At 53.5% G+C, this 60948-nt stretch overlaps 3 protein-coding genes across 3 annotated transcripts; 2 read left to right on the plus strand and 1 right to left on the minus strand.

Moving 5' to 3' along the window:
• Positions 1 to 28940: 28940 nt before the first annotated feature.
• COX6B1 (cytochrome c oxidase subunit 6B1) lies at positions 28941 to 33712 on the minus strand. The gene is made up of 4 exons (XM_034072333.1): positions 33578 to 33712; positions 30875 to 30983; positions 29907 to 30007; positions 28941 to 29120 (listed from the first exon to the last, which is right to left on the minus strand). Exons 1-4 carry the CDS (start codon positions 33671 to 33673, stop codon positions 29067 to 29069), a joined length of 360 nt encoding a protein of 119 aa, XP_033928224.1. The 5' UTR covers positions 33674 to 33712; the 3' UTR covers positions 28941 to 29066.
• Positions 33713 to 34219: 507 nt separating this feature from the next.
• LOC115947059 (rRNA 2'-O-methyltransferase fibrillarin) lies at positions 34220 to 47715 on the plus strand. Its single transcript, XM_034072265.1, has 9 exons — positions 34220 to 34228; positions 35298 to 35364; positions 36622 to 36786; positions 38103 to 38197; positions 38847 to 39017; positions 43646 to 43778; positions 43855 to 43967; positions 46296 to 46441; positions 47481 to 47715. The coding sequence occupies exons 1-9, from the start codon at positions 34220 to 34222 to the stop codon at positions 47500 to 47502; spliced, it is 921 nt and encodes a 306-aa protein (XP_033928156.1). The 3' UTR covers positions 47503 to 47715.
• Positions 47716 to 50855: 3140 nt separating this feature from the next.
• On the plus strand, positions 50856 to 59099 carry LOC117437730 (kallikrein-8-like). The gene is made up of 6 exons (XM_034072331.1): positions 50856 to 50958; positions 52657 to 52715; positions 56114 to 56261; positions 56464 to 56717; positions 57806 to 57942; positions 58757 to 59099. Exons 2-6 carry the CDS (start codon positions 52673 to 52675, stop codon positions 58907 to 58909), a joined length of 735 nt encoding a protein of 244 aa, XP_033928222.1. The 5' UTR covers positions 50856 to 50958; positions 52657 to 52672; the 3' UTR covers positions 58910 to 59099.
• The last annotated feature ends 1849 nt before the right edge of the window (positions 59100 to 60948 follow it).

Below are 60948 nucleotides of genomic sequence, written 5' to 3' on the forward strand. Positions count from 1 at the left end.
CCCTAATGGAGTACTGGAATCTTCCACTTCCCACAGCGATCCCATAGGATTGGGGTGACTTGAGAGCATCCTGATGGGAACGTGATGGGGAATCCAACAGGAACTCATTAGGATGCATTCCAAAGGCATTGGAATGATCCCAAAGGAACTGGAGTGAATCCCATTGTCATTACATCAAACCCCAATTAAATCAAATCCCAATTAAATCAAATCCCAAAGGAATTGGAGATGATCCCAAAGCAATTAAATCCCAGCCCAATTAAGCCATATCCCAAAGGAATTGGATCGAATCCCAAAGGAATTGGATCTAATCCCAATGTAAATAGGGTGAAACCCGAAGGAATTGGGTCGGATCCCAAAGGAATTCGACCCCCCAGAGAAGGGGACAGGAAAACCCCAAAGGCCTTTCCAATGATCCCAATGGGATATTAAATCCCAGTGGGATTTGAACCCTCCCCAATAGCAGTTAATAGAAATATGGGAGCAATTAATAGGGATATTAAAGGAATTAATAGAGATATCAAACAGTTAATAGATGTATGGGTGCTATAGGGTGTCTATGGGTGCTATAGGGTGTCTATGGGTGCTATGGGTGTCTATGGGTGCTATAGGGTGTCTATGGCTGCTATAGGGTGTCTATGGGTGCTATGAGTGCTATAGGGTGCTATAGGGTGTCTGTGGGTGCTATGGGTGTCTGTGGGTGCTATGGGTGCTATAGGGTGTCTATGGGTGCTATGGGTGTCTGTGGGTGCTATAGGGTGTCTGTGGGTGCTATAGGGTGTCTATGGGTATTATGGGTGTCTGTGGGTGCTATGGGTGTCTATGGGTGCTATAGGGTGCTATGGGTGCTATAGGGTGTCTATGGGTGCTATGGGTGCTATAGGGTGTCTATGGGTGCTATGGGTGTCTATGGGTGCTATGGGTGCTATAGGGTGTCTATGGGTGTCTATGGGTGTTATGGGTGTCAATGGGTGCTATGGGTGTCTATGGGTGCTATAGGGTGTCTATGGGTGCTATGGGTGTCTGTGGGTGCTATAGGGTGTCTATGGGTATTATGGGTGTCTGTGGGTGCTATGGGTGTCTATGGGTGCTATGGGTGTCTATGGGTGCTATGGGTGCTATGGGTGCTATAGGGTGTCTATGGGTGCTATGGGTGTCTATGGGTGCTATAGGGTGTCTATGGGTGCTATAGGGTGTCTGTGGGTGTCTATGGGTGCTATGGGTGTCTGTGGGTGCTATAGGGTGTCTATGGGTGCTATGGGTGTCTATGGGTGCTATGGGTGTCTATGGGTGCTATAGGGTGTCTATGGGTGCTATGGGTGTCTATGGGTGCTATGGGTGTCTATGGGTGCTATAGGGTGTCTGTGGGTGTCTATGGGTGCTATGGGTGTCTGTGGGTGCTATAGGGTGTCTATGGGTGCTATGGGTGTCTATGGGTGCTATGGGTGTCTATGGGTGCTATAGGGTGTCTATGGGTGTTATGGGTGTCTATGGGTGCTATAGGGTGTCTATGGGTGCTATGGGTGTCTATGGGTGCTATGGGTGCTATAGGGTGTCTATGGGTGTTATGGGTGTCTATGGGTGCTATAGGGTGTCTATGGGTGCTATAGGGTGTCTGTGGGTGCTATGGGTGTCAATGGGTGCTGCTCTCTGGGCCATGGTGCCCTGGAGCCGCCCATTCATTTACTCAGCAATTAACGGAGACAGGGAAGGGGGGGGGGGGGAGCACTTTGGGGGGGGTGGGGGGGGGGGAGGGTCCCTAAAACATCCGGGTCACTTTGGGGGTCCCTATGGGTCCATTTGAGACCCTTTTGTGGGGCAATGGGGGGGGTCCCATTGTCGACAATGGGGGGGTCCCTTTGAGACCCTTTTGGGGGGCAATGGGGGGGTCCCATTGTCGACAATGGGGGGTCCATTTGGGTCCCTTTGGGGGCAATGGGGGGTCCCTTTGGGTCCCTTTTGAGGGGCAATGGGGGGTCCCTTTGAGTCCCTTTTGGGGGCAATGGGGGGTCCCTTTGGATCCCTTTTGGGGGGCAATGGGGGGGTCCCATTGTCGACAATGGGTGTCCATTTGGGTCCCTTTATGGGGCAATGGGGGTCCCTTTTTGGAGGTAATGTGGGGTCCTTTTGGGGGGGGTCCCTTTAGGTCCTTTTTGGTGCCTCTTGGGGGCAATGGGGGGTCCCTTTATGTCCCATTGGGGGGGTCCCTTAAGGTCCCATTGGGGGGTCCCTTTATGTCCCATTGGGGGGTCCCTTTATATCCCATTGGGGGGGTCCCTTTATGTCTCATTGTGGGGTCCCTTTATATCCCATTGGGGGGTCCCTTTATGTCCCATTGGGGGGGTCCCTTTATGTCCCATTGGGGGGATCCCTTAAGGTCCCATTGTGGCGTCCCATTATGTCCCATTGGGGGGGGGGGGTCCCTTTATGTCCCATTGGGGGGTCCCTTTATGTCCCATTGTGGGGGTCCCTTTATGTCCCATTGGGGGGGTCCCTTAAGGTCCTATTGGGGGTTCCCTTAATGTCCCATTGGGGGGGGTCCCTTAAGGTCCCATTAGGGGGGTCCCTTTATGTCCCATTGGGGGGGTCCCTTAAGGTCCCATTGGGGGGGTCCCTTAAGGTCCCATTGGGGGGGGTCCCTTTATGTCCCATTGGGGGGTCCCTTAAGTTCCCATTGGGGGGGTCCCTTAATGTCCCATTGGGGGGGGGGAGTCCCTTTATGTCCCATTGGGGGGATCCCTTAAGCTCCCTATGGGGATGTCTATGGGTGAGTCTATGCCAGGGGGGTCCTTGGGTACATTTGAGGTGTCCCCCCCCCCATTGCTTGGTCCCTATGTGCTCTATGGGGCCCAACCCCTCCCCCCCCCCCCCCGGAATTCCATTGTTCTGGAAAACAAAAGGCTCCGGCTCAATTATCCCGAGCAGAGGAGCGGAGGGACCTGAGGGATGGGAATGGGAATGGGAATGGGGGTGGGAATGGGAATGGGAATGGGGGTGGGAATGGGGGTGGGAATGGGAATGGGGATGGGAATGGGAATGGGAATGGGGGTGGGAATGGGAATGGGAATGGGAATGGGGATGGGAATGGGAATGGGGGTGGGAATGGGGATGGGAGTGGGAATGGGAATGGGGGTGGGAATGGGAATGGGATGGGGATGGGATGGGGATGGGGGTGGGAATGGGGGTGGGAATGGGAATGGGGATGGGAATGGGAATGGGAATGGGGGTGGGAATGGGAATGGGAATGGGAATGGGGATGGGAATGGGAATGGGGGTGGGAATGGGGATGGGAGTGGGAATGGGAATGGGGGTGGGAATGGGAATGGGATGGGGATGGGATGGGGATGGGGGTGGGAATGGGAATGGGAATGGGGGTGGGGGTGGGAATGGGATGGGGATGGGGGTGGGAATGGGAATGGGAATGGGGGTGGGGGTGGGAATGGGATGGGGATGGGGGTGGGAATGGGGGTGGGAATGGGGGTGGGGGTGGGAATGGGATGGGGATGGGGGTGGGAATGGGGGTGGGAATGGGGGTGGGGGTGGGAATGGGATGGGGATGGGGGTGGGAATGGGAATGGGAATGGGGGTGGGAATGGGAATGGGGGTGGGGGTGGGGGTGGGAATGGGATGGGGATGGGGGTGGGAATGGGGGTGGGAATGGGAATGGGAATGGGGGTGGGGGTGGGAATGGGATGGGGATGGGATGGGGATGGGAATGGGATGGGGATGGGATGGGGATGGGGGTGGGAATGGGGGTGGGAATGGGGGTGGGAATGGGAATGGGGAAGGATGGGGGCATGGAGAGAGGGATGGGGGGGGATAATAATGGGGGGTGATGGATGGAGATGAGGGTGGGTGAAGATGATGAAGGTGGATGGAGAGAGATAAGGATGGATGGTGATGGATGGATGGGTGAATGAAGATGAAGATGAAGATGAAGATGGAGATGGATGGAGATAAGGCTGATGGAGATAAGGATAGATAGTGGATGGATGGATGGATGGAGATAAGGATGATGGAGATAAGGATGATGGAGATAAGGATGGATGGAGATAAGGATGGATGGATGCATGGCAAATGGAGATAAGGATGGACCACAGATGGATGAAGATAAGGATGGATGGAGATAAGGACAGACAGATGGATGGATGGGGAATGGAGATAAGGATGGACCATGAATGGATGAAGATAAGAATTGATGGAGATAAGGATTGATGGGGATAAGGATAGATGGATGGATGGATAGATGATGGATGGATGGAGAATAAGGATGACGGACACAAGAATGGAGATAAGGATGGATGGATGGTGAATGGAGATAAGGATGGACCATGGATGTATGAAGATAAGGATGGATAGAGATAAGGATTGATGGAGATAAGGATGGACGGATGCATGGGGAATAGAGATAAGGATGGAACGCAGATGGATGAAGATTAGGATTGATGGAGATAAGGATTGATGGATGGATAGTGAATGGAGATAAGGATGGACCATGAATGGATGAAGATAAGGATGGATGGAGATAAGGATTGATTGATGGATGGATGGATGGATGGATGGACAGATGAATAATAAAGATGATGGACATAAGGATGGATGGATGGATGATGGATGGATGACGAATGGAGATAAGGATGGACCACAGATGGATGGAGATAAGGATTGATGGAGATAAGGATAGATGGATGGATGGATGCATGGATAGATGAATAACAAAGATGATGGAGATAAGGATGGCTGGAGATAAGGATGGATGGATGGATGGATGGATGGATGGATGGATGATGGAATGGAGATAAGGATGGACCACGGATGGATGAAGATAAGGATGGATGGAGATAAGGATGGATGATGGATGGATGGATGGGAAATGGAGATAAGGATGGACCACAGGTGGATGAAGATAAGGATGGATGGAGATAAGGATGGATGGAGGTAAGGATGGATGGATGGATGAATAATAAAGATGATGGAGATAAGGATGGATGGATACTAATGGAGATAAGGATGGACCATGGATGGATGAAGATAAGGATAGATGGAGATAAGGATAGAGGGTTGGATGGATAGATGAATAATAAAGATGATGGACATAAGGATGGATGACTAATAGAGATAAGGATGGATGGAGATAAGGATGTATGATGGATGATGATGATGATGATGGATGATGATGGTGTAGGACCAAGACACCCTCCCCCCTCCGCCCTCCTGGCGCCAGCCTGGCCCCAGTGGCTCCAGCCCCAGATCTTATCTCTACCTGGGGGGCAGGCTCCACCCTCAGCCCAGTGACCAATGGGGTGGCACTGGGGGGGCAGAGGCAGCGTCTGATTGGTTGATGCCACCCCATTGGGGCCCTATAAATACATGGAGCTCCTGCAAGGACCCACAGCTCCATGGGCCTGGAGAGGTGAGTTCTGGATCTATGGGGTGTCTATGGGGTGTCTATGGGGTGTCTATGGGGTGTCTATGGGGTGTCTATGGGGTGTCTATGGGGTCTATGGGAGTCTATGGGGGTCTATGGGTGTCTATGGGGTCAATGGGTGTCCATGGGGGTCTATGGGGCAAGGTGGGTCCTGGGCACCTAGAGCTCACTTTCATACTGGGGATGTCTATGGGGGTCTATGGGGTGTCTATGGGATGTCCATGGGGTGTCTATGGGAGTCTATGGGGTGTCTATGGGGGTCTATGGGGTGTCTATGTGGTCAATGGGTGTCCATGGGGGTCTATGGGGCAAAGTGGGTCCTGGGCACCTAGAGCTCATTTTCATCATGGGGATGTCTATGAGGTCTATGGGGTGTCTATGGGGTGCTATGGGTGTCTATGGGGTGTCTATGGGGTGTCTATGGGGTCAATGGGTGTCCATGGAGGTCTATGGGGCAGGGTGGGTCCTGGGCACCTAGAGCTCTTTTTCATCATGGGGATGTCTATGGGGTCTATGAGGTCCATGGGGGTCTATGGGGTGTCTATGGGGTCGATGGGTGTCCATGGAGGTCTATGGGTTGTCTATGGGGTCAATGGGGGTCTATGGGGCAAAGTGGGTCCTGGGCACCTAGAGCTCACTTTCATACAGGGGATGTCTATGGGGGTCTATGGGGTGTCTATGGGGTCAATGGGGGTCTATGGGGGTCTATGGGGCAAGGTGGGTCCTGGGCACCTAGAGCTCATTTTCATACTGGGGATGTCTATGGGGGTCTATGAGGTCCATGGGGGTCTGTGGGGTGTCTATGGGTGTCTATGGGGTGCCTATGGGGTCAATGGGTGTCCATGGGGGTCTATGGGGCAAGGTGGGTCCTGGGCACCTAGAGTTCATTTTCATACTGGGGATGTCTATGGGGGTCTATGAGGTCCATGGGGGTCTATGGGGTGTCTATGGGGTGTCCAGGGGGGTTCTATGGGGTCCATGGGTCCTGGGCCCCTGGGTCCCATTGCCATACTGGAGGTCTATGGGCTATCTGTGGGGTGTCCATTAGGGTCTATGGAGAGTCTATGGGGACTCTAAGGGGTCTATGGGACCTATGTGGTCTATGGAGCAGGATGGGTCCCATTTCCATCCTGGGGTGTCTATGGGAGGTCCATTGGTGTCTATGGGGTTCTATGGGGTCTCACCATGCTCTCTCCAACCTATGGGGCAGATGGGGCCCCCTTGGACCCTCCTCCTCTGGGCTTGGCTCCTGCTCCATTGTGGTGAGTCCCATTTGGCCAAAATCCCTCTTTTTCTCCCCAGATTCCCTCCATCCACCCCCAAATTTGTCCTTTTCCACCCCAAATCTGCCTTTTCTGCCCCAAACCTACCTTTTGTGTCCCAAATTTGGCCTTTTCCATCCCAATTTTGTTTTTTCCCACCCCAAAATCGGTCCTTTTCCACCCCAAATCTGTCCTTTTCCACCCCAAATCTGTCCTTTCCCACTCCAAATTTGCCTTTTCCACCCCAAATAGATCCTTTTCCATCCCAAATTGGTTCTTTTCCACCCCAAATTGGTTCTTTTCCACCCCAAATTGATCCTTTTCCACCTGGAATTGGTAATTTTCCACTCCAAATCTGCCTTTTCTGCCCCAAATCTACCTTTTCTGTCCCAAATTTGGCCTTTTCTGTCCCAAATTTGCCCTTTTCTGCCCCAAATTTGCCCTTTTCCACCCCAAATCTCCCTTTCCCCCTTCCCCTTTTCTTCCTCCATGCCCCATATTGCTCCTTCCCACCCCAAATCCCCTTTGGAACGAGCAACCCCAATGGCTCATCCCCTATAGAAGCCTTTGGACAATCCCCATCCCATCCATCCTCCCATAGGCATGGACATAAGGTTGGGAAGAGCTTTATGGGATGGAATGAGATCAAACCCCATTGGGAACTGGGCACTGGAAGGAACTGGTGTCCCATAAAGGGTTGAGCTGTTCCTTATGGAGCTCATTGGTGTCATTCCTTATGGAGCTCATTGGTGTCATTCCTTATGGAGCTCATTGGTGTCATTCCTTATGGAGTCATTGGTGTCATTCCTTATGGAGCTCATTGGTGTCATTCCTTATGGAGCTCATTGGTATCATTCCTTATGGAGTCATTGGTGTCATTCCTTATGGAGTCATTGGTGTCATTCCTTATGGAGCTCATTGGTGTCATTCCTTATGGAGCTCATTGGTGTCATTCCTTATGGAGTCAATGGTGTCATTCCTTATGGAGCTCAATGGTGTCATTCCTTATGGAGTCATTGGTGTCATTCCTTATGGAGCTCAATGGTGTCATTCCTTATGGAGCTCATTGGTGTTATTCCTTATGGAGCTCATTGGTGTCATTCCTTATGGAGCTCATTGGTGTCATTCCAGGGGCAGATCCCGATCCCGATCCATCCATCCCAAGCGGATCCAAGCTCTGCCTTGGGGTGAGATGTGGACCTGGGAGAAGATGCAAAGTGATGGAGAATGGACCCAAATGTGTCCCAATGGCCTCATGTAAGGACATCCAATGTGGGACAGGAACCCAATGCAAGATGGTCAATGGGTGGCCCAAGTGTCTTCCACTTCCATCATGTAAGGACATCCAATGTGGGACAGGAACCCAATGCAAGATGGTCAATGGGTCTCCAAAGTGTGTCCCACTTCCATCATGTAAGGACATCCAATGTGGGGCAGGAACCCAATGCAAGATGGTCAATGGGTGGCCCAAGTGTGTCCCATTGCCCTCATGCCAGAACACTCGTTGTGGGGCAGGAACTCAATGCAAGATGGTTGAAGGGTCTCCAAAGTGTGTCCCATTGCCCTCATGTAAGGACATCCAGTGTGGAGAAGGGACCCAATGCAAGATGGTCAATGGTTGGCCCAAGTGCATCCCACTTCCATCATGTAAGGACATCCAATGTGGAGCTGGAACCCAATGCAAGATGGTTGAAGGGTCTCCAAAGTGTGTCCCATTGCCCTCATGTAAGGACATCCAGTGTGGAGCAGGAACCCAATGCAAGATGGTCAATGGGTGGCCCAAGTGTGTTCCATTGTCCTCATGCCTCAACTTCCATTGTGGAGAAGGAACTCAATGCAAGATGGTCAATGGGTCTCCAAAGTGTGTCCCGTTGCCTTCATGTAAAGACATCCATTGCAAGACAGGAACACAATGTAAGATGGTCAACGGGTGGCCCAAGTGCATCCCACTTCCATCATGCAAGGACATCCATTGTGGAGAAGGGACTCAATGCAAGATGGTTGAAGGATCTCCAAAGTGTGTCCCATTGCCTTCATGCCTCAACTTCCATTGCAAGACAGGAACCCAATGCAAGATGGTCAATGGGTGGCCAAAGTGTCTTCCAGTCCCATCATGCCAGAACACTCGATGTGGGGCAGGAACCCAATGCAAGATGGTTGAAGGGTCTCCAAAGTGCATCCCATTGCCCTCATGTAATGACATCCAATGTGGGGCAGGAACCCAATGCAAGATGGTCAACGGGTGGCCCAAGTGTGTCCCATTGCCCTCATGCCACAACTTCCAGTGCAAGGGAAGGTCCCAGTGCCACATGGTAGCCGGTAGACCCAAGTGCTTGCCCACCCCTTCGTGTCGCCTGTTGCGGTGTGAGCAGGGCACGAGGTGTAAGATGCTTGGGGGTTGGCCCAAGTGTGTCCACATCGCTCCATCCTGCCACCTGATTCGCTGCGCCAAGGGCACCCAATGCAAGATGGTCAATGGGTGGCCCAAGTGTGTCCCACTTCCATCATGTAAGGACATCCAATGTGGAGCTGGAACCCAATGCAAGATGGTCAATGGATCTCCAATGTGTGTCCCATTGCCCTCATGCCTCAACTTCCAGTGTGGAGAAGGGACCCAATGCAAGATGGTCAATGGGTGGCCAAAGTGTCTTCCAGTCCCATCATGCCAGAACACCCAATGTGGGGCAGGAACCCAATGCAAGATGGTTGAAGGGTCTCCAAAGTGCGTCCCATTGCCTTCATGTAAGGACATCCAATGTGGGGCAGGAACCCAATGCAAGATGGTCAATGGTTGGCCCAAGTGTGTCCGGAAGCAGCTCTTCCCAAGGGATGCTCCATTCATTCCCAGTATCCGGATGTCACCTTCGTGTCTCCATCATCCTTGTCCACATGGGACCATGTGTAAGGTGATTGATGGTTGGTCCCAATGCGTCCAATCCAAGACCTCCTGGAGGAGACCTTGTGGGGACATCCAATGTCCACAAGGGACCATGTGCCAGATGACCAATGGGTGGCCTTGGTGTAGCCCCATGGACATCTCCCACCAATCCGTGCCCCATAAGCCACCATCGTGCCAAGAGGTCCATTGCCAGAAGGGGACCATGTGTAAGATGCTGGATGGGTGGCCCAAGTGTGTGGGTCCATTGCCTTCGTGCCGGGATATCCGATGTCCAAAGGGCACCATGTGCCAAATGGTTGGGTCTTGGCCCAAGTGTGTCCATCACCCCCCATCCTGCAGCAGGTTCTGGTGTCCCAAAGGCACCTCCTGCTCTATGGACCATGGTTGGCCTCGATGTGTGCAGATAGGTCTGGTCCATCAGCAGGAACCGAATCCAGGTTGGTATGGGACAAGGAAGTCTTCCAATGTACAACCCATGGGAAAGGAAGAGCCAAAGGGGAGGACAACGTGTGATGAGGTGAGATGTCCACATGGAACCACCTGCAATGTGGTCAATGGGTGGCCTCAATGTCTCCAATCCAAGACCTCCATAAGGAGACCTTCATGCAGTGACCTCCAGTGTCCACAAGGCACCACCTGTAAGATGCTGGATGATCAACCTCAATGTGTCCATCACCAACCTTCATGCAGTGATGTCCATTGCCAGAAGGGAACCTCCTGCCAGATGGTCAATGGTTGGCCAAGATGCATCCAAACCAAGACCTCCGTAAAGAGACCTTCATGCAGTGACCTCCAATGTCCCCATGGAACCACCTGCAACATGGTCAATGGCCAACCCCAGTGTGTCCAGACCAAGATAACCCCAAGGCCACTTTCCTGCCATGACCTCCAATGTCCACAAAGGACCACGTGTAAGATGCTGGAGGGTCAACCCCAATGTGTCCATCAGCAACCAACCTGCAGTGATGTCCATTGCCAGAAGGGAACCATGTGCCAGATGGTTGATGGTTGGCCAAGGTGCATCCAATCCAAGACACCCCCAAGGCCACCTTCTTGCCATGACCTCCAATGTCCACAAAGGACCACATGTAAGATGCTGGATGGTCAACCCCAATGTGTCCATCAGCAACCAACCTGCAGTGATGTCCATTGTCAGAAGGGAACCACCTGCACCATGGTCAATGGGTGGCCAAGATGCATCCAAACCAAGACAGCTCCAAGGGCACCTTCATGCAGTGACCTCCAATGTCCTAAGGGAACAACGTGTAACATGGTCAATGGCCAACCCCAATGTGTGCAATCCAAGATGTCCATAAGGAGACCTTCATGCAGTGAAATCCATTGCCAGAAGGGAACCACCTGCATCATGGTCAATGGATGGCCAAGATGCATCAAAACCAAGACCTCCATAAGGAGACCTTCATGCAGTGACCTCCAATGTCCCCATGGAAGCACCTGCACCATGGTCAATGGGTGGCCTCAATGTGTCCATCACCAACCTTCATGCAGTGATGTCCAATGTGGGAAAGAAACCTCCTGCCATATGGTCAATGGTTGGCCAAGATGCATCCAAACCAAGACAGCTCCAAGGGCACCTTCTTGCCATGACCTCCAATGTCCCACAGGGACCAACTGCACCATGGTCAATGGCCAACCCCAATGTGTCCAACTCAAGACCCCCATAAGGAGACCTTCATGCAGTGACCTCCAGTGTCCCAAAGGAACCACGTGCACCATGGACAATGGATGGCCCCAATGTGTCCAATCCAAGACACCCCCAAGGCCACCTTCTTGCCATGGCCTCCAATGTCCACAAGGCACCACCTGTAAGATGCTGGATGGTCAACCTCAATGTGTCCATCAGCCACCAACCTGCAGTGATGTCCAGTGCCAGAAGGGAACCACCTGTACCATGGTCAATGGGTGGCCAAGATGCATCCTCACCAAGACACCCCCAAGGCCACCTTCTTGCCATGACCTCCATTGCCCACAAGGGACCACATGTAAGATGCTGGATGGTCAACCTCAATGTGTCCATCAGCAACCAACCTGCAGTGATGTCCATTGCCAGAAGGGAACCATGTGCCAGATGGTTGATGGTTGGCCAAGATGCATCCAAGCCAAGACCTCCATAAAGAGACCTTCATGCAGTGACCTCCAATGTCCCCAAAGGACCACATGTAAGATGCTGGATGGTCAACCTCAATGTGTCCATCACCAACCTTCATGCAGTGATGTCCAGTGCCAGAAGGGAACCACCTGCACCATGGTCAATGGGTGGCCAAGGTGCACACAAACCAAGACCTCCATAATGAGACCTTCATGCATTGATCTCCAGTGTCCCCATGGAACCACCTGCACCATGGTCAATGGCCAACCCCAATGTGTCCAGACCAAGATACCCCCAAGACCACCTTCTTGCTATGACCTCCAGTGTCCCCAAAGGACCACATGTAAGATGCTGGATGGTCAACCTCAATGTGTCCATCAGGAACCTTCATGCAGTGATGTCCATTGCCAGAAGGGAACCACCTGCACCATGGTCAATGGCAAAGCCCAATGTGTCCAATCCAAGACAGCTCCAAGGCCACTTTCTTGCCATGACCTCCATTGCCCACAAGGGACCACGTGTAAGATGCTGGATGGTCAACCTCAATGTGTCCATCAGGAACCAACCTGCAGTGATGTCCATTGCCAGAAGGGAACCATGTGCCAGATGGTTGATGGTTGGCCAAGATGCATCCAAACCAAGACCTCCATAAGGAGACCTTCATGCAGTGACCTCCAATGTCCACAAGGGACCACATGTAAGATGCTGGATGGTCAACCCCAATGTGTCCATCACCAACCTTCATGCAGTGACATCCAATGTCCTAAGGGAACAACATGTAACATGGTCAATGGCCAACCCCAATGTGTCCAACTCAAGACCTCCATAAGGAGACCTTCATGCAGTGACCTCCAATGCCCCCATGGAACCACCTGCACCATGGTCAATGGCCAAACCCAGTGTATCCAGACCAAGATACCCCCAAGGCCACTTTCCTGCAATGACCTCCAATGTCCCCAAAGGACCATGTGTAAGATGCTGGATGGTCAACCTCAATGTGTCCATCACCAACCAACCTGCAGTGACATCCATTGTCAGAAGGGAACCATGTGCCAGATGGTTGATGGTTGGCCAAGATGCATCCAAACCAAGACACCCCAAAGGAGACCTTCATGCAGTGACCTCCAGTGTCCCAAAAGGACCACCTGCAACATGGTCAATGGTCAACCCCAGTGTGTCCAGACCAAGATACCCCCAAGGACACCTTCTTGCCATGACCTCCAGTGTCCCCAAAGGACCACGTGTAAGATGCTGGATGGTCAACCTCAATGTGTCCATCAGGAACCTTCATGCAGTGATGTCCAGTGCCAGAAGGGAACCACCTGCACCATGGTCAATGGGTGGCCAAGATGCATCCAAACCAAGACAGCTCCAAGGGCACCTTCATGCAGTGACCTCCGGTGTCCCCATGGAACCACCTGCACCATGGTCAATGGGTGGCCTCAATGTGTCCATCAACAACCAGCCTGCAGTGATGTCCATTGCCAGAAGGGAACCATGTGCCATATGGTTGATGGTTGGCCCAGATGCATCCAAGCCAAGACCTCCATAAAGAGACCTTCATGCAGTGACCTCCAATGTCCCAAAGGTACCACCTGCAACATGGTCAATGGGTGGCCAAGATGCATCCAAGCCAAGACACCCCCAAGGGCACCTTCATGCAGTGACCTCCAATGTCCACAAAGGACCACATGTAAGATGCTGGATGGTCAACCTCAATGTGTCCATCACCAACCTTCATGCAGTGATGTCCATTGTGGGAAAGGAACCTCCTGCCAGATGGTTGATGGTTGGCCAAGATGCATCCAAACCAAGACCTCCATAAGGAGACCTTCATGCACTGACCTCCAGTGTCCTAAGGGAACAACGTGTACCATGATCAATGGCCAACCTCAATGTGTCCAAGCCAAGATCTCCATAAAGAGACCTTCATGCAGTGACATCCATTGCCAGAAGGGAACCACCTGCACCATGGTCAATGGCAAAGCCCAATGTGTCCAATCCAAGACAGCTCCAAGGCCACTTTCTTGCCATGACCTCCATTGCCCACAAGGGACCATGTGTAAGATGCTGGATGGCCAACCTCAATGTGTCCATCAGGAACCAACCTGCAGTGATGTCCATTGCCAGAAGGGAACCATGTGCCAGATGGTTGATGGTTGGCCAAGATGCATCCAAGCCAAGACCGCCATAAGGAGACCTTCATGCACTGACCTCCAATGTCCACAAGGGACCACATGTAAGATGCTGGATGGTCAACCCCAATGTGTCCATCACCAACCTTCATGCAGTGACATCCAATGTCCTAAGGGAACAACATGTAACATGGTCAATGCCCAACCCCAATGTGTCCAACTCAAGACCTCCATTAGGAGACCTTCATGCAGTGACCTCCAATGCCCCCATGGAACCACCTGCAGCATGGTCAATGGCCAACCCCAGTGTGTCCAGACCAAGATACCCCCAAGGCCACCTTCTTGTAGTGACCTCCAATGCCCCCATGGAACCACCTGCAACATGGTCAATGGCCAACCCCAGTGTGTCCAGACCAAGATACCCCCAAGGCCACCTTCTTGTAGTGACCTCCAATGTCCACAAGGGACCATGTGTAAGATGCTGGATGGTCAACCTCAATGTGTCCATCACCAACCTTCATGCAGTGACATCCATTGTCAGAAGGGGACTATGTGCCAGATAGTTGATGGTTGGCCTCAATGTGTCCCTACCAAGACCTCCATAAGGAGACCTTCATGCAGTGACCTCCAATGTCCGTATGGAACCACCTGCAATATGGTCAAAGGCCAACCCCAATGTGTCCAGAGCAAGATACCTCCAAGTCCACCTTCTTGCCATGACCTCCAATGTCCCCATGGAACCACCTGCACTATGGTCAATGGCCATCCCCAGTGTGTCCAGACTAAGATACCCCCAAGGCCACCCTCTTGCCATGACCTCCAGTGTCCCCAAAGGACCACGTGTAAGATGCTGGATGATCAACCTCAATGTGTGCATCAGGAACCAACCTGCAGTGATGTCCATTGCCAGAAGGGAACCATGTGCCAGATGGTTGATGGGTGGCCTCAGTGTGTCCCTACCAAGACCTCCATAAGGAGACCTTCATGCAGTGACATCCAATGTCCTAAGGGAACAACGTGTAACATGGTCAATGGCCAACCTCAATGTGTCCATCACCAACCTTCATGCAGTGATGCCCAGTGTGGGAAAGGAACCTCCTGCCAGATGGTCAATGGTTGGCCAAGATGCATCCAAGCCAAGACCTCTATAAGGAGACCTTCATGCAGTGACCTCCAATGTCCCCATGGAACCACCTGCAATATGGTCAATGGCCAACCCCAATGTGTCCAGACCAAGATACCCCCAAGGGCACCTTCTTGCCATGACCTCCAATGTCCACAATGGACCACATGTAAGATGCTTGATGGTCAACCTCAATGTGTCCATCACCAACCAACCTGCAGTGATGTCCAGTGCCAGAAGGGAACCACCTGTACCATGGTCAATGGGTGGCCAAGATGCATCCAAGCCAAGACCTCCATAAGGAGACCTTCATGCAGTGACCTCCAATGTCCCCATGGTACCACCTGTACCATGGTCAATGGGTGGCCAAGGTGCATCCAAGCCAAGACACCCCAAAGGGCACCTTCATGCAGTGATGTGCATTGTCCCCACGGAACCACCTGCACCATGGTCAATGGTCAACCCCAATGTGTCCAGACCAAGACAGCTCTAAGGGCACGTTCTTGCCATGACCTCCAATGTCCACAAGGCACCACCTGTAAGATGCTGGATGGTCAACCTCAATGTGTCCATCACCAACCAACCTGCAGTGATGTCCATTGCCAGAAGGGAACCACCTGCACCATGGTCAATGGGTGGCCAAGATGCATCCTCACCAAGACACCCCAAAGGGCACCTTCATGCAGTGACCTCCGGTGTCCCCATGGAACCACCTGCACCATGGTCAATGGGTGGCCTCAATGTGTCCATCAGGAACCAACCTGCAGTGATGTCCATTGCCAGAAGGGAACCATGTGCCAGATGGTCAATGGTTGGCCAAGATGCATCCAAACCAAGACCTCCATAAGGAGACCTTCATGTAGTGACCACCAATGTCCTAAGGGAACCACCTGCAACATGGTCAATGGCCAACCCCAGTGTGTCCACACCAAGGTAGCACCAAAACCACCTTCCTGCCATGACCTCCAATGTCCCCAAAGGACCACGTGTAAGATGCTGGATGGTCAACCTCAATGTGTCCATCAGGAACCAACCTGCAGTGATGTCCATTGCCAGAAGGGAACCATGTGCCAGATGGTCAATGGTTGGCCAAGATGCATCCAATCCAAGATCTCCATAAGGAGACCTTCATGCATTGACCTCCAGTGTCCTAAGGGAACCACCTGCACCATGGTCAATGGGTGGCCTCAATGTGTCCATCACCAACCTACATGCCAGGACATCCATTGCCAGAAGGGAACCATGTGCCAGATGGTCAATGGTTGGCCAAGATGCATCCAAACCAAGACCTCCATAATGAGACCTTCATGCAGTGACCTCCAATGTCCTAAGGGAACAATGTGTAACATGGTCAATGGGCAACCCCAATGTGTCCAACTCAAGATCTCCATAAGAGGACCTTCATGCAGCGACCTCGAATGTTCACATGGAACCACCTGTAACATGGTCAATGGCCAACCCCAGTGTCTCCAATTCAAGACGTCCATAATGAGACCTTCATGTAGTGACATCCAATGTCCTAAGGGAAGAACGTGTAACATGGTCAATGGGTGGCCAAGATGCATCCAATCCAAGATCTCCATAAGGAGACCTTCATGTAGTGACCTCCAATGTCCTAAGGGAACCACCTGCACCATGGTCAATGGTCAACCCCAATGTGTCCATCACCAACCTTCATGCCAGGACATCCATTGCCAGAAGGGAACCATGTGCCAGATGGTTGATGGTTGGCCAAGATGCATCCAAACCAAGACCTCCATAATGAGACCTTCATGCAGTGACCTCCAATGTCCAATGGGCACCACCTGTAAGATGACCAATGATTGGCCTCAATGCGTCCACCACCAACCTTCATGTAGGAACACCCAATGTCCCTCTGGTGCCACCTGCACCATGGTCAATGGATGGCCCCGTTGCCTCCCCATCCATCCCCTCCTCAGCCCCCCATCCTGGGGCCACCCCAAAGCCCCCCCCTCCTTGCCCCATAGCTCCTCCTCACCCCCCATGTCCTGCATTGGCATCCATTGCGTCTCCATCCCCTTATCCTGCCCCCATATCCCATGTCCTCCTCCCACCACCTGCATGGTGCTCCATGGCCACCCCACATGCGTGTCCCATCCCTCCTGCCACCACCTCCAGTGCCCCATAGGCATGGCCTGTAAGGTCCTCAATGGTTGGCCCCGTTGCGTGCGGGTCCCATCCTGCCACGACCTCCATTGTCCTATTGGGACCACTTGTAGGGTGGTGGGATCCTGGCCCCAATGCATCCGGATGAGCAGGAGCATCCCTATGGGCTCCTGCTCCAGCACCTCCTGCCCACCAGGGACCTCCTGTGAACTGGTGCAGGATAGGCCCACATGCATCCCACTCCACACCACCTGCTCCCAGTTACGGTGCCCACCGGGATCCCAGTGCCAGGCAATGGGAACGCGGCACCAATGTGTGCCAATGGAGCCGTCGTGCCACGGTGTCCGGTGCCCATATGGGAGCACATGTAGGGTGATGGGGGGCACCCCAAAGTGCCTCCATGTGCCACAACCACCCCTTGTGTGCCATGTCTTGGGCCGGTGGCGGTACCGGGACTTCAATGGGAGGCTCCATGGGTTGAGGCCGGGATGTAGGAAGGTTCTGGTGAGGTCCTGCGGCACCAATGGGGCCTCCATGGAGGTCAGCGCCATGGGGCAGGTGGGGACAGGACCTGGAGCCACCTTCAGCCATGTCAGCATCCGTGGGGATGGAGTCGAGGTGGTGATGGTGCGGGGAGAGGAGAGCGTGGCCAGGGTGAGGACACATGGTGGGGGTGAGGACACATGGTGGGGGTGATGGTGATGGTGATGATGGTGATGATGGATGATGGGGATGATGGTGGTGATGGTGCGGGGAGAGGAGAGCATGGCCAGGGTGAGGACACATGGTGGGGGTGAGGCTGGGGGGGGTGGTGATGGTGATGGTGATGATGGTGGTGGTGATGGATGATGGGGATGATGGTGGTGATGGTGCGGGGAGAGGAGAGCATGGCCAGGGTGAGGACACATGGTGGGGGGTGAGGACACATGGTGGGGGGGTGATGGATGATGATGGGGATGATGGTGGTGATGGTGGTGGTGATGGATGATGGTGATGATGGTGGTGATGGATGATGGTGGTGATGGTGATGATGATGGTGGTGATGGTGGTGGTGATGGTGGTGATGGTGATGATGATGGTGGTGATGGATGATGGTGATGGTGGTGATGGATGATGGGGATGATGGTGGTGATGGTGCGGGGAGAGGAGAGCGTGGCCAGGGTGAGGACACATGGTGGGGGTGAGGCTGGGGGTGATGGATGATGGGGATGGTGATGGTGGTGATGGATGATGGGGATGGTGGTGATGGATGATGGGGATGATGGTGGTGATGGATGATGGTGGTGATGGATGATGGTGATGATGGTGGTGATGATGGTGATGATGGATGATGGGGATGATGGTGGTGATGGTGGTGATGGATGATGGTGGTGATGGATGATGGGGATGGTGATGGTGGTGATGGATGATGGTGATGATGATGGTGGTGATGGTGGTGATGGTGGTGATGGTGATGATGATGGTGGTGATGGATGATGGTGATGGTGATGGTGGTGATGATGGTGGTGATGGATGATGGGGATGGATGATGGGGATGATGGTGGTGATGATGGTGATGGTGATGATGATGGTGGTGATGGTGGTGATGGATGATGGTGATGATGATGGTGGTGATGGTGGTGATGGTGATGATGATGGTGGTGATGGATGATGGGGATGATGGTGGTGATGGTGCGGGGAGAGGAGAGTGTGGCCAGGGTGAGGACACATGGTGGGGGTGATGGTGATGGATGATGGTGATGGTGATGATGGATGATGATGGTGGTGATGGATGATGGGGATGATAAAGGTGATGATGGATGATGATGGTGATGATAATGATGATTACACTGATGGATAATGATGATGATGGAATGTGATGATGATGATGATGACAATGATGGATGATGATGACGATGATGATGATGAGAATGATGGATAATAATGGTGATGATGATAGATGATGATTATGATGATGGATAATGATGGATGATGACAATGATGGATGATGATGACGATGATGATGATGACGATGATCATGATGGATGATGTTGATAACTATGATGATGATGACAATGACAATGATGATGACGATGATGATGATGGATTATGATGATGATAACCATGATGATGACGACGATAATGGTGATGGTGACGATAATGATGATGACGACAATGATGATGACAGTGATGATGACAATGATGATGAAGATGATGATAATGATGGATGATGATGATAGATGATGATTATGATGATAGATGATGATGGTGATGATGATGGATGATGATGGTGATGATGATAATGATGACAATGATGATGACAATGACAATGATGATGCTGACGATGATGATGGCTGATGATGGATGATGATAGATGACGATGATGATGGATGATGGATGATGATGATGACAATGATGATGATGGATGATGATGACAATGACAATGATGATGCTGATAATGATGATGATGACAATGCTGATGCTGACGTTCCCTTCTCCACCCCCCCTCTCCTCCCCAGGTCTCCGGACACCCGTCCCCCCTCCCCCTGTCCCTGGCCGGGGGCCGGGTGCGCGTGGAGCGCCGGGGGGGCCAGCGCAGGGTGACCATGGCCATTGGGGTGCGCGTGGCCATGGGGGGGGATGGAGCCGTCACCATCACTGCCCCTATGGGGCTGAGGGGGCAGCTCTGTGGGGTCTGCGGACGGGACAAGGACATGGAGGAGGAGGGGATGTGTGGTGAGTGGGGGGGGGGGTGGGGGTGGGGGATGGGGATGGGGATGATGATGGATGGGGGATGATGATGAGAGTTGATGATGAATGATGATGATGGATGATGATGATGGATGATGATGGATGATGATGATGGATGATGATGAGGATGATGATGATAATGATGATAATGATAAGGATAATGGATGATGATGATGGATAATGATGATGGATAATGAATGGTGGATGATGATAGATGACAATGATGATGGATGATGATGCATAATGATGATAGATGACAATAATGATGATGGATAATGATGATAGATGATGATGATGGATGACAATGATGATAGATGACGATGATGGATGATGATGCTAGATGACAATGATGATGGATGACGATGATGATGGATGATGATGATAGATGACAATGATGATGATGACAATGATGATGATTATGATGATGATGGATGATGATGGATGGTGGATGATGATGATGGATGATGATGGTGGATAGTGGATGATGATCGATGATGGACGATGATGATGGATAATGATGATAGATGATGATAGATGACAATGATGATGATGGATCATGATGAAAGGTGACAACGATGATGATGGAAGATGATGATGGATGACGATGATGGTGGATAATGATGATAGATGACAATGATGATGATGGATGATGGATGATGATAGATGATGATGATGATGATGATGACAATGATGATGGCTGATGATGATAATGATGATGATGATGGATGACGATGATGATGATGGATAATGATGATGGATAATGATGATAGATGACAATGATGATGACGGATGATGGATGATGATAGATGATGCTGATGGATGACGATGATGATGATGGATGATGATGATGGATGATGATAGATGATGATGATGACAATGATGATGGCTGATGATGATGATGATGCTGATGGATGACGATGATGATGATGGCTAATGATGATGATGGATAATGATGATAGATGACAATGATGATGATGGCTGATGATGATAATGATGATGCTGCTGATGGATGACGACCACCACCACTAACCCCTTCTCCTCTCCCCCCAGCCCCCCCCTGCACCCCCACATCCCCCCATAACCCTTGTCCCCCCCCCCCCCCTCCCACCCCCCCCCAGCCCCACAACCTCCACGTGCTCCGTACTGGGCATGGGTCATCTCCGCACCTTCGACCGCCTCCATCACCAGTTCCCCATCTCCTGCCCCCATCTCCTCACTGGGATCTGCAATGGGGCCGGATCCTTCCGGGTCCTCATCCGGGGCGGCCCCAATGGCCTCCATGGGGTGGACGTCCTGCTGGGACCCACACGTGTGGGGCTGGAGCCTGACGTGGTCACGGTGAGTGGATGCAGTGGGGAGGAGGGGGAGGGGGGATTGAGGGACCCCATTCCATCCCATTCCCCATCATACCCACCCCATTCCATCCCATTCCCCATCATACCCACCCCATTCCATCCCATTCCCCATCATACCCACCCCATTCCATCCCATTCCCATCCCATTTACTTCCATTCTCCCCAATAACACCCATTTCTCCCCATTCCCTCCCCATTCCCACCCCATTCCCACCCCATTCCCACCCCATTCCCTCCCCATTCCCTCCCCATTCCCACCCCATTCCCACCCCATTCCCTCCCCATTCCCTCCCCATTCCCACCCCATTCCCACCCCATTCCCTCCCCATTCCCTCCCCATTCCCACCCCATTCCCACCCCATTCCCTCCCCATTCCCCCCCATTCCCATCCCATTCCCTCCCCATTCCCACCCCATTCCCACCCCATTCCCTCCCCATTCCCACCCCATTCCCACCCCATTCCCTCCCCATTCCCTCCCCATTCCCACCCCATTCCCACCCCATTCCCTCCCCATTCCCCCCCATTCCCATCCCATTCCCTCCCCATTCCCACCCCATTCCCACCCCATTCCCACCCCATTCCCTCCCCATTCCCACCCCATTCCCACCCCATTTCTCCCCATTCCCACCCCATTTCCTTCCATTCCCTACAATAACCCCCATCTCTCCTCATTCCCACCCCATTCCCACCCCATTCCCACCCCATTTCCTTCCATTGCCCCCAATAAACCCCATTCCCAACCCATTCCCACCCATCTCCCCATTCCCACCCCATTCCCACCCCATTCCCTTCCATTGCCCCCATTAACTCCCATTTCTCCCCATTTTCCCCCATTCCCACCCCATTCCCTTCCATTTCCCCCATTAACCCCCATTAACTCCCATCTCCCCCCATTCCCACCCTATATCCCCCCATTCCCACCCCATTCCCTTCCATTGCCCCATTAACCCCCATTTCTCCCCATTCCCTCCCCATTCCCTCCCCATTCCCACCCCATTCCCATCCCATTTCCTTCCATCCTCACCCCATTCCCATCCAATTCCCACCCCATTCCCACCCCATTCCCTCCCCATTCCCACCCCATTCCCACCCCATTCCCTCCCCATTTCTCCCCATTCCCACCCCATTTCCTTCCATTGCCCCAAATAACCCCCATTTCCCACCCCATTCCCTTCCATTGCCCCCATTAACTCCCATTTCTCCCCATTCCCACCCCATTTCCTTCCATTCCCTACAATAACCCCCATCTCCCCTCATTCCCACCCCATTCCCACCCCATTTCCTTCCATTGCCCCCAATAAACCCCATTCCCAACCCATTCCCACCCATCTCCCCATTCCCACCCCATTCCCTTCCATTGCCCCCATTAACTCCCATTTCTCCCCATTTTCCCCCATTCCCACCCCATTCCCTTCCATTCCCCCCATTAACCCCCATTAACTCCCATCTCCCCCCATTCCCACCCTATATCCCCCCATTCCCACCCCATATCCCCCCATTCCCCCCATTAACTCCCATCTCATCTCCCCCATTGCAGCTCAACGGCTCCCCCCTCCGCCTGCCCCACACCTCCCCCCCATTGGGGCTCACCCTAGAGCGCCGGGGCTGGGAGGTCACCATGGCCACCCCCTATGGGCTAGCATTGGCCTTCGATGGCCACCATGGCTGGGTCAGCATCACTGCCCCTGCCTCACTTGGGGGGCAGCTCTGCGGCCTCTGTGGGGACATGGACGGGGACCCCAAGGATGATGTGGGGCAGGAGGGACAGTGGATGGTGGGGAGAGAGCATCGGGAATGTCGGGATCCAATGGGATGCAAGAGGAAGGATGAGGAATGTCGGGATCCAATGGGATGCAAGAAGGATGAGCATCAGGAATGTCGGGATCCAATGGGATGCAAGAGGAAGGAATGTCGGGATCCAATGGGATGCAAGAGGAAGGATGAGGAATGTCGGGATCCAATGGGATGCAAGAAGGATGAGGATGAGGATGACAAGTGCCGGATGCTGCTGAGGAAGGAAGGACCATTCGGGCCCTGCCATGACCTCGTCCATCCCAGTTCCTATTACTGGGACTGTGTATGGGACCAGTGCTATCCCAATGGGATGTGCCGGGTCCTGGCTGCCTATGCTGCTGCCTGCAGGAGAGCCGGGATCATGGCCATGGAATGGAGAGGGGAGGAGCTGTGCCGTGAGTGGGGGGAAAGGGGGGGTGGGACCCATAGAGCAGCCATAGGACCCATAGAGCATCCATGGGACCCATAGAGTATCTATAGGAGCCATAGAGTATCCATAGGAGCCATAGGGCATCCATAGAACCAAGGTGGGAGGGGAAGGGATAACAGAGACCCATAGAGCATCTATAGGACCCATAGAGTATCCATAGGAGCCATAGAGCACCCGTAGGACCCATAGAGCACCCATAGGACCAAGGTGTGATGGGGAGGGAGAAGGTGGACCCATAGAGCACCCATAGGACCCACAGGACCCATAGAGCACCCATAGGACCCACAGGACCCATAGAGCACCCATAGGCCCATAGAGCACCCACAGGACCCATAGAGCACTCATAGGACCCATAGAGTATCCATAGGACCCATAGAGTATCCATAGGACCCATAGAGTATCCATGGGACCCATAGAGCATCCATAGGACCCATAGAGCATCCATAGGACCCATAGAGCACCCATAGGACTAAGGTGGGATGGGAAGGGATAACAGGGACCCATAGAGCATCCATAGAAGCCATAGAGTATCCATGGGACCCATAGAGCATCCATAGGAGCCATAGAGTATCCATGGGACCCATAGAGCATCCATAGGAGCCATAGAGTATCTATGGGAGCCATAGAGCATCCATAGGAGCCATAGAGTATCTATGGGAGCCATAGAGCATCCATGGGACCCATAGAGCATCCATAGGACTAAGGTGGGATGGGGAGGGATAACAGGGACCAATAGAGCATCCATAGGACCCCTAGAGCATCTGTAGGACCCATAGAGCACCCATAGGACCAAGGTGGGATGGGGAGGGAGAAGATGGACCCATAGGACCCATAGAGCACCCACAGGACCCATAGGGCACCCACAGGACCCATAGAGCACCCATAGGCCCATAGAGCACCCACAGGACCCATAGAGCACCCATAGGCCCATAGAGCATCCATGGGACACATAGAGCATCCATAGAACCAAGGTGGGAGGGGGAGGGAGAAGGTGGACCCATAGAGCATCCATAGGACCCATAGAGCATCCATGGGACCCATACAGTATCCATGGGACCCATAGAGCATCCATAGGACCCATAGAGCATCCATAGAAATAAGGTGGGATGGGAAGGGATAACAGGGACCAATAGAACATCCATAGGACCCATAGAGCATCCATAGGAGCCATAGAGCTTCCATAGGACCAAGGTGGGCTGGGAAGGGATAACAGGGACCAATAGAGTATCCATAGGACCCATAGGATCAAGATGGGGTTGAGAGAGAGAAGGTGGACCCATAGAGCATCCATAGGAGCCATAGAGCATCCATGGGACCCATACAGCACCCATAGGACTAAGGTGGGATGAGGAGGGAGAAGGTGGACCCATAGAGCATCCATAGGCCCATAGAGCACCCATAGGACCCATAGAGCACCCATAGGACTAAGGTGGAATGGGGTTGGGAAGGGACAATGTGGACCCATAGAGCACCAATAGCACCAAGGTGGGATGGGGAGGGAGAAGGTGGACCCATAGAGCATCCACGGGACCCATAGAGCATCCATAGGACCCATAGAACCCATAGAGTACCCATAGACCCATAGAGCACCCATAGGACCCATAGAACCCATAGAGCACCCATAGACCCATAGAGCACCCATAGAACCCATAGAGCACCCATAGGACCCATAGATCACCCACCATCATCCCCAACCCTCTCTCTCCTCTCCCCCCAGCACCCAACTGCCCCATAGGCACCCACTACACCCCCTGCCTCCCCGGCTGCGCCCCCCCCCCGGCCCCCGGCACCCCCCCATTGTGCCCTATGGGGCCGGGCACCGGTGGCACCTGCCGCGCTGTGGGGCAGAGCCATTGGGTGACCTTCTATGGGGCAGCCGTGGCCATAGGGGGGAACTGCTCCCATATGGTGCTGCTGAGGAGCTGTCGGCTATGGGGCGGCCGTGGGGCCTTCGAGGTCGGGGTCATGGAGCCAATGGGAGGAGGAGGAGGAGGAGGAAGGAGTGTGGTGGTGACCGTGGAGGAGAGGAGATGGGTGATGAGGGATGGGGGGGTACAGGTGAGGATGGGAATGGGGTGGGAATGGGAATGGGAATGGGATGGGAATGGGATGGGATGGGGATGGGATGGGGATGAATGGGGATGGGATGGGATGGGATGGGGATGGGATGGGGATAGGATGGGGATGGGATGGGGATGGGATGGGAATGGGATGGGGATAGGATGGGGATGGGATGGGGATGGGATGGGGATGGGATGGGGATAGGATGGGGATGGGATGGGGATGGGATGGGAATGGGATGGGGATGGGGATGGGATGGGGATGGGATGGGGATGGGATGGGGATGGGATGGGGATGGGATGGGGATGGGATGGGGATGGGATGGGGATGGGATGGGATGGGATGGGATGGGATGGGATGGGATGGGATGGGATGGGGTGGGAATGGGATGGGGATGGGATGGGGATGGGAATGGGATGGGGATGGGATGGGGATGGGATGGGATGGGATGGGGATGGGGATGTGATGGGAATGGGAATGGGGTGGGAATGGGATGGGGATGGGATGGGGATGGGGATGGGATGGGGATGGGGATGGGATGGGATGGGATGGGATGGGATGGGATGGGGATGGGGATGGGGATGGGGATGGGGATGGGGATGGGATGGGGATGGGATGGGATGGGGATGGGATGGGGATGGGGATGGGATGGGAATGGGATGGGGATGGGGATGGGATGGGAATGGATGGAGATGGGTGGAGATGGATAGGGACGGATGGGGATGGGGTTGGGATGGATGGGGGTGAATGAAGATGGATGGGGATGGGGATGAAGGACAAGGATCCATCCATGACCCCATTCCCCATTCCCAGCTGGACGGATCCCCCATCCCCATCCCCTCCTGCCTGGACGACGGCTCCGTCTGCGTCTCCCTGTCCCCCAGCACCGGATCCCTGGTGCTCAGCACCTCATCCGGCCTCACCGTCACCTCCGGCCCCCTGGTGTCCATCACCGTGGCCTCGAGGCTGCAGAACCTCACCTGCGGCCTCTGCGCTGCCTCCAACCCCATTGAGGCCAATGGGGCCGGATGCAACCCCAAACCCTGCCCCGGCCCCACGTGCCCTATATGCCACCAGCCCCATAAGAGAGCCTCGATCCATAGGGAGCTGTGTGGTATCCTATGGGATAAGCGAGGTCCATTCCGGAGGTGTCATTCCCATGTGGATGTCGGGATCTTCTTCCATGTGTGTCTATGGGAGCTGTGTGAGGCTCCGGGACACAGGAGGGTGCTGGAGATGGTGCTGAGCGCCTATGAGGATGCTTGTACCCAGGCTGGGGTGATGGTGGAGCCGTGGAGCGTGCCGGATGTGTGCCGTGAGTTGGGAATGGGGAGGGAGGGGGGTTGATGGGGATTCCCCATTGGGTGTCCATCTATGGGATCCATGTGTCTGTATGGGATGTCCATGTGTCCATATGTGATGTCCATGTGTCCATCTATGACATCCATATGTCCATCTATGACATCCTTATGTGTCCATCTAGGACATCCTTATGTGTCCATCTAGGACATCCTTATGTGTCCATCTATGACATCCTTATGTGTCCATCTATGACATCCTTATGTGTCCATCTATAACATCCTTATATGTCCATATGTGATGTCCATGTGTCCATCTATGACATCCTTATGTGTCCATCTATGACATCCTTATGTGTCCATCTATGACATCCTTATGTGTCCATATGGGACATCCTTATGTGTCCATCTATGACATCCTTATGTGTCCATATGTGACATCCTTATGTGTCCATCTGTGACATCCTTATGTGTCCATCTGTGACATCCTTATGTGTCCATCTGTGACATCCTTATGTGTCCATCTATGACATCCCTGTGTCCATGTAAGACATCCATGTGTCCATCTATGACATCCTTCTGTGTCCATCTGTGACATCCTTATGTGTCCATATGTGACATCCTTATGTGTCCATCTATGACATCCTTATGTGTCCATCTGTGACATCCTTATGTGTCCATCTATGACATCCTTCTGTGTCCATCTGTGACATCCTTATGTGTCCATATGTGACATCCTTATGTGTCCATCTATGACATCCTTATGTGTCCATCTGTGACATCCTTATGTGTCCATATGTGATGTCCATGTGTCCATCTATGACATCCTTATGTGTCCATCTGTGACATCCTTATGTGTCCATCTATGACATCCCTGTGTCCATGTAAGACATCCATGTGTCCATCTAGGACATCCATGATGTCCTCCTTGTGTCACCAACAGCCCCATGGTGCCCTGAGGACAACACTGGTCCCCATAGGAAGCGGGTGCAAAGGGACCTGCTCACAGGTGAGGGGGGACACCATGGGGCTGGGTGGAGATGGATGATGGAGGCAGGGATGGAGCCATTGGATGGATGATGGAGCCATTGGATGGATGATGGATGCATGGATGGAGTAATTGGAGATGGATGGATGGAGCCATTGGAGATGGATGGAGCCAATGGAGATGGATGGATGGAGTCAATGGAGATGGATGGATGGAGCCATTGGAGATGGATGGATGGAGCCAATGGAGATGGATGGATGGAGCTAATGGAGATGGATGATGGAGCCATTGGAGATGGATGGAGCCAATGGAGATGGATGATGGAGCCAATGGAGATGGATGGAGTCAATGGAGATGATAGAGCCATTGGAGACACTCATGGCCCCATGTCCTCCTGCAGGTCTCCTCCCTGGAGCTCTCCCCCTTCAAGGCCTCACCCAGACCCTGGCAGTCCCTGGGGCAGTTGTGGGGCAGGTCCTGGGCCTGCGACCCCTTCAGGTGCTCCCATTGATCCCATAGGATCCCCTATGGGACCCCCAGTGCCCATCCACCACCATTGGGAAGCAATAAAGGCTCCTTGGTGGCACCTCAATGGGGTTCGTGCTGTGGTAACTGGCTTGGGACACCAACCCCTACTATGGGGTCATCTCCACCACCATAGGGCCACCAAACACCACCATGGGGCCACCTAACCAGTACTATGGGGTCATCTCCATCACCCTGGGGCTACCCAACCAGCACCATGGGGTCACCTCCACCACCATAGGGCCACCCAACCAGTACCATGGGGTCATCTCCATCACCATAGGGCCACCCAACCAGTACCATGAGGCCACCAACCACCACCATAGGGCCACCAAACACCACTATGGGGCCACCCAACCAGTACCATGGGGTCATCTCCATCACCATAGGGCCATCAAACACCACCATGGGGACACCCAACCACCACCATGGGGTCATCTCCACCATCATAGGGCCATCAAACACCACCATAGGGCCACCCAACCAGCACCATGGGGCCACCCAACCAGCACCATGGGGTCATCTCCATCATCATAGGACCACCAACCACCACCATAGGACCACCCAACACCACCATAGGACCACCAAACGCCCCCATAGGACCACCAACCACCCCCATAGGGCCACCAACCTCCCCATAGGACCCCCTCCACCCCTTCCATAAGCACTCCATGGACCAGTTAAACCCTTTATTGGCCACCAAGTGGGTGACAAGGTTGCCCCATCCAGCCCCATAGTGACCCATATGGGATGACACCACCACAGTGACACCAGTGTCACCTCCTTGGGGTTGGAGGTGCTCAGATCTTGCCTGGGAAGATGCCTTCTTCACGGTACTCGTCCCATGTGGTCACCTGTAGGGGGATAACATGGGGATAACATGGGAATATCATAGGGATAACATGGGAATATCATGGGGATAACATGGGAATATCATGGGGATAACATGGGAATATCATGGGGATAACATGGGGATATAATGGGGATAACATGGGGATAACATGGGGATAACATGGGGATATCATGGGGATATCATAGGGATAACATGGGGATATCATGGGGATATCATAGGGATATCATAGGGATATCATAGGGATAACATGGGGATACTATAGAGATAATATGGGGATAACATGGGGATATTATAGGGATAACATGGGGATACTATAGGGATAACATGGGGATAACATGGGGATATCATGGGGATATCATGGGGATATCATAGGGATAACATGGGGATAACATGGGAATAACATGGGGATAACATGGGGATAACATGGGGATATCATGGGGATAACATGGGGACACCATGGGGACCCCATAGATCATGGGCACACCAAGAGGACCCCATAGATCATGGGGACACTCTGATGGCCATAGGGACACCATGGACACACCAAGAGGAACCTATAGATCATGGGGACACCAAGAGGAACCCATAGATCATGGGGACACCAAGAGGACCCTGATGGCCATAGGGACACCAAGAGGAACCCATAGATCATGGGGTCACCCTGGAGACCCTGATGGCGATAGGGACACCAAGAGAACCCCAAAGCAGAACCCCCCCCCCCCATTGATCCCCATAGGTCCCCCATCCTGCTCCCCACACCCCCCCCACCCCATTGCCCCCTACTCACCCACGAAGTGGGGCACAGGGACTTGTAGACCCTATAGTACCATTGACATGGGGCCGCATCCGCCCCCTTGGCTGCCATGGCCTTCTGGCACCGATGGAAATCTATGGATGGGAATTAGGGTTACATATAGGGTCTATAGGGTCCATAGGGTCTATAGGGTCCATAGGGTCTATAGGGTCCATAGGGTCTATAGGGCCCATAGGGATCCATAGGGTCTATATGATCTATAGGGTCCATAGGATCCATAGGGTCTATAGGGTCTATAGGGTTCATAGGGTCTATAGGGTCCATAGGGTCTATAGGGTCCATAGGGATCTATAGGGTCTATAGGGTCCATAGGGTCTATAGGGCCCATAGGGATCCATAGGGTCTATATGATCTATAGGGTCCATAGGATCCATAGGGTGTATAGGGTCTATAGGGTCCATAGGGTCTATAGGATCTATAGGGTCTATAAGGTCCACAGGGTCTATAGGGTCTATAGTGTCCATAGGGATCTATAGGGTCCATAGAGATCTATAGTGTCCATAGGGTCTATAGGGTCCATAGGGATGTATAGGGTCTATAGGGTCCATAGGGGCTATAGGGTCCATAGGGATCTATAGGGTCCATAGGGTCCATAGGGTCTATAGGGTCCATAGGGTCTATAGCGTCTATAGGGCCTATAGGGTCCACAGGGTCTATAGGGTCTATAGGTTCCATAGGGTCTATAGGGTCCATAGGAATCTATAGGGTCTATAAGGTCTATAGGGTCCATAAGGTCTATAGGGTCCATAGGGTCTATAGGGTCCATAGGGACCTATAGGGTCTATAGGATCCGTAAGGTCTATAAGGTCCATAGGGTCTATAGGATCCATAAGGTCTATAGGGTCCATAGGGTCTATAGGATCTATAGGGTCCATAGGGTCTATAGGGTCTATAGGGTCCATAGGGATCTATAGGGTCCATAGGGTCTATAGGGTCCCTACCGACATAGTTCTGCCAACAGTTCTTGGTCTGGTTCTGGTTGGGGAAGCGGCTGTCGAATGGGGCAGTCTTATAGCGCTTGAGCTTGGCCTGGATGTCCTCAGCCATGGCCTAGGGGGGCAATTAACAGGGATTAATTAACCCCCCCCTTCATTAACTGCCCCCCCATGGCCTGGGGGGCAATTAATGGTGCTTAATTACCCCCCCAACATCATTAACTGCCCCCCCCCATGGGCTGGGGGCAATTAACAGGGATTAATTACCCCTCTTCATTAATAGCCCCCCTTGGGGTATTAATGGCTTATTGGGGTAATTATTAGAGCCCATTCCCATCCCATTCCCTCCCATTAGATCCCATTCCCATCCCATTCCCTCCCATTAGACCCCATTATTCCCATCCCATTCCCTCCCATTCCCACCCCATTCCCATCCCATTAGACCCCATTCCCATCCCACTCCCTCCCATTAGATCCCATTAGACCCCATTCCCATACCATTAGACCCCATTCCCATCCCATTGCCTCCCATTAGATCCCATTCCCATCCCATTCCCTCCCATTAGACCCCATTCCCATCCCATTCCCTCCCATTAGACCCCATTCCCATCCCATTAGACCCCATTCCCTCCCATTAGACCCCATTCCCATCCCATTAGATCCCATTCCCATCCCATTAGACCCCATTCCAATCCCATTCCCTCCCATTAGATTCCATTCCCATCCCATTAGACCCCATTCCCATCCCATTCCCTCCCATTAGACCCCATTCCCATCCCATTAGACCCCATTCCCATCCCATTCCCTCCCATTAGACCCCATTCCCATCCCATTCCCATCCCATTAGATCCCATTCCCACCCCATTCCCATCCCATTAGATCCCATTCCCATCTCATTCCCTCCCATTAGACCCCATTCCCATCCCATTAGACCCCATTCCCATCCCATTATACCCAATTCCCATCCCATTAGACCCCATTCCCACCCCATTCCCATCCCATTAGATCCCATTCCCATCCCATTCCCTCCCATTAGACCCCATTCCCATCCCATTAGATCCCATTCCCATCCCATTCCCTCCCATTAGACCCCATTCCCATCCCATTAGACCCCATTCCCTCCCATTAGATCCCATTCCCATCCCATTAGACCCCATTCCCATCCCATTCCCTCCCATTAGACCCCATTCCCATCCCATTTCCATCCCATTAGATCCCATTCCCATCTCATTCCCATCCCATTAGATCCCATTCCCATCTCATTCCCTCCCATTATACCCCATTCCCATCCCATTAGACCCCATTCCCATCCCATTATACCCAATTCCCATCCCATTAGATCCCATTCCCATTCCATTCCCGTTATAACCCCATTAATTGCCCTAATGGGGTCATTACTGCTCTATGGGGGAGTTAAAGCAAGAGATGAATATAAAGATAATAACAGGTTATTAATGGGGTTAATTAATCCCTAATAGGATACTTAAGACCCCATGACCTTCATTAACAGCCCTGGCATTAATTAACCCCCTTGCCATTCATTAAGACCCCCCATTGATTAATTAAACCCATTAATTAATGGGCTAATTAATGGCCATTAGGGTTGCATTAATGCCCCCCTATGGAAGTGGTAATAGAAGCTTAATAAGGGTAATTAATGGGTTAATTAAGCCATAATGGGCTAATTAATATTCATTAGGGTCAATTAATACTCTCCCTGGGGTAATTAATACCCATTAGGGTCAATTAATACCCTCCCTGGGGTAATTAATACCCATTAGGGTCAATTAATACCCTCCCTGGGGTAATTAATACCCATTAGGGTCAATTAATACCCTCCCTGGGGTAATTAATACCCCCCCGGGGTAATTAATAGCCATTAGGCCTAATTACCCCCCTCTAATGACTAATGTAAGGCAATTAATAGGTTAATTAAGCTTATTAGGGCTAATAAATACTCTCAGCCTTCATTAATACCCCCCAGTGCTCCCAGTAACCCCATTAGGGCCTCCCAGTAACGGCCCCATTGATCCCAGACCGTCCCAGTGCCCCCCCCCATTGCTCCCAATGGGGGTCCTATTGATCCCAATGGGGTCCAATTGATCCCAATGGCGCTCCCATTGCTCCCAGTCCGTCCCAGTGCCCCCCCCATTGCTCCTAATGGGGCTCCCATTGCTCCCAATGGTGCTCCCGTTGATCCCAATATGGTCCAATTGATCCCAATGGCGCTCCCATTGCTCCCAGTTCGTCCCAGTGCCCCCCCCCCCCATTGCTCCCAATGGGGCTCCCATTGCTCCCAATGGGGCTCCCATTGATCCTAATGGGGTCCAATTGATCCCAATGGGGCTCCCATTGCTCCCAATGGGGCTCCCGTTGATCCCAATATGGTCCAATTGATCCCAATGGCGCTCCCATTGCTCCCAGTCCGTCCCAGTGCCCCCCCCATTGCTCCTAATGGGGTCCAATTGATCCCAATGGGGCTCCCATTGCTCCCAGTCCGTCCCAGTGCCCCCCCCATTGCTCCCAATGGGGTCCAATTGATCCCAATGGGGCTCCTATTGATCCCAGTCCGTCCCAGTGCCCCCCCCATTGCTCCCAATGGGGTCCAATTGATCCCAATGGGGCTCCTATTGATCCCAATGGGCTCCCATTGATCCCTATGGGGCTCCCATTGCTCCCAGTTCATCCCAGTTCATCCCAGTTCCTCACCCGTCTCCGCTCAAAGTCACTTTCAGGCCGGAACCACCGAGACGCAGCGGAAGCGCAGAGCGGCGCCGGAAGTGACGTAACGCGAGGGCGCTCCATAGACTTCAATGGGGGGAACCATAGAGACGGCGGCGGAGGAGGGAGCGGCCCCAAAGAGGCCTGGGCCACGCCATGGCTTGGAGGACCCAAAATAGCACGAAATTGACCCAAAATAACACGGAATTGACCCAAAATAACACGGAATTGACCCAAAATAACAGGGATTTGACCCAAAATAACACGGAATTGACTCAAAATAGCACGGAATTGACCCAAAATAGGACGGAATTGACCCAAAATAGCCCGAAATTAACTCAACACGAAATTGACCCAAAATAGCACAAAATTGACCCAAAATAACACGGAATTGACCCAAAATAGCACGAAATTGACCCAAAAAACACGGAATTGACCCACAATGGCACGAAATTGACACAAAATAACACGAAATTGACACAAAATTGCACGAAATTGACCCAAAATAACACTGAATTGACCCAAAATTGCCCCAGAAACCCCAAATTCCCCCTTTTTCACCCCAAAATCCCTCCCCCCCCCCCCGTGGCCGCGGGTGGGCACTAGGACCCGGCGGCGCTGGATGACGTCATGACGTACGTAAGGGGGCGGGGCTTAGGGGAGGCAGTTCCGGTTCCGGTGTTGTCGGAGCGGCACGTGGGATGAGGCCAGGTTTGGACTGGGATAAACTGGGATCTAATGGGGTTTAATGGGAGCTAATGGGATCTAATGGGGTCTAATGGGGTCTAATGGGATGGGAATGGGGTCTAATGGGATTTAATGGGATCTAATGGGATTTAATGGGGTCTAATGGGATCTAATGGGGTCTAATGGGGTCTAATGGGATGGGAATGGGATCTAATGGGATTTAATGGGGTCTAATGGGATCTAATGGGGTCTAATGGGGTCTAATGGGATGGGAATGGGGTCTAATGGGATTTAATGGGATCTAATGGGATTTAATGGGGTCTAATGGGATCTAATGGGGTCTAATGGGATGGGAATGGGGTCTAATGGGATTTAATGGGATCTAATGGGGTCTAATGGGATGGGAATGGGGTCTAATGGGAGGGAATGGGATGGGAATGGGGTCTAATGGGATTTAATGGGATCTAATGGGAGGGAATGGGATGGGAATGGGACCTAATGGGAGGGAATGGGATGGGAATGGGGTCTAATGGGATCTAATGGGAGGGAATGGGATGGGAATGGGACCTAATGGGAGGGAATGGGATGGGAATGGGGTCTAATGGGATTTAATGGGATCTAATGGGAGGGAATGGGATCTAATGGGAGGGAATGGGATCTAATGGGAGGGAATGGGATGGGAATGGGACCTAATGGGAGGGGAATGGAATCTAATGGGAGGGAATGGGATTGGAATGGGGTCTAATGGGATGGGAATGGGATCTAATGGGATTTAATGGGATCTAATGGGAGGGAATGGGATGGGAATGGGATCTAATGGGAGGGAATGGGGTGGGAATGGGATCTAATGGGATCTAATGGGAGGGAATGGGATGGGAATGGGATCTAATGGGATCTAATGGGAGGGAACGGGATGGGGCTGGGGGGACTGGGAGGAGCAGGGGGGGGGTGGGTGCTTGAGGCAAACTGGGAATACTGGGAGCCTGCAGCCCTGTGCTCCCAGTGCTCCCAGTGCTCCCAGTTCAACACCAGTTCCACAGGGTTCAGCCCCCGAGGGGGGGGACGCGGCGGCTTCCGGGGGGGCCGAGGTAAGTGGGGACCTTGCCAGTGCTCCCAGTATGGAGCTGGGAGAGCCCCTGACCCTCCCACTTCATTCCAGTCCCCTCCCAGTCTATCCCAGTCCATCCTGATCCCCTTCCAGTCCATCCCAATCCATTCCCAGTCTATCCCAGTCCATCCTGATCCCCTTCCAGTCCATCCCAATCCATTCCCAGTCTATCCCAGTCCATCCTGATCCCCTTCCAGTCCATCCCAATCTATTCCTATTCCCTCCTAGTCTATCCCAGTCCATCCCAATCCCCTCCCAGTCTATCCCAGTCCATCCTGATCCCCTTCCAGTCCATCCCAGTCCATTCCAATCCCATCCTATTTCATCCCAGTGTATCCTACTCCATCCCAATCCCATCCCAGTCCATTCCAATCCCATCCTATTCTATTCCAGTCCCTCCCAATCCCCTTCCAGTCCATTCTAATCCCATCCTATTCCCTCCTAGTCTATCCCAGACCACCCCAATCCCCTTCCAGTATATCCCGGTCTATCCCAATCCCATCCCAGTCCATCCCAATCCCCTTCCAGTCCATCCCAGTCTATCCCAGTCCATCCTGATCCCCTTCCAGTCCCATCCTATTCCATCCCAGTCTATCCCACTCCATCCCAATCCCTTTCTAGTCTATTCCAATCCCATCCTGTTGCATCCCGGTCTATACCACTCTATCCAAATCCCATCCCAGTCCATCCCAGTCTATCCCAATCTCCTCCCAGTCCATCCCAATCCCATTCTATTCCATCCCAGTCTATCCTAATCATATCCCAGTCCAATCCCATCCTATTCCATCCCAGTCTATCCCACTCCACCCCAACCCCCTTCCAGTTCATTCCAATCCCATCCTATTCCATCCCAGTCTATCCCAGTCCACCCCAATCCCCTTCCAGTCCATCCCAGTCCATTCCAATCCTATCCTATTCCATCCCAGTCTATCCCAGTCCATCCCAATCCCCTTCCAGTCCATTCCAATCCCATCCTATTCCATCCCAGTCCATCCCAGTCCACCCCAATCCCCTTCCAGTCTATCCCAGTCTATCCCAATCCCATCCCAGTCCATTCCAATCCTATCCTATTCCATCCCAGTCTATTCCAATCCCATTCTATTCCATCCCAGTCTATCCCAGTCCATCCCAATCCCCTTCCAGTCTATCCCAGTCCATTCCAATCCCATCCCAGTCCCTCCCCATCCCTTCCCAGTCCATCCCAGTCCCTCCCATTGGATCCCATTGCTGTCTGCAGGAGGTGGGTTCCAGCCCCGGGGCGGGGCCCGAGGGGGCGGGGCCGGCCCGAGGGGGCGTGGCCGAGGCGGCGCAAGGGGCGGGGCCAGAGGAGGGAGGGGCGGAGCCTCCCGAGGCGGCTTCCGGGGGGGCAAGAAGGTGACGGTGGAGCCACATAGGCACCCAGGTAATGGGATGGGATAGACTGGGATGGACTGGGTTATAATGGGATGGACTGGGAGGGGGTTGGGATGGACTGGGATAGACTGGGATGGGGTTGGGATGGACTGGGATAGACTGGGAATGAGTTGGGATGGACTGGGATGGGATTGGGATGGACTGGGATGGACTGGGAGGGGGTTGGGATGGACTGGGATAGACTGGGAATGAGTTGGGATGGACTGGGATGGGATTGGGATGGACTGGGATAGACTGGGAAGGGGTTGGGATGGACTGGGATAGACTGGGATGGGGTTGGGATGGACTGGGATGGGATTGGGATGGACTGGGATAGACTGGGAAGGGGTTGGGATGGACTGGGATGGAATGGGATAGACTGGGATGGGATTGGGATGGAATGGGATAGACTGGGGTGGGGTTGGGATGGACTGGGATAGACTGGGATGGAATGGGATAGACTGGGATGGGATTGGGATGGACTGGGATATAATGGGATGGACTGGGATGCGACTGGGGAGGGGTTGGGATGGACTGGGATAGACTGGGATGGAATGGGATGGGGTTGGGATGGACTGGGATAGACTGGGATGCGACTGGGATGGACAGGGATGGGATTGGGATAGACTGGGATGGGTTGGGATGGACTGGGATAGACTGGGATGGGGTTGGGATAGACTGGGATGCAACTGGGATAGACTGGGATGGAATGGGATATAATGGGATGGGGTTGGGATGGACTGGGATAGATTGGGGTGGGGTTGGGATGGAATTGGGATAGACTGGGATGGGATTGGGATAGACCAGGAGGGGATTGGGATGGACTGGGATAGGATTGGGATGGAATGGAATATAGTGGGATGGACTGGGATAGATTGGGAGGGAATTATGATGGGCTGGGATAGATTGGGATGGACTGGGATGCAATTGGGATAGACTGGGAGGGGGTTGGGATGGAATGGGATAGATTGGGAGGGAATTATGATGGGTTGGGATAGATTGGGATGGACTGGAATGGGATTGGGATGGACTGGGATAGGATTGGGATGGACAGGGATAGACTGGGATAGTCTGGGGTGGGGTTAAGATGGGATTGGGATAGACTGGGGGGGCATTGGGATGGACTGGGGTGGGGTTGGCATAGACTTGGATGGACTGGGAGGGGTCTGGAATAGACTGGGATGGACTGCGATAGACTGGGGTAGAGTGGGATGGGGTTGGGATGGACTGGGATAGACTGGGAGGGGAATGGGATCGACTGGCCTGGGGTTGGCATAGACTGGGATGGACTGGGATGTACTGGGGCTCACCTGTGTCCCCTGCCAGGGGTGTTCATCTGCCGGGGCCGGGAGGACGCGCTGGTCACCCGCAACCTGGTGCCTGGAGAGTCTGTCTATGGGGAGAAGAGGATCTCAGTGGAGGTACTGGGATGGACTGGGATAAACTGGGAGGGCACTGGGATGGACTGGGATAGACTGGGAGGGCATTGGGATAGAGTGGGATGGCATTCAGATAGAGTGGGAGGGCACTGGGATAGACTGGGAGGGCATTGGGATAGACTGGGAGGTCACTGGGATGGCCTGGGAGGGCATTGGGATAGAGTGGGATGGCATTCAGATAGAGTAGGAGGGCACTGGGATAGACTGGGAGGGCATTGGGATAGACTGGGAGGTCACTGGGATGGCCTGGGAGGGCATTGGGATAGAATGGAAGGCACTGGGATAGACTGGGAGGGCACTGGAATGGACTGGGATAGACTGGGAGGGCACTGGGATAGACTGGGAGGGCACTGGGATGGATTGGAATATACTGGGAGTTCATTGGGATAGATTGGGAAGGCACTGGGATAGACTGGAATAGACTGGGAGGTCACTGGAATAGACTGGGAGGTCACTGGCATAACCTGGGATCAGGATTGGATCACCTGGGAGAGCCTGTGATCCACTGGGATACCTGAAGGCCCTTATTGGACCTTCTCCATCTCCCCAGTGGTGCCACTGGTCGCACTGGGAAGTGTCACTGGTCATACTGGGAACCTCCAGGTATCCATAACACGTGTCCCTATCCCAGGACGGGGATTCCAAGGTGGAATATCGCGCCTGGAACCCGTTCCGCTCCAAACTGGCCGCGGCCATACTGGGAGGCATCGACCAGATCCATATCCAGCCTGGAGCCAAGGTCCTGTACCTGGGAGCTGCATCCGGGACAACCGTATCCCATGTGTCCGACATCGTGGGGCTGGTAGGGAATGGGAATGGGAATGGGATGTATGGATCATAGGGATACATGTATCATAGGGATGCTGAGGACCCCATTAATGCCCTATGGGTGATGGCATCGTGTCCATAGGGATACTGAGGACACCATGGATGCATGGATAACAGGGATGTATGGATCATGGGATGTATGGATCATAGGGATGCATGGATAACAGGGATGTATGGATCATAGGGATGTATGGATAACAGGGATGTATGGATCATAGGGATGGATGGAGCATAGGGATGTATGGATAACAGGAGCGGCATCCGGGACAATTGTATCCCATGTGTCCGACATCGTGGGGCCGGTAGGGAATGGGAATGGGATGTATGGATAACGGGGATGTATGGATCATAGGGATACATGGATCATAGGGATGCTGAGGACCCCATTGATGCCCTATGGGTGATGGAACAGTGTCCATAGGGATACTGGGGACACCATGGATGCATGGATAACAGGGATGCATGGATAACGGATGTATGGATCATAGGGATGCATGTATAACAGGGATGTATGGATCATAGGGATGCATGGATCACAGGGATGTATGGATCATAGGGATGTATGGATAACAGGGATGGATGGATCATAGGGATGTATGGATAACAGGAGCTGCATCCGGGACAACCGTATCCCATGTGTCCGACATCGTGGGGCCGGTAGGGAATGGGATGGATGGATCATGGGATGTATGGATAACAGGGGTGTATGGATTATAGGGATACATGGATCATAGGGATGCTGAGGACCCCATTGATGCCCTATGGGTGATGGAACAGTGTCCATAGGGATACTGGGGACACCATGGATGCATGGATAACAGGGATGCATGGATAACGGATGTATGGATCATAGGGATGTATGGATAACAGGGATGGATGGATCATAGGGATGTATGGATCATAGGGATGGATGGATCATAGGGATGCATGGAACAGAGGGATGTATGGATCATAGGGATGTATGGATAACAGGGATGCTGAGGACCCCATTGATGCCCTATGGGTGATGGCATCGTGTCCATAGGGATACTGAGGACACCATGGATGCATGGATAACAGGGATGCATGGATAACGGATGTATGGATCATAGGGATGCATGGATCACAGGGATGCAGGGATCATAGGGATGTATGGATCATAGGGATGTATGGATCATAGGGATGGATGGATCATAGGGATGTATGGATAACAGGAGCGGCATCCGGGACAACCGTATCCCATGTGTCTGACATCGTGGGGCCGGTAGGGAATGGGATGTATGGATAACAGGATGTATGGATCATAGGGATACATGTATCATAGGGATGCTGAGGACCCCATTGATGCCCTATGGGTGATGGAACAGTGTCCATAGGGATACTGGGGACACCATGGATGCATGGATCACAGGGATGTATGGATCATGGGATGTATGGATTACAGGGATGTATGGATCACAGGGATGGATGGATCACAGGGATGCATGGATAACGGATGTATGGATCATAGGGATGTATGGATCATAGGGATGGGTGGATCATAGGGATGCATGGAACAGAGGGATGTATGGATCATAGGGATGGATGGATAACAGGGATACTGAGGACCCCATTGATGCCCTATGGGTGATGGCATCGTGTCCATAGGGATACTGAGGACACCATGGATGCATGGATCACAGGGATGTATGGATAACAGGGATGCAGGGATCATAGGGATGTATGGATCATAGGGATGGATGGATGATAGGGATGGATGGAGCATAGGGATGTATGGATAACAGGAGCGGCATCCGGGACAACTGTATCCCATGTGTCCGACATCGTGGGGCCGGTAGGGAATGGGAATGGGATGGATGGATCATAGGGATGTATGGATAACAGGGGTGTATGGATTATAGGGATACATGGATCATAGGGATGCTGAGGACCCCATTGATGCCCTATGGGTGATGGCATCGTGTCCATAGGGATACTGAGGACATCATGGATGCATGGATCACAGGGATGTATGGATCATGGGATGTATGGATAACAGGGATGTACGGATAACAGGGATGGATGGATCATAGGGATGGATGGATCATAGGGATGGATGGATCATAGGGATGGATGGATAACAGGGATACTGAGGACCCCATTGATGCCCTATGGGTGATGGCACAGTGTCCATAGGGATACTGAGGACACCATGGATGCATGGATCACAGGGATGCATGGATAACGGATGTATGGATCATAGGGATGGATGGATCATAGGGATGGATGGATCATAGGGATGCATGGAACAGAGGGATGGATGGATCATAGGGATTCATGGAACAGAGGGATGTATGGATCATAGGGATGGATGGATAACAGGGATACTGAGGACCCCATTGATGCCCTATGGGTGCTGGCATCATGTCCATAGGGATACTGAGGACACCATGGATGCATGGATCACAGGGATGTATGGATAACAGGGATGCAGGGATCATAGGGATGTATGGATCATAGGGATGGATGGATAACAGGAGCGGCATCCGGGACAACTGTATCCCATGTGTCCGACATCGTGGGGCCGGTAGGGAATGGGATGTATGGATAACAGGGATGTATGGATCATAGGGATGTATGGATCATAGGGATGGATGGATCATAGGGATGGATGGATCATAGGGATACATGGATCATAGGGATGCTGAAGACCCCATTGATGCCCTATGGGTGATGGCACAGTGTCCATAGGGATACTGAGGACACCATGGATGCATGTATGGATAATAGGGGTGTATGGATCATGGGATGTATGGATAACAGGGATGTATGGATCATAGGGATGGATGGATCATAGGGATGTATGGATAACAGGGATGTATGGATCATAGGGATGGATGGATCATAGGGATGGATGGATCATAGGGATGTATGGATCATAGGGATGGATGGATCATAGGGATGGATGGATCATAGGGATGCTGAGGACCCCATTGAAGCCCTATGGGTGATGTCCCCATATCCATAGGGATGCTGAGGACCACATGGATGCCCTATGGGTGATGTCCCTATATCCATATGGATACTGATGACCCCATTGATTCCCTATGGGTGATGTCCCTATATCCATAGGCATACTGAGGACCCCATTGATACCCTATGGATGACATCCCCATATCCATAGGGATACCGATGACCCCATTGATTCCCTATGGCTCATGTCCCCATATCCATAGTGATACCGATGACCCCATTGATTCCCTATGGGTCATGTCCCTATATCCACAGTGATACTGATGACCCCATTGATTCCCTATGGATGACATCCCCATATCCATATGGATACCGATGACCCCATTGATTCCCTATGGGTGACATCCCCATATCCATAGGGATACCGATGACCCCATTGATTCCCTATGGATGACATCCCCATATCCATATGGATACCGATGACCCCATTGATTCCCTATGGGTGACATCCCCATATCCATAGGGATACCGATGACCCCATTGATTCCCTATGGATGACGCCCCTATATCCATATGGATACTAATGACCCCATTGATTCCCTATGGGTGACATCCCCATATCCATAGGGATGCTGAGGTTGCCATTGATACCCTATGTGTGATGTATCCATATCCATAGGGATACCGATGATCCCATTGATTCCCTATGGATGACATCCCCATATCCATAGTGATACCGATGACCCCATTGATTCTCTATGGATGACGTCCCCATATCCATAGGGATACTGATGATCCCATTGATTCCCTATGGATGACATCCCCATATCCATAGGGATACCGATGACCCCATTGATTCCCTATGGATGACATCCCCATATCCATAGTGATACCGATGACCCCATTGATTCCCTATGGGTCATGTCCCTATATCCATAGTGATACCGATGACCCCATTGATTCCCTATGGGTGACGTCCCCATATCCATAGGGATACCGATGACCCCATTGATTCCCTATGGATGACATCCCCATATCCATAGGGATACCAATCACCCCATTGATTCCCTATGGATGACGTCCCTATATCCATAGGGATACTGAGGACCCCATGGGTGCCCTATGGGTGATGTTTCCATATCCATAGGGATACTGAGGACTCCATAAATACCCTATGGGTGATGTCCCTATATCCATAGGGATACCGATGACCCCATTGATACCCTATGGGTGACATGCCTATATCCATATGGATACTGATGACCCCATTGATACCCTATGGATGACATCCCTATATCCATATGGATACCAATGACCCCATTGATTCCCTGTGGATGACATCCCCATATCCATAGGGATACTGATGACCCCATTGATTCCCTATGGGTGACATCCCCATATCCATAGGGATGCTGAGGTTGCCATTGATACCCTATGTGTGATGTATCCATATGGATACTGATGACCCCATTGATTCCCTATGGATGACGCCCCTATATCCATAGGGATACTGATGACCCCATTGATTCCCTATGGGTAATGTCCCCATATCTATGGGGATACCGATGACCCCATTGATTCCCTATGGATGACGCCCCTATATCCATAAGGATACTGATGACCCCATTGATTCCCTATGGCTCACGCCCCTATATCCCTCCCCATTCCCAGGAGGGTCTGGTTTACGCTGTGGAATTCTCCCATCGCTCCGGTCGGGATCTCATCAACGTGGCCAAGAAGAGGACCAACGTGATCCCAGTCATCGAGGATGCTCGGCACCCCCACAAGTACCGCATGCTGATTGGTCAGTTGGTTGCCATAGCAACGCATAGGATGCTCTGGTTGCTATGGGATCCCGTTATCCATACCCGTATCCATAGGGATGGTGGATGTCATCTTTGCGGATGTGGCCCAGCCGGATCAGACCCGGATCGTGGCGCTCAATGCACAGCACTTCCTACGGAGGGGGGGGCACTTCATCATCTCCATTAAGGTAAGACCAGTATGGACCAGTACAAACCAGTATGAAGCCCTGAGTATCAGCATTGAGCAGGAATGGGGTAATAGGTATCAGGAATGGGGCAATGGGAAGCAGGAATGGGATATTGGGAAGCAGGAATGGGGCATAGGAAGCAGGAACAGGGTACTGGGAACCTGGTACTGGTTACTGGGAACCAGTAAGGGCCAGTAATGGAACACTGGGAAGCAGTAATGAGGTACTGGGAACCGGTTGCTCTCCAGTACAGGGTCACTGGTCACCAGTATGGAGTCACTGGTCCCCAATATGGAGTCACTGGTTCCCATAACAGCATCACTGGTCCCCAGTATGGGGTCACTGGTCCCCAGTATGGAGTCTCTTGTTCCCAGTATGGGGTGTACTGGTTCCCAGTATAGAGTCACTGGTCCCCAGTATGGAGTTACTGGACTCCAATTAGTCCCAGTATGGTGTCACTGGTCCCCATTATGGAGTCACTGTTCCCCATTGTGGAGTCACTGGTCCCCAGTATGGAGTTACTGGACTCCAGTTAGTCCCAGTATGGAGTCACTGGTTTCCATTATGGAGTCACTGGTTTCCAGTATGGAGTCTAGTTCCCAGTATGAAGTCACTGGTTCCCAGTATGAAGTCACTGGTTCCCAGTATGGGGTCACTGGTTCCCAGTTAGTCCCATTATGGAGTCACTGGTCCCCAGTATGGAGTCACTGGTCCCCAGTATGGTGTCACTGGTCCCCAGTTAGTCCCATTATGGAGTCACTGGTCCCCAATATGAAGTCACTGGTTCCCAGTATGGAGTCACTGGTTCCCAGTTAGTCCCAGTATGGAGTCACTGGTTCCCAGTTAGTCCCAGTATGGGGTCACTGGTCCCCAGTATGGAGTCACTGGTCCCCAGTTAGTCCCAGTATGGAGTCACTGGTCCCCAGTATTGAGTCACTGGTTCCCAGTATGAAGTGACTGGTTCCCAGTATGAAGTCTAGTTCCCAGTATGGGGTCACTGGTTCCCAGTTACTCCCAGTCTGGACTCACTGGTGCCCCCTACAGGCCAACTGCATAGACTCGACGGCCGCTCCCGAGGCCGTGTTCGCGGGTCTTTGATCCCCAGTATGGAGTCACTGGTTCCCAGTTAGTCCCAGTATGGAGTCACTGGTCCCCAGTTAGTCCCAGTATGGAGTCACTGGTCCCCAGTTAGTCCCAGTATGGAGTCACTGGTTCCCAGTTAGCCCCAGTATGGAGTCACTGGTTCCCAGTTAGCCCCAGTATGGAGTCACTGGTTCCCAGTTAGTCCCAGTATGGAGTCACTGGTCCCCAGTTAGTCCCAGTATGGAGTCACTGGTTCCCAGTTAGTCCCAGTATGGAGTCACTGGTCCCCAGTTAGTCCCAGTATGGAGTCACTGGTTCCCAGTCTGCAGTCACTGGTCTCCAGTATGGAGTCACTGGTTCCCAGTATGGGGTCACTGGTTCCCAGTTAGTCCCATTATGGAGTCACTGGTCCCCAGTTAGTCCCAGTATGGAGTCACTGGTTCCCAGTATGGAGTCACTGGTCCCCAGTTAATCCCAGTATGGGGTCACTGGTTCCCAGTTACTCCCAGTCTGGACTCACTGGTGCCCCCTGCAGGCCAACTGCATAGACTCGACGGCGGCTCCCGAGGCCGTGTTCGCGGGTCTTTGATCCCCAGTATGGAGTCACTGATTCCCAGTATGGGGTCACTGGTCCCCAGTTAGTCCCAGTATGGAGTCACTGGTTCCCAGTTAGTCCCAGTATGGAGTCACTGCTTCCCAGGTAGCCCCAGTATGGAGTCACTGCTTCCCAGTTAGCCCCAGTATGCGATCACTGGTCCCCAGTTAGCCCCAGTATGGAGTCACTGGTTCCCAGTTAGCCCCAGTATGGAGTCACTGGTTCCCAGTATGGAGTCACTGGTTCCCAGTTACCCCCAGTATGGAGTCACTGGTTCCCAGTATGGAGTCTCTGATTCCCAGTATGGAGTCACTGGTTCCCAGTTACCCCCAGTATGGAAACACTGGTTCCCAGTCTGGACTCACTGGTTCCCAGTTAGCCCCAGTATGGAGACACTGGTTCCCAGTCTGGACTCACTGGTTCCCAGTTACCCCCAGTATGGAGACACTGGTTCCCAGTCTGGACTCACTGGTTCCCAGTTAGCCCCAGTATGGAGTCACTGGTTCCCAGTTAGTCCCAGTATGGAGACACTGGTTCCCAGTCTGGACTCACTGGTTCCCAGTTACCCCCAGTATGAAGCCACTGGTTCCCAGTATGAAGTCACTGGTTCCCAGTTACTCCCAGTCCTGACTCACTGGTGCCCCCTCCAGGCCAACTGCATAGACTCAACAGCCGCTCCCGAGGCCGTGTTCGCGGGGGAGGTTCGGCGCATGGCGGCTGAGAGGATGCGGCCCCAGGAGCAGCTGACGCTGGAGCCCTATGAGAGGGACCATGCGGTGGTGGTGGGGGTGTACAGGTGGGACTGGGAGCAACTGGGAGGGACTGGGAGCAACTGGGAATGGACTGGGAGCAACTGGGATGGGGTTAGAAGGGACTGGGATGGGGTTGGAAGGGATTGGGATGGGGTTAGAAGGGACTGGGATGGACTGGGACGACACTGGGATGGAGTGGGATAGACAGAGAGGGGATTGGAGGGCACTGGGAGTGAATGGGAATGGGGTTAGAAGACACTGGGATGGACTGGGAGGCACTGGGATGGACTGGGAGTGACTGGGAATGGGGTTAGAAGACGCTGGGATGGACTGGGATGGGGTTAGAAGACATTGGGATGGACTGGGATGGATGCTGGAGCCTTATGAGAGGGACCATGCGGTGGTGGTGGGGGTGTACAGGTGGGACTGGGGGCACTGGGAGCAACTGGGAATGGACTGGGAGCAACTGGGAGGGTACTGGGATGGACTGGGAGCAACTGGGATGCTCTAGAGGGGGACTGGGACAGCACTGGGAGGGACTGGGGTAGACGGAGAGGGGATTGGAGGGCACTGGGATGGACTGGGATGGGGTTAGAAGACACTGGGATGAACTGGGAGGGACTCGGAATGGGGTTAGGAGGCGTTGGGATGGATTGGAGGGCACTGGGATGGACTGGGATGTGACGCTGGAGCCCTATGAGAGGGACCATGCGGTGGTGGTGGGGGTGTACAGGTTGGACTGGGAGCACTGGGAGGGACTGGGAGGGTATTAGGAGGCATTGGGGTAGACAGGGAGCAACTGGGATGCTCTGGAGGGGGACTGGGAGGGACTAGAAGGGAATTAGAGGGCATTGGGAGGAACTGGAGGGTACTGGGATATACTGGGAGGGTACTGGAAGGCACTGGGATAGACTGGAAGGGACTGGAGGGGAATTAGGGAGCACTGGGATGGACTGGGAGCGACTGGGATGCTCTGGAGGGGGCTGGGAGGGATTAGAGTGGAACTGGAGGGCACTGGGATAGACTGGGAGCGGGTACTGGAGTCATGTGACCGACCCGTGTTTCCCCCCCCCCTCTTCCCAGGCCCCCCCCAAAGGAGAAGTGACGTCACCTCCTCCCCGCTCCGGCACCCCCTTCGGAGGGGGCGTGGCCAGCAGAGGCCCCGCCCCCTCCGGCCCTTCCCTTCAGGGGGTGTGGCCACAGTTGGCCCCACCCCCTCCCCGTGTTTTGGGTTGAATTCTCGCGATTTTAGGGTTTTTTTGGGGGGGGGAGGGCTCGAAAATAGGGATTTGATAGAAAAATAAAGGGGAAAAACCCATTTTTTGTGGGTTTTTGTGTCTGGGGGGCAGGGAAATGGGGGGGAGAGGATGGGGGGGGGAATAACCCATGGGGGTGCACTAGGACCCTGTGGGCACCATTGGGATCTTATGGGGGGCACTAGCACCCTGTGAGCACCATTGGGATCTTATGGGGGGCATTAGGACCCTGTGGACACCATTGGGACCTTATGGGGGCACTAGGACCCTGTGGACACCATTGGGACCTTATGGGAGGCACTAGGATCTTGTGGGCACCATTGGGACCTTATGGGGGCATTAGGACCCTGTGGGCACCATTAGGACCTTATGGGGGCACTAGGACCCTGTGGGCACCATTGGGACCTTATGGGGGGCGCTAGGACCTGTGGGCTCCATTGGGACCTTATGGGAGGCACTAGGACCCTGCAGGCAACATTGGGACCTTATGGGGGGGCACTAGGACCCTGCAGTCACCTTTGGGACCTTATAGGTGACATTAGGACCCTGTGGGCACCATTGGGACCTTATGGGGGGCACTAGGACCCTGTGGACACCATTGGGACGTTATGGGGGGCACTAGGACCCTGTGGACACCATTGGGACCTTATGGGGGCATTAGGACCCTGCAGGCACCATTGGGACCTTATGGGGGCACTAGGACCCTGTGGATACCATTGAGACCTTATGGGGGGCACTAGGACCCTGTGGACACCACTGGGACCTTATGGGGGGCACTAGGACATTGTGGACACCATTGGGACCTTATGGGGGGCATTAGGACCCTGCAGGCACCACTGGGACCTTATGGGGGGCACTAGGACCCTGTGAGCACCATTGGGACCTTATGGGGGGCATTAGGACCCTGCAGGCACCATTGGGACCTTATGGGGGGCACTAGGACCCTGTGAGCACCATTGGGACCTTATGGGGGGGCATTAGGACCATGCAGGCCCAATTGGGACCTTATGGGGGGCACTAGGACGCTGCAGGCACCATTGGGATCTTATGGGGGCACTAGGACCCTGCAGGCACCATTGGGACCTTTTGGGGGACATTAGGACCCTGTGGGCACCATTGGGACCTTATGGGGGGCACTAGGACACTGTGGACACCATTGGGACCTTATGGGGGGCACTAGGACCCTGTGGACACCATTGGGACCTTATGGGGCATTAGGACCCTGCGGGCACCATTGGGACCTTATGGGGGGCACTGGGACCCTGCAGGCACCATTGGGACCTTAGGGGGGGCAATAGGACCCTTGGATCTCCCAGTTCATCCCAGTTAGACCCCCTAGAGTTTAATGGGAACCCACTAAAGCCCCTCTCAGCCACTGGGAGCAATTGGGGGACACCGGTGGGTAACTGGGAAGGAACTGGTGGTAACTGGGACAGAACTGGGGGTAACTGGGACAGAACTGGGGGTAACTGGGACCAACTGGGAGCCTCCCCATTGATCCCCCCCCCCCCATTCCAACCATTCAATGCATGGGGAAGGGGGGGAAGAACTGAACTGGTCCCAGTTTAGCCCCGTGTGTCCCTCCCAGTTGCTCAATGATCTTAATGAGCTCCCCCAATTAACCCCCCCCGGGGGAGCTCTTGAGGAGCTGCCTCCTGATTGGCCGAGGCCAGAGGAGCCTCCACCTGATTGGTCGATGCCAGACGAGCCGCCCCCTGATTGGCTGCGGCGAGTCCTGGGTGAGGCAGAAGGAGCTGAGTCAGCCCCAGCCCTGCCCAGTTCAGCCCAGTTCAAGCCAGTTCAGGCCAGTTCAGGCCAGTCGGAGCCGGTGGCGGCGGTTGGGGCTCAACTGGGATGGGCTGGGAACCGGATGGACCCGCTCCTTGCCCTGGAGGTCCTGGGAGGGGCCTTCAAGGGGCTTCTAGGGTTGGACTGGGAGGGACTGGGAGGGACTGGGAGGTCGCGGTGATGGGCATGAGGATGCACTGTGGGTGTAGCTCCTTCTCTTCTACAGGGACCAAACAGGACCCAGTGGTGACCATGGACATCCTCATCCATAAGGACCATGGTGGCCATCTCCATAAGGACCATGGTGGTCATCTCCATCCTCATCCATAAGGACCATGGTGGCCATCTCCATAAGGACCATGGTGGTCATCTGCATAAGGACCATGGTGGCCATCTCCATCCTCATCCATAAGGACCATGGTGGTCATCTCCATAAGGACCATGGTGACCATCTCCATAAGGACCATGGTGGTCATCTCCATCCTCATCCATAAGGACCATGGAGGTCATCTCCATAAGGACCATGGTGGCCATTGACATCCTCATCCATAAGGACCATGGTGGCTATATCCATAAGGACCATGGTGGCTATCTCCATCCTCATCCATAAGGACTATGGTGGCTATCTCCATAAGGACCATGGTGGTCATCTCCATAAGGACCATGGTGGCCATCTCCATCCCCATCCATAAGGACCATGGTGGCCATCTCCATCCTCATCCATAAGGACCATGGTGGCTATCTCCATAAGGACTATGGTTGCCATCACCATCCTCATCCATAAGGACTATGGTGGCCATCTCCATAAGGACCATGGTGACCATCTCCATAAGGACAATGGTGGTCATCTTCATCCTCATCCATAAGGACCATGGTGGTCATCTCCATAAGGACCATGGTGGCCATCTCCATCCTCATCCATAAGGACCATGGTGGTCATCTCCATAAGGACCATGGTGGTCATCTCCATAAGGACCATGGTGGTCATCAGCATCTTCATCCATAAGGACCATTGACCCCCAGGACAGAGCCGATCCCATTGGATCTCCCCATTCCCAAGGCCTGGAATCCATCACGGACCCCCAAGTAGGACCCGATCCCATTGGATCTCCCCATTCCCAGTGCCTGGAACCCACCATTGACCCCCAGTCCGGACCCAATCCCATTGGATCTCCCCATTCCCGAGGCCTGGAATCCATCACGGACCCCCAAGTAGGACCCAATCCCATTGGATCTCCCCATTCCCAATGCCTGGAACCCACCATTGACCCCCAGTTCGGACCCGATCCCATTGGATCTCCCCATTCCCAGCCCCTGGAACCCACCATTGACCCCCAGTTCAGACCCGATCCCATTGGATCTCCCCATTCCCAGCCCCTGGATCCCTTCCCGCTGCCTTCCGGGATGGGGCTGGGGCGGAGGAGCCTCTTCCTGCTCCAGCCCCACATATAAGGGCCGGACGAGCGGAGCTGGAGCTGACTCTGTTCATCCGCCCGGGAGGAGCCGCTCCCGGCCCGGTAGGGACACGGCCCCGTTCCCATCCCCCATTCCCATTCCCATCCCCCCATTCCCATCCCTGTTCCCATCCCCCATTCCCATTCCCATCCTCCCATTCCCATCCCCCCATTCCCGTTCCCATCCCCCCATTCCCATTCCCATCCCGATTCCCATCCCCCCGTTCCCATCCCCTCATTCCCGGCCCCATTCCCATCCCCCCATTCCCATCCCCCCATTCCCATTCCCATCCCCGTTCCCATCCCCCCATTCCCAGCCCCATTCCCAGCCCCCCATTCCCAGCCCCATTCCCAGCCCCCATTCCCAGCCCCATTCCCAGCCCCTCATTCCCAGCCCCATTCCCATCCCCGTTCCCAGCCCCATTCCCATCCTTCCCATTCCCAGCCCTGTTCCCATCCCCCTCTTCCCATTCCCGGCCCCATTCCCAGCGCTTTTCCCACCCCTCCGGGTCCCTTTTCCCATCCCCTTTTGCCCTCTTCCCATCCATTCCAACCCCTCCTTTCCCATCCCCCTTTTCCCCATTCCCATCCCTTTTTCCTTCCTCTTTTTCCCAGCCCCCCCTGTATTCCCAACCTTCCTTTTCCCATCCCCCTTCCCTTTTATTCCTTCTTTTTTCCTTCTTTTTCCTTCTTTTTTATTTTTTTTCCTTCTTTTTCCTTCTTTTTTCCTTTTTTCCTTTTTTTTCCTTCTTTTTTTCCCTCTTTTTTCCCTCTTTTTTCCTCCTTTTTTTCCTTCTTTTTTCCCTCTTTTTCCCTCTTTTTTCCTTCTTTTTTCCTTCTTTTTCCTTCTTTTTTCCTTCTTTTTTCCTTCTTTTTTCCTTCTTTTTTCCTTCTTTTTCCTTCTTTTTTCCTTCTTTTTCCTTCTTTTTTCCTTCTTTTTTCCTCCTTTTTTCCTTCTTTTTTCCTTCTTTTTTCCTCCTTTTTTCCTTCTTTTTTCCTTCTTTTTTTCCCTCTTTTTTCCTTCTTTTTTCCTTCTTTTTCCTTCTTTTTCCTTCTTTTTTCCTTCTTTTTTCCTTCTTTTTCCTTCTTTTTCCTTCTTTTTTCCTTCTTTTTTCCTTCTTTTTCCTTCTTTTTTCCTTCTTTTTTCCTTCTTTTTTCCTCTTTATTTCCTTCTTTTTCCCTCTTTTTTTCCTTATTTCCTTCTATTTTTACTTCTCTTTTTCCTTCTTTTTCCCTCTTTCCCCCCTTTTCCCCCCCATTCCCCCCCCCATCCCTCCCTCCCTGTCCCCATTGGTCCCCATCCCCATAGGTCCCCATCCCCATAGGTCCCCATCCCCATTGGTCCCCATTGGTCCCCGTTGGTCCCCATTGGTCCCCATCCCCATAGGTCCCCATTGGTCCCCATCCCCATTGGTCCCCATCCCCATTGGTCCCCATCCCCATAGGTCCCCATTGGTCCCCATCCCCATAGGTCCCCATTGGTCCCCATCCCCATTGGTCCCCATCCCCATTGGTCCCCATTGGTCCCCATCCCCATAGGTCCCCATTGGTCCCCATTGGTCCCCATCCCCATAGGTCCCCATTGGTCCCCATCCCCATAGGTCCCCATAGGTCCCCATCCCCATTGGTCCCCATCCCCATTGGTCCCCATCCCCATCCCCATAGGTCCCCATTGGTCCCCATAGGTCCCCATTGGTCCCCATCCCCATAGGTCCCCATAGGTCCCCATTGGTCCCCATCCCCATCCCCCTCTCCCCTCAGCTTCCCGTGCTCCGGAATGAGGATCCTGCTCCTGATCATCCTGGCATTGGAAGCCACAGGTAGGAGATGACCTGGAGCCCACAGGTGCTTATGGACCCACTGACCCTATGGACCCCAATACACCCTATGGACCTCCCCCATTGACCCTATGGACCCCAATACACCCTATGGACCTCCCCCCATTGACCCTATGGACCCCAATACACCCTATGGAGCTCCCCCCATTGACCCTATGGACCCCCATCCATCCTATAGACCTCCCCTCATTGACCCTATGGACCCCCATCCATCCTATAGACCTCCCCTCATTGACCCTATGGAACCCGATCCACCCTATGGAGCTCCCCCCATTGACCCTATGGACCCCCATCCACCCTATGGAGCTCCCCCCATTGACCCTATGGACCCCCATCCATCCTATAGACCTCCCCTCATTGACCCTATGGAACCCGATCCACCCTATGGAGCTCCCCCCATTGACCCTATTGACCCCCATCCACCCTATGGACCTCCCCTCATTGTCCCCATGGACCCCCATCCACCCTATGGACCAACCCCATTGACCCTATGGACCTCCATCCACCCTATGGACTTCCCTCCATTGACCCTTTGGACCTTCCTCCATTGTCCCCATGGACCCCCATTGGCCTCATTGGTTCCCATTGACCCTATGGACCTGCATCCACCCTATGGACCAACCCCATTGACCCTATGGACCTTCCTCCATTGACCCTTTGGACCTCCTTCCATTGACCCTATGGACCTTCCTCCATTGTCCCCATGGACCCACATTTACCTCATTGATCCCCATTGACCCTATGGACCTCCATCCACCCTATGGATCTCCCTCCATTGACCCTATGGACCTCCCTCCATTGACCCTATGGACCTTCCTCCATTGACCCTATGGACTTCCCCCCATTGACCCTATGGACCTCCCTCCATTGACCCTATGGACCTCCCTCCATTGACCCTATGGACCTTCCTCCATTGACCCTATGGACCTCCCTCCATTGACCCTATGGACCTCCCTCCATTGACCCTATGGACCTCCCTCCATTGACCCTATGGACCTCCCTCCATTGACCCTATGGACCTCCCTCCATTGACCCTATGGACTTCCCTCCATTGACCCTATGGACCTTCCTCCATTGACCCTATGGACCTCCATCCACCCCATGGACCTCCCCCCATTGTCCCCATGGCCCCCACAGCCCTCCCGATGTGCCCCACATGGACGCGTCCTCTCCCCCCCTTTGTGCAGAGCCATGGGGCTGGGCCTGGTGGACATAGGGTCAATGGGGGGAGCTCCATAGGGTGGATGTGGGTCCATAGGGTCAATGGGGGGAGCTCCATAGGGTGGATGTGGGTCCATAGGGTCAATGGGGGGAGCTCCATAGGGTGGATGTGGGTCCATAGGGTCAATGGGGGGAGCTCCATAGGGTGGATGTGGGTCCATAGGGTCAATGGGGGGAGGTCCATAGGGTGGATGGGGTTCCATAAGGTGAATGGGTGGAGCTCCATAGGGTGTATGTGGGTCCATAGGGTCAATGGGGGGAGGTCCATAGGGTGGATGGGGTTCCATAGGGTCAATGGAGGGAGCTCCATAGGGTGTATGTGGGTCCATAGGGACAATATGGGGAGGTCCATAGGGTGGATGGGGTTCCATAGGGTCAATGGAGGGAGCTCCATAGGGTGTATGTGGGTCCATAGGGACAATATGGGGAGCTCCATAGGGTGGATGGGGTTCCATAGGGACAATATGGGGAGCTCCATAGGGTGGATGGGGGTCCATAGGGTCAATGGGGGGAGCTCCATAGGATGGATGGGGTACCATAAGGTCAATGGGGGGAGCTCCATAGGGTGGATGGGGGTTCATAGGGTCAATGGGGACCAATGAGGTCAATGGGGGTCCATAGGGACAATATTGAGAGGTCCATAGGATGGATGGGGTTCCATAGGGTCAATGGGGGGAGCTCCATAGGGAGGATGGGGGTCCATAGGGACAATGGGGGAGCTCCATAGGGTGGATGTGGGTCCATAGGGACAATGGGGCGAGCTCCATAGGGTGGATGGAGGTCCATAGGGTCAATGGGGGAGCAACATAGGGTGGATGGGGGTCCATAGGGTCAATGGAGGGAGCAACATAGGGTGGATGGGGGTCCATAGGGTCAATGGGGGAGCTCCATAGGGTGGATGGGGGTCCATAGAGTCAATGGGGGATCTCCATAGGGTGGATGGGGGTCCATAGGGTAAATGGGGGGAGCTCCATAGGGTGGACGGGGGTCCATAAGGACAATATGGGGAGGTCCATAGCGTGGATGGGGGTCCCTAGGGTCAATGGGGGGAGCTCCATAGGGTGGATGGGGGTTCATAGGGTCAATGGGGACCAATGAGGTCAATGGGGGTCCAAAGGCACAATATGGAGAGGTCCATAGGGTGGATGGGGTTCCATAGGGTCAATGGAGGATGCTCCATAGGGTGTATGTGGGTCCATAGGTACAATATGAGGAGGTCCATAGGGTGGATGGGGTCCATAGGGTCAATGGGGGGAGCTCCATAGGGAGGATGGGGGTCCATAGGGACAATGGGGGAGCTCCATAGGGTGGATGGGGGTCCATAGGGTAAATGGGGGGAGCTCCATAGGGTGGACGTGGGTCCATAGGGACAATATTGGGAGGTCCATAGCATGGATGGGGGTCCATAGGGTAAATGGGGGGAGCTCCATAGGGTGGACGGGGGTCCATAAGGACAATATGGGGAGGTCCATAGCGTGGATGGGGGTCCTTAGGGTCAATGGGGGGAGCTCCATAGGGAGGATGGGGGTCCATAGGGACAATGGGGGGAGCAACATAGGGTGGATGGGGGTTCATAGGGTCAATGGGGACCAATGAGGTCAATGGGGGTCCATAGGGACAATATGGAGAGGTCCATAGGGTGTATGTGGGTCCATAGGTACAATATGAGGAGGTCCATAGGGTGGATGGGGTCCATAGGGTCAATGGGGGGAGCTCCATAGGGAGGATGGGGGTCCATAGGGACAATGGGGTGAGCTCCATAGGGTGGATGGAGGTCCATAGGGTCAATGGGGGGAGCAACATAGGGTGGATGGGGGTCCATAGGGTAAATGGGGGGAGCTCCATAGGGTGGACGGGGGTCCATAAGGACAATATGGGGAGGTCCATAGGATGGATGGGGTTCCATAAGGTCAATGGGGGGAGCTCCATAGGGTGGATGGGGGTTCATAGGGTCAATGGGGACCAATGAGGTCAATGGGGGTCCATAGGGACAATATGGAGAGGTCCATAGGGTGGATGGGGCTCCATATGGTCAATGGGGGGAGCTCCATAGGGTGGATGTGGGTCCTTAGGGTCAATATGGGGAGCTCCATAGGGTGGATGTGGCTCCATAGGGACAACATGAGGAGGTCCATAGGTCCCTTCCCATTGCCCCATAGCCTCACGGAGCGTCCTATGGGTGATCGAGGGCACGTCCTGCGACCTCCCATGGCAAGCAGCCCTATTCAAGGGCGACCGGTTCATCTGCGGTGGGACACTGGTGGACAGGACCTGGGTGCTGACAGCCGCCCATTGCCACGTCCCAGGGTAGGACCCCCTTCCCTTGCTCCCTATGGGGCTGCCCATTGATCCTTCTATGGGGCCATGGTCACTCAATGGGTTCATGGTCATTCAATGGGGCCATGGTCATTCAATGGGGCCATGGTCATTCAATGGGTCCATGGTCATTCAATGGGGCCATGGTCATTCAATGGACCAGACCCTAATGTGATGCTATGGGTTCCATCAGCTTCATCAACGTGCGCTTGGGGGGCCGAAGGCACAAGGACATGAGTGGGGCTGAGCAGAGGAGGCTCTCGGCCATGGTCTTCAAGTACCCCTGGTACAATGAGACCAACAAGGATGGGGACCTGATGCTCATCAAGCTCCACGTCCCCATACACGTCAATAAGCAGGTGAAGCCGTTGCCATTGGCCACCCATTGTCCGGTGCCTGGAAAGACATGTCAGATATCGGGATGGGGGTCGACCACCAGCCCTGAAGGTAGGAGATGGGGGACCCATATGTATGGGGTGGAATGGGGACCTCTTGGTGTGGGGAACGTCTAATGGGGATGTGGGGAGAGGTTGGGTGAAGTGGGGCCGTGTTTGAGCATGACAAGAAGCAATTGGGTCTCACCAATGGGTGCTCCAATGAGGACCTCAAGAAGCTCCTATTGGGTACCACCAATGGGTGCTCCAATGAGGACCTCAAGAAGCTCCTATTGGGTACCACCAATGGGTGCTCCAATGAGGACCTCAAGAAGCTCCTATTGGGTACCACCAATGGGTGCTCCAATGAGGACCTCAAGAAGCTCCTGTTGGGTCCCACTAATGGGTGCTCCAATGAGGTCCAAGGTGGGTCTGGGTTGGATGCTCTGCTCCCTATCTCCATCATGGGTGACCTCATCTCCATCACCCAATGGGGTGGCCATGGAGGACCTCAAGGAGCTCCTGTTGGGTCCCACCAATGGGTGCTCCAATGAGGTCCAAGGTGGGACTGGGTTGGATGCTCTGGTCCCTATCTCCATCATGGGTGACCCCATCTCCTCCTCAAGAAGCTCCTGTTGGGTCCCACCAATGGGTGCTCCAATGAGGTTCAGGTTGGGTCTGGGTTGGATGCTCTGGTCCCTATCTCCATCATGGGTGACCCCATCTCCTCCATCACCCAATGGGGTGGCCAGGGAGGACCTCAAGAAGATCCTATTGGGTCCCACCAATGGGTGCTCCAATGAGGTCCAAGGTGGGTCTGGGTTGGATGCTCTGGTCCCTATCTCCATCATGGGTGACCCCATCTCCTCCATCACCCAACTTGGGTGCTCCAATGAGGACCTCAAGAAGCTCCTGTTGGGTGCCACCAATGGGTGCTCCAATGAGGTCCAAGGTGGGGATGGGTTGGATGCTCTGGTCCCTATCTCCATCATGGGTGACCCCATCTCCTCCATCACCCAATGGGGTGGTCAGGGAGGACCTCAAGAAGCTCCTGTTGGGTACCACGAATGGGTGCTCCAGTGAGGTCCAAGGTGGGTCTGGGTTGGATGCTCTGGTCCCTATCTCCATCATGGGTGACCCCATCTCCTCCATCACCCACAGTGAACTTCCCTGAGGACCTCCATTGCACCAAGGTGACCATCATCCCCCAGGACCAATGCCAGCGCATCTACCCCGACTCCATCACCGCCAACATGGTTTGTGCTGGTGAATCCCAGAGCAGGGCAGACTCCTGCCAGGTAGGAGCATGGCCATTGGTGGACCTTTGGGGGAGGTCCTAGGACAAGAGCAGCTCATTGACTCCACCATGGGGTAGACACAAAGAGCTGGGGTTGACCCATTGACTCCACCATGGGGTAGACACAAAGAGCTGGGGTTGACCCATTGACTCCACCATGGGATAGACCCATTGACTCCACCATGGGATAGACACAAAGAGCTGGGGTAGACCTGTTGGCCCTAATGGGGTTGACCCATTGACTCCACCATGGGACAGACCCATTGACTCCACCATGGGATAGACACAAAGAGCTGGGGTAGACCTGTTGGCCCTAATGGGGCTGACCCATTGACTCCACCATGGGGTAGACACAAAGAGCTGGGGTTGACCCATTGGTCCTACCATGGGGTTGACCCATTGACTCCACCATGGGATAGACACAAAGAGCTGGGGTTGACCCATTGGCCCTACCATGGGGTTGACCCATTGACTCCACCATGGAGTAGACACAAAGAGCTGGGGTCGACCCATTGACTCCACCATGGGGTAGACACAGAGCTGGGGTAGACCTGTTGTCCCTACCATGGGGTTGACCCATTGACTCCACCATGGGGTAGACCTGTTGACCCCACTACACTGGACCTGTTGACCCTACCATGAGACACATCTATTGTCCACTTTGGGGTCACGCAGAGCTCTTTGCACCACCATGGAGGGGACCAAACCCACCTTGGTGTCCTCCAACAAATGGGTGGCATTTGGGGCTGAAGGTGGACCCCCAATGGGGCCGTGAGCCCATTGCCCTCCATGGCACCCATGTCCTACCCCATTAGGGTGACTCCGGGGGACCTCTGATGTGCGATGGTCGCCTCCAAGGCATCGTCTCTTGGGGTCCTGGTGTATGTGGAGACCCCAAGAAGCCCGGAGTCTATGTCAACCTCTGCAAGTACACGCGGTGGCTTCAGGAGACCATGAGGAGGAAGTGAGAGCTCCCAGCCCAGCCCCACCATGGCCATGGGATGGAGCGCCCCATAGCTCCTCTTCCTGGTCCTCTTCCATGAGGAAGGTCCCGGAGCCGGCCGGTCCGAGCGCTGGGTGAGGAGCAGGCAGGGCTCGAGCACAAGGAAGGACCCTGTGGAGATGGTGCTGGATGAATAAAGAGCTGTTGGACGTGGCTTTGGACCACGTCTTCTACTGATGGACAAGGGTGAGAGGCGGCCCCACATGGCCTGAGGTTCATAGGGGCAGAAGATGGAGCGCAGGCTTTGGGGTAGACCTGTTGGACCTAATGGGGTTGACCCATTGACTCAACCATGGGGTAGACACAAAGAGCTGGGGTTGACCCATTGGCCCTAATGGGGTTGACCCGTTGACTCCACCATGGGATAGACACAAAGAGCTGGGGTTGACCCATTGGCCCTAATGGGGTTGACCCGTTGACTCCACCATGGGATAGACACAAAGAGCTGGGGTTGACCTGTTGGCCCTACCATGGGGTTGACCCATTGACTCCACCATGGGGTAGACACAAAGAGCTGGGGTTGACCCATTGACTCCACGATGGGGTAGACACAAAGAGCTGGGGTAGACCCGTTGGCCCTACCATGGTGTTGACCCATTGACTCCACCATGGGGTAGACCTGTTGACCCCACCATGAGACACATCTATTGTCCACTTTGGGGTCACGCAGAGCTCTTTGCACCACCATGGGTGGGACCAAACCCACCTTGGTGTCCTCCAACAACAGCAACAAGCCCCAGAACATTGACTGGGGGGGGATTCCCCATCCATGGGGTCCTCATGGTCCCACCTTGGTGGTGGGATGGGCTGGAGAAGGTGTCTCTAGGACACTAATGGTCAATGTGTCCATGGAGTCAATGTGTCCATGGAGCTCTGGTCAACCTATGGATGGGGGTCTCATCATTGTGTCCATGGAGCTCTGGTCAACCTATCCATGGGGGTCTCATCATTGTGTCCATGGAGCCACAACCAGGTCCTTGAGGTCCCCATGGTCACCATGTCCATGGAGATGAGGTTGTGTCCAATGTGTCCATGGGGATCTGATCAATGTGCCCATGGAGTCAATGTGCCCATGGAGCTCTGGTCAACCTATCCATGGGGGTCTCATCACTGTGTCCATGGAGCCACAACCAGGTCCTTGAGGTCCCCATGGTCACCATATCCATGGAGCTGAGGTTGTGTCCAATGTGTCCATGGTGTCAACGTGCCCATGGAGTCAATGTGTCCATGGAGCTCTGGTCAACCTATAGATGGGGGTCTCATCATTGTGTCCACGGAGCTCTGGTCAACCTATAGATGGGGGTCTCATCATTGTGTCCATGGAGCCACAGCCAGGTCCTTGAGGTCCCCATGGTCACCATATCCATGGAGCTGAGGTTGTGTCCAATGTGTCCATGGGGCTCTGGTCAATGTGCCCATAGAGTCGATGTGTCCATGGAGCTCTGATCAATGTGCCCATGGAGTAAATGTGCCCATGGAGTCAATGTGTCCATAGAGCTCTGGTCAATGTGCCCATAGAGTCGATGTGTCCATGGAGCTCTGATCAATGTGCCCATGGAGTAAATGTGCCCATAGAGTCAATGTGTCCATAGAGCTCTGGTCAATGTGCCCATAGAGTCAATGTGCCCATGGAGTCAATGTGTCCATGGAGCTCTGGTCAATGTGCCCATGGAGTCAATGTGCCCATAGAGTCAATGTGTCCATGGAGTCAATGTGTCCATGGAGTCAATGTGCCCATAGAGTCAATGTGCCCATAGAGTCAATGTGTCCATAGAGTCAATGTGTCCATGGAGCTCTGGTCAATGTGTCCATGGAGCTCTGGTCAATGTGTCCATAGAGTCAATGTGCCCATAGAGTCAATGTGTCCATGGAGTCAATGTGTCCATGGAGTCAATGTGTCCATGGAGCTCTGGTCAATGTGCCCATGGAATCAACGTGTCCATGGAGCTCTGGTCAATGTGTCCATGGAGTCAATGTGCCCATAGAGTCAATGTGTCCATGGGG

This window comes from Melopsittacus undulatus, chromosome 26, assembly GCF_012275295.1.
Source record: "Melopsittacus undulatus isolate bMelUnd1 chromosome 26, bMelUnd1.mat.Z, whole genome shotgun sequence".
Lineage (NCBI taxonomy): Eukaryota > Metazoa > Chordata > Aves > Psittaciformes > Psittaculidae > Melopsittacus > Melopsittacus undulatus.

Excerpts from the sequence above, each read along its gene's own strand:
- COX6B1 (XM_034072333.1), bottom strand. The coding sequence starts at position 33,673 with ATGGAGCGCCCTCGCGTTACGTCACTTCCGGCGCCGCTCTGCGCTTCC. Across the intron at positions 30,008-30,874 it reads CTGTTGGCAGAACTATGTCG|ATTTCCATCGGTGCCAGAAG; the intron begins GTAGGGACCCTA and ends TCCCATCCATAG. Across the intron at positions 29,121-29,906 it reads CCCTGTGCCCCACTTCGTGG|GTGACCACATGGGACGAGTA; the intron begins GTGAGTAGGGGG and ends ATCCCCCTACAG.
- LOC115947059 (XM_034072265.1), top strand. Across the intron at positions 36,787-38,102 it reads GGAGCCACATAGGCACCCAG|GGGTGTTCATCTGCCGGGGC; the intron begins GTAATGGGATGG and ends GTCCCCTGCCAG. Across the intron at positions 43,779-43,854 it reads CAAGTACCGCATGCTGATTG|GGATGGTGGATGTCATCTTT; the intron begins GTCAGTTGGTTG and ends CCGTATCCATAG.
- LOC117437730 (XM_034072331.1), top strand. The coding sequence starts at position 52,673 with ATGAGGATCCTGCTCCTGATCATCCTGGCATTGGAAGCCACAG. Across the intron at positions 56,718-57,805 it reads GTCGACCACCAGCCCTGAAG|TGAACTTCCCTGAGGACCTC; the intron begins GTAGGAGATGGG and ends CATCACCCACAG. Across the intron at positions 57,943-58,756 it reads GCAGGGCAGACTCCTGCCAG|GGTGACTCCGGGGGACCTCT; the intron begins GTAGGAGCATGG and ends CTACCCCATTAG.